Below are 72,089 nucleotides of genomic sequence, written 5' to 3' on the forward strand. Positions count from 1 at the left end.
AGGTGTCATTGAATGCTAGCCTGCCTTGTAGGTGTTATGATAGTTTGACAGGTTTAAACCTCTAGATTTACAGCTTGACAGCTAAACAGTACATTTATCTAGACATGCCTGACATATCATGGTAATGAATAGAAGATGAATAAAAGAATTTAATGAGAGACCTGAGTGAAATTAGAGAAACATCATCAGCTGGTGGCCCCTAAGCTCATTACCAGGAAACGCTTTTGGAAACTGTAAAGACACGTATGATAACATAGAGATAGAACAGACAACATATCAAACCAGTTACGTTCACATTTTCACAAGATTCTACGAAAATGCAAACTAGCACGTGCACAATTGCTCAACTCCAGTTTTCAAACATGCCCCACAGAGTAATTTCATTCAGAAGAGCTCAGGCGTTTGAAAAATACGACAACGTTTCTAAAGTGTGTAGTATCATGTGTGGTAACGTATTAACCTTTGATCCTAAAAGTAACGAGAAACGGGCAATGTCCAAAATGCATTTCTCAAAACAGTGTTCACTCTCTTCGACAATCACACGACGCCATGTTGCCTGCCTGTGACGTCATGATACTAGAGTTACCCCCCTTTGTCTTGTGTGTGGAGGCAAGCTCCCCTTCAGGGCGTGCCACCATCGTTAGCTTCCACCCTGTTGCCGCTGTGCTGAGATGGGCTCCGTCTGTTCATATCACCAAGCGCAAGTTGACTACGCAACACCAAGAGCCGAGAAACCATTTGCCCTCCAACCCGAAAAGAAGTGACATTTATAATTTTTTTGTATCTCTTTGGAAAGTTCATCATAGTTATTTAAGGTATTAATTGTGAAAAGGTTAAAGCTCACTCCACCCAGAATCCCCATTACATTCCCACCATAGGCCTACATAGAAGCTGAAATAGAAACTCAGATTGATAAAGGAAAACATGTAGTTTGGGCATAGTATTCGGCGCTAGCTAGTACAACGGTGTCCCACAATTAGTCAGACACTCCATTAGTTAGACACTCAAAAAACCCAATTACATTCTTGAGTGAACAAATTTTGGGAGGCTGTTACCCATTGGGAAAATGGACTAATCCAACTGTTACCGGATTAGTCAGACATAATGAGACAATTGAGATTTCTGAGACCAGTTTTATTATCTTTTATAGCATCTTTTGTAATTTTCATAATATCTGTTATTATTTCACAATATCACATGCAGTCTAAGTAAAATTGTCACATTCTCACATTCTCTAGCACTACTGGCACAGTATGGAGATACAAAGTCAAATTCAGCCAATCTTCACAAGCTTTCCGACTGCATCCAAATACTTCATTGGAGTCTTGCTTCCTTGCTCCTACTGCTCTCACAATCGGCCAAGTCGGCGGTGGATATCCCTGTAAACCTTCTTGCGTGGCGGAGGAACTGCACCGAAGTCAGTCTTCAAATTATCGGCCTTCTCAATCTTCCTGAGAATCTCGATCAGTCAGAAGACACTCGGGTGACGACTCGAGAAGCTGGCATTCAGACAGCTGTTAAATCCCTCAAAGCAGTTGTTGGTCCTCGGGCCGAAGGTCTCATGATGGTTCCACAGAGTTTATCATCTACCCACGTAGTGACCATGTAGTCGTTGGTAACGACGGCTGGAACATCAGGGCTAGTGTTCATCACGTCAATCCAGACATCCTGGACGATTACAAGAGGCAGCAGAGGCAAGGCAGACGTACGACGAGTCCACTTCTCAACTTCAAGAGGTGAAAATAGTGATGGCGATGGTTTTCGTCATGGCGCACCCTAATTCTGCACTGACTGACGACATATGGTTTGTTAGTTCTATATATATTATAAAGAACATTAAAAATATTGTAGAAAAGTAATTTGTATCAACGCCCGTCTCGCATGAAAACAGTTTTCCTTCAGTTTCTCTCAGCAGTTCAGTAAGGTCGCACAAGTATACAATTGACTTTAGTGGAGTATATATATTTTGTTTCACCTAAGGTACTCATTTATTTGGATACAGGTATTAAGACAACTGAGGTGAAGAGGTTTTAACATAAGTACAAAACTTCACGTCAGTTGTCTTCATGAAAAGCTTAAAATATTCATTTTCTTCATTATTGAGCCATTGCCTGTGCTGAACCTGAGTGGTTCATTTAACCCACTTCTTTACTAGCACTACGGTCATGACTTGTTTGTAAACACAAGTGTCTCTCTGTTTACCTCCATGCCTGCTGGTGGTCGCCTACACGGAGGGGAGCTGTGGCTCACATTTCATCTCAGAAATATAGCTGACTTATTTATGAAATGTATATCTTAGGAATTTTAAATGGAGACTAGAACAACAGTTACTGTGACTGGGCTTGTTCTGCCTCACAGTCCATGAACCCCATTATTTTACCTACTGCCTTGCCCTCCCTGCAGTACTAAAGCCCTAAATGAAGCAAATCTAGATTTCCTCTGAATCTCCCATCTCACTGGGGCTCCTTTTCAATTTAAATGGGATTATTTATGTATATTCCGAGACTAATTGTTAGTCTAGTCTATCGCTGTGAAGAGCTTGATGGGAAGGCCCAACACAAACTTAGTCAAAGTGCACTTGACGCAATAAGGCTGAATATTTCATGTTGCGTCGCAAATAACGTACCTGAGGCCAAAGTAACAATGATTGTGACAAATACTGGTTACTCAGTATTAACAACGTATGATTACTAGTATGTACATTGAACAGATTTACAGACTGTTTTGTATTTTAATTGTGTACTCTAAGCCTTGTCTTCAAGATATGTACCTTGTCCCACGTGTGTCTATATAAGCTTTCATGTTAATTTTATATACTAGTTGTAGTTATTGGGTGTATATTGTAAATTTCTCTGTGCATCGCATAAGTTGAAAATGTCAATATAAACGGTTAAAATGAAATTATCCCCAAATGTTTTTGTACACAAATCGTAATTCCCGTTCCATTATGTCCTTATTTCCAGTTGAGCAGAGAAATGTTTTTGCAGCCTTATTATTATAGTAATCCTTCCACTGATAAATTATACCAGCTTATGTCATCAACAAATCCTTCAGTTATCAAAAATTATCTTATTATTTGTAAATAAATCGTCCAAGATAAACTTTCATGTATAATTGTATAAACAGCACACTTTGTGCATGTATTGTATATACAGCACTATGGGCCCATGTGACCTTAAATGCAAATAAACTTGTCACTCATTTGTCTTGTATGTACTGGCAATAGCAATAATTGTTTATTAACTAAATCAGCCACCTTTAAATACTTGCAAAAGTACATTGATGGTTATTTATGTATTTCTAATGGGTATACACACATGTATGTGTGTTCAACCCGGGTCGCTTGGCTGACGTTTTGCGTAGTTATGTAAAGTATTGAACTTGATGTTTGAATTCCACCCTTTTAAATATGACGGATATTTTAACTGTATCATCGACGTATATGGTATTATCGCCGACTTGTCTATAATGCTTGTATTACTGTGTCGTGGCTGTAGGCCATTGTACACGTAATGTGAATGTACAGCTTCTAAATGTGCAAAGAAAATCATAACTAATTGGTCGATAGACGCATGGTAGATTGATTAAAATTGCAGAATTTGAACAAAAATAGAATCAGATGCAAGCGTTAACGTTGACTTTGAAATAACATTCAAAATCAGTCGTTTTCTGCCAGTTACTTTCTCGTCAATCTTCAGTTAAGAGTATAGAAAGGTATATATCATGACAACAGACTAGTGGTCAAGGCCGGTCATAGGACGACCAACTCGGACCGGGTGCTGCAAATGTGTCTGTATGTCTGATTTTATTACACTCTAGTCCACGGTAATGTAAAAAAACCTATATGATAGTTTCGAAAGCTGGCATAGTTAAGATACTGTAGTGGGAACAATATACAGTGAGTTAACATTATTCTATAGATGCGATGTTTTTTTCCCATACTGACAGAATGCCTCGTTGTTTTCTGACGTGGAGAAGGGCCTGGTCATACGGTTTACAAAACACCGCTTTGTCGTAAGTTTCCATCATTTGAAATCTTGTTTTATTTGCAGACAAAGCAAATGTTGCTATTCTAAACTACCCCTACAAAACATGTGCCAGTTTGATATATTCAGTACTAGACGGTGGAATATGATTGAAGATATAACATGGAAAGGGTTAATAATTTTCTTTACATGTCTCAAGTTGTCGCAGGAAGTAAATCTTGGTTCAGCCGAAAACATAACGTTTGCCCAACGACGAATGGTCCAGCGCTGCCGCCCCTGTCACCAACGACGTACTCGTGGAATAACACGTCTACGTCGGTTCCATCTGTGTAGCCGATTACGATTACGAATCATCTTTCCAACCACTCACTCTAACACCTGTGGCTCTAAAAAGTTCATCACCAGGATGAGGGGCACTTTGACCACGGTTTCTGATGAAACGGTCTTGTAAGCCAGTTGATGCCCTTTGTCGTCATCAGCAATATCTTCCGGCGATATCTGATTGTAATCTGCTGCAACATCAGAACGATTTTCAGTCTGTTTTAGCACTGTAATGTACAGCAACAGGCTGACACGTTTCATAGTAAATTTCGAATTTTATCAAGATAATGTGCCCATCATGAAAAACGCTTGCATGTTTGAACGAAATTCATAGCACGTTGTGAATGAAAATATCAGTTTTTTAATTCATATACCATCCATCACACAACTTGTTTCCCAAATAAGATCACGCCAAAATCGAATATCCTCTATTTTTTAAACAGTATAAATACATATATAACTTCATTACTGCAGAGAAACGTATTCATCCGTTCAATCGTCTATTCGTACACATCTGTGTAGAAATACATGTAAATACTGGGAGTACAGCTCAACAGTGATTCCGTAATGATCTCTGAAGTTCGTTCTTGTTTTAAATTCTATCACTTTTCTGTTTCTATAAACATAAGTACAGACTTGTCTCAGGGCTCGTCTACATCATCGTCATCTTCTATCTGAAAACAACGAGTGAATGAGAAATAACTCTATTTTGCGGTCAGGTGCAGGCGAACTTTGAATCCCGGGTTTTCAGACTAAACACCGGTAGACACGCCTGTGTGGGGAGATTCCTCCTGTCCTGTGTTGAAACGGGTCCTTCTCGCACATCAAGGTCAATTGTGAGCTTTGTCTAAGTTAAAACCAAACCCAGGCCCAATTTGCATTGATCGGCGCAGTCAACAGCGGCCGCCTCCCGAAGTGTAATCGACATCACCACGGCAAACATGTACGATAGAATCTCCATACACGATAACGACACACTCCCACTTCCGTGAAATTGACATGTTTCAGAAATCGTCGAGAGCGGACGTGCTACAAAGGGGCTTGATTGCTATATACAAACCATACATGTAGATGTTTACTGTCGGAGAGCTGCCCAGTCTATGACGATTTCAATTATATTCTAACATAGATTGAAAACCGCGATGTTTGGCACCTAGGCAGGTGTCGTCCGCTCCTAAGTATAATATTCACTTTGTACTACCCTTTAGGGTTCTAAATGCTATATATAGTATCATACAGCTTAAAACTATATTCGTATAATCTCAGTTTGATAACGTGTCAGGTTTTAAGGCAATCGATGTTAGTTTTTGTCTGTGTACACGTTCAACACAAACTCACTCACTTGCGACAAGCCGTGGGCAACGCCTGAACTGTTTACATACAGTCTTTTTGAGTTTAGACAGTGCTCTTCCAATTATCTCTGGCAGTACATCATGGTCTTTGAACTGGGAGGTTAAGAGATGTTTGTACGGTACTGAGCTTTTAAGCACTGATTTGTTTGCCCGTTTCACCACGGGTTTTACAAGCGACACATAGTTTTTACCTGCTCAGTCTAGAGCTTTGCCTGGCATTCTCGAACACAACGTTGGAACCTTGTGATGTTTCCGAACAGTGAGTGAGTTCAGTTTTACGCCGCTTTTGGCAATAGTCCAGCAATATCACGGCGGGGACACCAGATATGGGCTTCATACATTGTACCTATAAGGGGAATCGGACCCATGTCTTCGGGGTGGTGAGCGAAGTTTCTGAACAGCTATTAGACACGCCAGGTCGCCGTATTACTCACACGGAACGTCGCTGTGAAGAGAAATATATGACCCGCGTAAAGGTGAATGTTATTTGTAAGATGGTTGCACTGACGGGAACTCCGATATACATATTATATACACGACATTACATTCAGGTAGCGGAGAGGTATATCTTCAACAACACTTAAACCACTTCGGTGCGATGATTACCGTGACTCATGCAATATATTTATAGGCTGTGTTTCATAAGAGAGAACGGAGATGATCATTGCTGCATGTAAATGCTGTATGGGTACAATGTGTGAAGCCCATTTCTGGTGTCCCCCGCCGTGGTATTGCTGGAATATTGCTAAAGGCGGCGTAAAACTAAACTCATTCACTATATATGTACCGACTAGTTGACATTTATATTCAAAACAAGGTAATACCGTTACTCTGTGTTTAAGTGTATATATGCAGAATATTCATTCAAATGGAATTTACCTCGTGGATATCCGTTTTGGGTCTGGCCTTCTTAAACACCTGCTTGTCGTCATAGGGGACTAAAGGGGAGTGTTGGTAAGGGTCTTGACTTAGTTGAATGCATGTCGTCGATCCCAACTGAGTTTAATCATGTCTTGGATGTCCCTCACTGGATTGTCTGGTCCAGACTCGATTATACACAGACATGACATATAGCTGGAATATTGCTGAGTGCTGTGTTCAACAAGAAGACAAAAAGCAAGCATCTAGAAATTACACGGAGTCAGGCGATGGGACCGTTGTCCAATTAAAATCTAATTTTTACATACTGCACATGTAGGTAACAGTTAGAGCGCTGTGCGTTTGTAAATTTTAACACATCTGTAGAGATGTCTTGGCAAGATATTCTTATTCGATCTACATATCAGTCCAATAAACTTTGTAATCTTTGGATAATGAAAGTGCTAGTTTGGGGATATACAGTTCTGCTAGCAGATGGTGATTGCGGACTATATTCATCTTTTTTACTGAAAAAGTCTACCAGTACTCCATGTTCATCCTTTTCAATTACAGCATTAGGAAATATTTACACCATGCAGAAACAGTTCAGGTGATAACGCGCATCCCCGGCGGACACCATCTGTGGCCTGAGAGAAATCAATACATTTGTCGATGTTATATGTGACTGTAGGCCTATCATATACGTGCATAATCTATGCTATGTTTTTTTGCTCCTATGCAGATTATGGAAAAACCTAAAGTTTATAATTTTTGTAAAAAGTTTCCTGTCAACAACGTCAATGGCTTTCTTAAAACCTATGTAGATTCAATAAGACGCGACATTTTGTTTCGCCAATGTGTAGAAATATTTCATCTGCATGCTGTCTTTCTCTCGAAAGCTTATATTACCCGCCGTCAATCTATTTTACCTTAAACCTTTGACTCCCAAAACATTTGCTTTCAATACTAATATCATACCCATGTGGAACCTAAGAGTCGTATTCCCTGTTGTTATCGAGATCATTTGCGTTACTATAGTAGTGAACATGGACAAAAGGAAGAAGACTCTCCACCATCATGAATATAACTACACAGAATTTATAGTTAAAGTAATCAAACATCCCGTGTTTCCTTAATGGACGTGATTTCCTGGTCAATTTCAAACTTTCCCTATAGACCTTAATTTAAACATATTACTTCTATAGTTATTTCACTTCCGAGAATATTACGGCAATCACAACACTCGTTATGTGCACATAAATGATGATCTATAGTGAGTGAGTTAAAATTAAGCGTTGCATTGGTATTATGTCATCCATGATCTAGAATGAACTGTATATTCAATCCCATCGTTCAATATTGGTATGTCACATTAGGGTGTGTCAGGTTATTGAAATACGTGCGCCATTCATCCGTCTATATAGTTCTTTCTCTATGTTTTACAATATTTGTAGAAACAATGTGGTTTGGTTTTGTTCTCAGTATTTTGTCACTGCTTGTCCCATCTACACAGTAGTATCCCCAGTGTTGCTTATCAGAAACACATATTCACTGAGAGACTTGTACATATTTCCTGGTTTCTTCTTGATTACAACTGGTTTGCGTAAAGGTGCGTGGATAATCTTATATCAATTCAGTTTTAACGCATACAGAGAAGTGTATTCAAATACATCTGAATCCACCACCCTGGACTTACGCACATCATATCTGAAAGTACAAATTCATACATGTCGGTGTGTCAGCAGCCACGTCATTGATAAGAGAAACGTAATGCTATCCAAAGGCGTCGTCTTGAATAAAGTAAATACACTTAGCTACGTGGAGGACGGGAGCTAGAGAATGGCTGCTGGACGGAAATAGGATATACTGCTCAAGTTCTACACCAAACACAGTTGGCGGTCTTTAATATGTTCACACTGAGGAAATTTGGTTGTATTAACAATGATGTACAATATTGACATTGTAAATAAAGACATAATGAGCACAGCGCTTGATAAACTGCGGACGTCATAAGACGTGCACGCAATATATGATGGGTCATCAACATATACGCGCCCTGTAGGGTAACAGAAGTATGGAATATTCAGATCTGCGAGCTTAACTACCGTTATGTCTAATCTCCAACGAGGCGGTGGGGTAGCCTAATGGTTAAAGTGTTCTCTCGTCACGCCGAAGACCCGGGTTCGATTCCCACATGGGTACACTGTGTGAAGCCCATTGCTGGTGCCCCCCGGCGCAATATTGCTGGAATATTGCTAAAAGCGGCGTAAAACTAAACTCACTCATTCACTTTAATCTCCAACATGCATGCCTCCAGGGGACGACTTACCCTCCAGCGGACGAACTACGTGACACGCATGCACAGTCTGGCATGTTTATGTTTCTTAATTGTTCTCAACACGTGAAATGAACGTGTCATGTGCCGCTTTCAAGAATTTTATAGACTATGGCAGGATGAACCAGCATAGTACAGCATTGTGCATCTCGCGCCACCATCACGGACCACTAATCGCAAGATTTCTGATCACTGTTTGAAATGCCTTATGAAGCTAAGAGGAAAATCTGCCATCGTGACCACCCGTGACCTATCGTGTCATTCCGGGACAGGCCATCTCACGGAAAGATACGAGTGGTGATGAGTGGAAAATCGGCGCACGCACACATGACGTCACGACCAGTGGAGCTTGAATAAGGAGTGCTAACCTATTCTGACCAACCTTCAAAGGAGCGAGCTTGTAATATATAAACGACATATCAATAATTTCCAGTATGCTGCTGAACCTGTGATGATCTGCGCATACTCTTCCAGGAATAGACACAGCGTCTATAGTCTGTTTGCAGTGAAAACGCACCGATGAATTTCACTTTAAACAAAAAAGGTAAATCAAATAAAGTGAAATTAAGATTGCGAATCCTCATAACTTTACCCTGCCAATTGAACGTTCAAATCGCAGAATTTTATTCAACTTAGGATAGAAGATTTTTAACAAAGGATCATAGTTTCAAATCACTATTATTGGTTTGTATTACAAGGGGTAAATGAAACTCCGAGAACAAGAAATGTGGGTTTCTATGGTAGTCTAAGTTAACGCTCATCACGTACCGCACGTGCATTTGTTTCACTGTTCCAACTACTGCGCGTACCCTTTTGTAATACAAACCAATAATAGCGATTTGAAACTATGATCGTTTGTTAAACAACTTTTATCCTAAGTTGAATAAAATGCTGAGATTTAACTGTTCATTTGGCAAGGTAAAATTATGAGGATTCGCAATCCTAATTTCACTTTATTTGATTTACTTTTTTGTTTAAAGTGAAATTCATCGGTACGTTTTCACTGCAAACAGACTATACAGTCTGCTAGTCCGAGACTTCTGTTATCATTAACATCACCTATCCAAAAAGTAATAACTGCACATAGACCACTTGTCCGAAATAAACTGTGATCTACACATGCCCAGCCGCGTCTACCCACGTTGTCAGTCTATACTCATTTTACTGAAGGGTGAGACAAGTATACACATATACAAGACTCTAAATACGGCGACCGTAAGATCTGTCCTGTCTGCAATGCGCTTGTCGTTAGCGCAGCGTAGATCGCCAACTAGTTGAGATTTCTGGGCTATCACCCGGCTGTGTAGGGGGAAACATAGTCTCTCGTACAGACCCTGAAGCAAATATATCCAAGAAAGCCCACACAAGTCTAGAAAATGTGGCAAGTCTAGATTTCCTCAGCTTCTGAAAATGAAGAAAGTCTCAGGGCTCCTTTTCATTATATATATTTTTTTTTTTAACTATGAACTTTTTTCAGTAAAATATGTTCATTTCAGAGACTAGTTGTTAGTCTAGGGGAAACAATAAGACAGACAGACAGATTGATTCTGTAAAAAGGCCATAGGTCCATAACACATCGTAAATTAACAAAACGACCCAAACTTCATAAACCTGCATGTTTATCCTAGCTGGAAGTTTAAGCTTCCGAAGATGATTTTATCTCATCTTGGATGAGAGAATCTTTCACATTTCCAAAGTACACGGTATTCATTTTCCACAGTCTTTATATTTATCTTTAAACAGTAATCACAGTATCTTTCTTTATGGGGTATATTGTTGTGTCTTCCAGTTTCAACTTTAAGTCTAAAATTGTTAGATCTGAAATGTGACATAAAATATTTTAGATACTGTGGAATGTAATTTCTTATATATGATTCAACGTTGAGTAGAGACATATTGATGATAATATTCACATTTAGAGGAAGATTCCAGGGAGGAGTGCCAGTCTTGATAGAGGTTGTCTGAGAGTCTTAGTTTAAATTCTCGAAGAAATACATCGATATCACCAATATTGTGTTGGATGAATACTGTATACCAAAACCTAAGCGCAACAGGATGTTTTTATTGCGGTAGCCCATGAATATCTTTCAACATCATCAAGTGTTTTGAGCATCTTATATGCCTGAGGACATAGTCTGTTCTTTCCAAGGTGAATTAATCTTGTCCAGTACTTCATTGCTCTTGTCATGTAGATATACTGAAGGGGGAGTCTGCCACACTCCCCTAGTGCCATGTTATTTGGGTTTTTTTAGTAAGTCTGAATGTCTTTCACAAAATGATTCTTGGATACTTTCAACCAGCTTGTTATATGAAGTTCCCCTGATCACATAGTATAGGAACAATCATACAATCAAACACTTTAAAATTATCTTTATAGCACAGTTTTCCAAACTTCTTTTGAAAAGTAATATTGATATTGAACATTGAAAGTTTTAGGGTAAACACTATCCCCAGATACCTGTAAAAACTAGCAACTTCAAGTTCCGTTCCGTTCCTTTGTAAGTCCATCTCTCATAACGTCTTAAAGGCTCCCCACTTCTGGATATCATTACTTTTGTAATGTAAACAATAACACATTCAACAACCAGTCCCGGCGAATTGTCGGAGATCAGTGCCAACTGACATCCCTATATCTATAAACTTAACAGGGCACATCCCATGACTGATATATTCACGCCTATATTGTCGTTATTATCCCATAGATGTCACGTGACCACGACCAGAACCCGTCTCTGTGGCAAACACATTATTTGTTCAACATCATGCTCTGATGATCTTCAAACTTTTTGCCGAAGACCCAAAATTGAAAACAGTCATTGGCGTAGCTAAATGTATACAAGGACAGGTAAATAATCTTGTCTAGTGATGTTTAATTGAAAATTTGAAGTCTTTACAAAGTCGTCTTCTGTTGTCTGTTCATGCGAAGCGATACGATGTCGTTTTCGTTTGACGAAAGTGTAACCCATAGATAAGCCGACCACCTTCTACAGACTGTTTTGTTTTGTTTGTTTTGGTCCACAAAATTCGGCTTATTTACGGTAAAATACGGTAACTCATCGTGGCAGTGTCTACGGTAACGGACAAACTTGTCTAATCCGAACAATCCGGACAAATCCGGACAAATGAGTCTTTCCCAGGCCCGTCCGTAATAGACAGATTCCAGTGTATATAGATATATTTCTGATTCTTTTGAAAAACTGTATAATGCAATGTACGAGTATATGCTACAGGAAATATGTATAATCAGTAAATATGTATAATTACTGAAAATTTCAGTAATTCTGTATAATGTCTGATTCACTCAGGAATTATGTATATTGACTAAAATTATGTATTATTTTCAGTAATTCTACATAATTCCTGAAATTTAAGAAACAAAATTATACTTATTTACTTAAATCATTTGAATTACTGAAATATTGATATTACTCTTAAAGTCAGTCTGGTTGTCATAGATATGTCTTTATTTTTAGGAACAAGGTACAGCACATTGATTTTCATGAATTTTATTTCCTTGTGTTCATGAATTTTAATTTGAACATGGGAGTGTTGAGTGACACTTAGAACATGTACATTGAATCTTTGCCTTGTAACACTTGCAGCGATTGGTCTGACAGCGTTTTGAGCCGGCACAGTTGCATTTAGTGAAACCTTGTCCACTACAGTAAGAGTGTTGGTGAACATCTTGACGAAGGGAAATGAAAACCTCCGTTTTGAAGTCATCTGCAGAGTACAGTCTCGTAGCACACACGTCGAATTGGTTACGAGCATACTTCCTATCGAGCACACCACCTTTCACTGCTATAGTACACATTTCGCTGTCACTGCACTCAATCACAACACCTGTCATATTCCGAGGGTCAGCTCTGCTTCTATCAACATTGGGAATGTACACAGCTACATTATCTCCAACTTGGACATGCATGCTCCTCTGTACCATACGCTCTGCCTGTTCAGTTTGAGCTTCACACGCTCTTTTCCTCTGCAGCTGAATGGCTTCTTGGTTGGATGAAATGGCTGACTGTTCTCTTCAGTAGTCTTAGGTTCATCATGTGACGCAGTAGTGTTCAGTTCGGAGATGATCGCCTCAGCATTATTGACGATTTTCCAGCAGTAATGTCAGATTCCTCAGAGATATTCTCTTGAGCAGGCTCAGCTGTCGATGGTGTAGTGGCATGAATTCCTAAGGCAGCTGGCATTCAACACACAGATTCTTGAAGAGGGTCAATGCTTCAATGGTTATGTTTGCGTACTTCTTGGACAGTTCATGAACCATTTTGTCCCGTCCCTCATGGCCCGTCGCAATGTGACCCCGTTTGACAACTTCATAGGTCTCTTCTATGGAAATGAAGTACAGGGGTGTTTCTTCTTCGTGCTGACGTCTTCTTATCAGTCTGTAATGTCACCACACTGAAGAACTTCATACTTCCTAAGAAGATAGTACTGATGAGGAGTCTTCAGGGAGGTCTTGGATGCTTCTAGGAGGTCGCTGATGATCTTGTAGTATTCTTCCTTTGGTATCAAAACACGTTTGCTCGTCTCATAAATCTTGAAAAGTCCTAAATAAGTATAATCATATTGTGACTGTACTTAACTTAACCTTTGATGCTGCTGTAATGTATTTACAGGCCATGATTTCAATCACTTAACATGTATTTCTTACTAAAAATGCTTAAAACCCTTTATTGTTTGAATACCGTGAAGACGATGCTTTTCGATAAATAAGTATAATTATGTTGTGACTGAACTACACTCAACCTTTGATCCTGCTGTATTTCATATACCATAAGATAACATATCTATGAAAATCTGACTGATTTTAAAAGTGATATTAATATTTCAGTAATTTAAATGATTTCAGTAAATATGTATAATTTTGATTCTTAAATTTCAGGAATTATGTATAATAACTGAAAAGTTCAGTAAATATACATAATTCCTGAGTGAATTAGACATTATACATAATTACTGAAATTTTCAGTAATTGTACATATTTACTGATTATACATATTTCTTGTAACATATATATACTTAAGAAATACAGTTCGCTTTACCACCATATATAGTGAAACACAGTACACGTTTGCCCGGAACTATTATGGTTAAAGTACGTGGACGCTTGACAACTGACATGCATCGTGACGTCGGTTACCAAGGGCAACGAAGTGGTTGATACACGAAGGCGCAGACGAGAATGGCGTATTGACGTCAATACAGTGTGACGTCATGCAAAAAATCTATTTTATCGGCTGATCTTTGAACATTTTTGGAAAAAAATAATTTATATAGCATAATTTATTAGCAATACAATTCCACGATTTTAATCCCCTGTACAGTGTCACGTGGATGGACATACCAGGGTGTTGTGGTTATAAAATGATTAGTCACAAATTAGATATACACTTGTCATGAGTGTTAAACACTATGCACATAAAGATTTCACTTTCTCACTCATATTTCATCTGGTATGTTTCAGTATGTTATAATGTAATTTTAGATCTTTTATTAAAGTGTCAAAATTACAATCACTTCCGGTGACTTTGCAGCGATACACTATAAATTTAGCAAACATCAATACATAGTTAAATAATGTACAGTCTTCAGAGTCTCCATTAAGGCCATATAATACAACATCTCTGTAATTTGGATATAGCTTATCTGGAATATTTGCCTTTGCCCATTTAAACTATGAAAGCCAGGATGGCAAAACATGAGATTAATAAAACATATAATGTCTGATAGTGTCAACATTGCCACAGTGTTCACACAGTTTATTATCTTAACATTTAACTTGTTCAGATATAAATTGCAAGGCAAAATTGAGTGAAGAATTTTAAACTGTATTTGTTTGTATTTTTTTTCTAATTTCGATTCTTGTATAATTTTCCATTTATGAGTATCCTCTTCTGCCACAGAACAAATATTATGCATTAAGCTGCACCAGGACTTGGCATTATCAGGAATATCAGCAACTTTTACACCCTTTATATCTGGGCAAACATCACTTGGAAAAGAACAAGTCATATATGTATAATACACATTTTGACCAATTGCTCTTTTTATGGCATTGGTATACAATCTGTATTTTCTTTGGGAAATTTCTAATCCATACATTTGAACTAATGTTTGTCTCTGCATAAAATTTCCATTTTTTCTTAGTAATTGACAAACATAAATAATACCTGCTTCTCTCCAATCTGAGTCATATAAGGTTTTTCTGTTTATAAGCATCTTTATATTGTTCCAAATAATTTGATTAAAAATGTCAACATTTTGTAAAATTGGAATTTCCAGATATTCAAGATATCCTTATAAAATAGTGGGATGTTTAAATTCAATTTGTGTAAGTCAAAGTTGCAGTTTAATAAAAACTCAAGGGATCCTACAGTTTCAAATATTGGTTGAACTTGATAGCTCCAAAATTTCTTATTCTTGAAATATTTAGAAAACCATACTAGTTTAAGTGATTTATTAAATAAATTAAAATCTAAAGCTTTAATGCCCCCATTTTCATAACCTTGTGTGAGACGATTTCTTGAAACCTTCTTAGACTTGCTATTCCAAATAAAGTAAATAGCTCTCTGTTAATAGACTTGACAACTGTTTTGGGTAATGATATACAGCTTGCCTGATGAACAAGCCTTGAAATGCCTTCTGATTTACTTAATAGGAGTCTACCATAAAATTGTCAAATTTCTTGACTTTCAGATTTCAAATCGCTTCTTTAGATTTTCTAGTGAAATTTCAACATTATCATGAAAACAAACAAAGTCATTAAGTCTAACATTATGCCTAAGTATTTGTATCTCGATACTTTCTGAATTCCATAAGATGAGCAAAAGTCCTCTTTTCTCAGAGACATTAGGACTGATTTGTCTAAATTAAGTTCTAGGCCACTGAAATCCTTTTGATTAGCATAAAATCAAGGGTCTTCTGGATTGATTTTTTATCTTTTAATAATGGTGCAGAGTCATCAGCGTAATATTTACCTTTCAACTCTTTTCCTGCAAACTGTAAACCATTGATGCAATCTATGCTACAAAACTTGATGTTTATTAACTCTAGCATCTTAAAATTATGAAATACAGTTCGCAATACCACCATGTATGGTGTATTAAAGCACACTTTCGTCCTGAACTATTATGGTTAAAGCATGAGGACGCAAGCGTGAGTTACGCCGCCTTTAGCAATATTCCAGTAATATCACGGCGGGGAACACCAGAAATAAGTTTCACGCATTCTACCCGTGTGCTGAATCGATGCTTGATGAGCGGACGCTTTAACCACTATTGGGCTACCTAACCACCCAGAACAGAGGTGTTCAGGGACTAAGCGTTAGTCTAAGGTGGTGAATGCATGAGCCGAATGGTTTCACAATCCTGACTATACTATTAGATTGCACCTCAAGCTGGTCAGGTGAGGCGAGGTGGAACTGTGGTTTAACGTCGAGCGGAAGACAGGGACCAACAAGTACCATATTTTGATGCGGCCGGCTGATCAGACACACCCTGATGCTTCAGCAAATCCCTGCCAACCGAACGAAATGTCCCACGCCATGAGGATGCAGTCACTTACCCCTGCTTCCTGTAACACAACATGCGTGTCCCGCTATAGGCCACGTACAAAAAAGTACACCCAATAGCAGTGTAGGAAAGATGTAGAAAATCTAGCCTGTCCACAGGACTGGCAGGTCAATTTTTTTACCAGTCCTGCCAAAATCTAGCCTGTCCTCCAAATATAAATAAAACACCTTCGGCAGTAAATATTTAAAAAGGTTATAATCATTATATTTATGTCATTGGTTTGCTAAAATTGACCCGACATGAGGACGGACTAGATATCTTTTTTAACCCGTCCTCCACAAAATTCACCCGTCTTGGACGTTGGGACGGGCTATCTTTCCTACACTGCCAATAGTATACCCCTCAATATCTGCTGTCACTATAATCATATGGTGATCATTATCATGACGATATCGCTCCTACTACTGCTCCTGAAACAATCCAATGTATAAAGTGAGCACGGATGAGCTGAGTTGTGTCCCTTAGGCTTGCCGTGATCCTATGATAAGTGGTTCAAATATTGTTTTCTTCCTGAAAATGTGTCTAGATTTGTCAACACACCTCGCCAGTGTCCCAAGCGGGTTCAAAACCAGACACACTAAAGGTATCGAGGAGCTACACAATACATGTAACACGTATACCTCATTCCCCGGGACCCATGCTATAGTTAGCTTGCCACTTCTCCGAGCGGAATGCGCCTATCCACGTTAACATTTAAGAGGAAATGACAGTGTGGTTGTTAAATGTCCGGAACGACTTGTGAGATGGATATCGGGCGAGAGAAACCTGGTACGCCATTATCTGATGTGTGTGTATATGCTCGGTGATCTCAGTTCAAGTCATGGGTATATGAGTAAAGTTCCCGCACTCTGGGGATCATTGTATCTGTGTCCGGGCTGTCAGGTGTTGAGATGACTGAGCAGTTCCGCTGTCTGCTAGTATACTGGACAAAATAAGTTAGGGATATTGGTATTTTTATGATTGATATTTTATCAGTGTGTCAATGAATTGTCCAGTATATATTGCTAAAAGCAGCTGAAAACCCAAGTCTGACTCACATATTTCCTATAGATATTCTACAGATTTACCCTTTCACATCTCACCAGTGTGGGGTAACAGATATGTATCATCTAGCCAGAACTGACAGGAAACAGTTGTAGGTGATAGAAATGCTGTAAACCCCAGAGACTAGATGTAGGGTCATGTTTGCACATATACATTTACAAAGCCATACTTTATCATACCTTCACCTATATGACTAGTTGCTTACAGGAGCAATCTGATTATTATTACCCCGGATAACCAAGCTGGTTACCCATTTTCTGCGTATTGTGAACAGAAGCAATTTTGAACAAACTCACTTGGAGACCACATGTATCACTGACTGATATTCTCAGTCAAATTGACAAACACGGTCACCCATCCACAAATTCTCCACGCCTAACTACAACTGATATGTGATCTGAGATTCTGGTGATCCGACGCACAGGATCAGTGAGATGTAGCGTGACATATAGGGAGATGTGCAGCATCTATCAGATGTTTATTTGCTGACGTCACTAGGTGTCGTGGTATAGCCATATCATACCTTCATGCTTACTCAGATGTTGATCTACTGATGTGGTATAGCCATTATCATACTTTCACACTTCTACTCGGTGTCGTGGTATAGCCGCTATCATATCTTCATACTTCTACTCGGTGTCGTGATATAACCGGTATCATATCTTCATACTTCTACTCGGTGTCGTGGTATAGCCGTTATCATATCTTCATACTTCTACTCGGTGGCGTGATATAACCGGTATCATATCTTCATACTTCTACTCGGTGTCGTGGTATAGCCGTTATCATATCTTCATACTTCTACTCGGTGTCGTGATATAGCCGTTATCATATCTTCATACTTCTACTCGGTGTCGTGATATAGCCGTTATCATATCTTCATACTTCTACTCGGTGGCGTGGTATAGTCGTTATCATATCTTCATACTTCTACTCGGTGTCGTGGTATAGCCGTTATCATATCTTCATACTTCTACTCGGTGTCGTGATATAGACGTTATCATATCTTCATACTTCTACTGAGGTGTTGATCTACTGATGTGGTATAGCCGTTATCATACTTTCATACTTCTACTCGGTGGCGTGGTATAGCCGTTATCATACTTTCGTACTTCTACTCGGTGTCGTGGTATAGCCGTTATCATATCATCATACTTCTACTGAGGTGTTGATCTACTGATGTGGTATAGCCATTATCATACTTTCATACTTTTACTCGGTGTCGTGGTATAGCCGTTATCATATCTTCATACTTCTACTCGGTGTCGTGGTATAGCCGTTATCATATCTTATACTTCTACTGAGGTGTTGATCTACTGCTGTGGTATAGCCATTATCATACTTTCATACTTCTACTCGGTGATGTGGTATAGCCGTTATCATATCTTCATATACTTCTACTCTGTAGCGTGGTATAGCCGTTATCATATCTTCATACTTCTACTCGGTAGCGTGGTATAGCCGTTATCATATCATCATACTTCTACTGAGGTGTTGATCTGCTGTCGTGATATATATAATGCCTTTATCATATCTTCATACTTCTACTCGGTAGCGTGGTATAGCCGTTATCATATCATCATACTTCTACTGAGGTGTTGATCTGCTGTCGTGATATATATAATGCCTTTATCATATCTTCATACTTCTCATGGTGTTGATCGCTCTTGCCTATTCGTTGTGTGGCAGGACAAGCTGACTTGCACGGTCACCCATCGTATAGGACTGTCCGCGCCCAACACCTGATTATAGCGACCTGTGCTCTATGCACAGGACCACACACCACCACATATTCTTCTTAAAATTTGGAAGGGCTCATTTCCAGCCTTTCATCTTACTGCAATCAACGTCAAGCAGGTCGCATTAACGTATGTTAATCAAATAATTTAGTTTCATTGAAGAAAAACAAGACAAAGAAGTTTTGTATAATCTCTTTAGAAACGCGTGGCCATTTCTTTTAGCTTTGGGACGCGAGCTGCTCACTGGGCTGTCCATCATTCAACAGCTTGTATATTGAGGATTGAATTCATTGGCACACGTTAGCCGCAAACTAACACACTCTTGGATATTAACACTACATTTTATTTGATTTAAATTGTAAAGTACACATCTCTTTCAACCATAGCATTCCATCAAAAGTATGAATTTAGTTTGGAAAATATAGTGGCAATGAAATTATCCAAGGAAAACATTCTCTGCCACTTGATCACGTGACGGTGCGTCACACCATTCGACCGACATGCGCATTGTTTCCTGTACGGTTTCAATCGAGTACGAACACATCGACGAATGTCGGCGATAAATAGATGTTTTGAGCGTTTAAAATGGGCTGCTGTGGACAAAATGATACTTTCGTGAGCCCAGTGGTCAAATACATCTTGTTTTTCGCAAATTTCCTGTTTTGGGTAAGTATTAGATCTATATTGCTGTGATAAATCTACCTGTTTTCTGCTGAGAAGACCGAGTTGGTATCTTGACAATATTAGATGAGTGTATGGGTGGTTGTGTTAACCCTGTCACGGTAAGTGACACACTGCCCATTCACCTGGACCATGCTAAGTTAACGATCATTGAGTATATATTTTTAAAAGACTCAATTTTTCACAAATTATTTGAATATCATTCTCGCCTTTATAACGAAGAAATTGTTTACAAGATCGAGTTGTGTGTGTTTTCATTTGGTTAGATTGTTTACATGAGTGAATCGCCACCGTGTTTCACATAGAACAGATTTACAGTGTTTACACATTCTATACTCCTGACATCACGTAAGCTGAATGAACGGGGCGTTTGTCATTGTGTTGGTTAAATATTGTCACATTTCTTTTTATGTTATGTAAGTGCTCATACAATATTTGAAACACCATAATTTCCACCTTCAAAGTTCAGTGAGCGAGCTTAGTATTATGATAGTCCTGTTTCGGGCATAGCTATTAAGTCCCCTCAATAGGCGTTACGCTTTCATGCTTACATTTATCATCTTCATACTAAGTATATATATTTTTATTGAATCATTTACATCATTCTAGTTTCGGACAGATTATAAAAACTCATTTTGGAAAATATACAAACATTTTGGTTGATGTTTAACGCCGCACTCAGTAGTATTCCAGTTATAAGGTGGTCAAATGTGTATATGTCCTTGCTGCAGTGTAGGACTGGGAGAGGTTGGGACAAGACTCCCAAATAATCATATCCCTGACTCAGGTAGCCCCTGTCATCAACTTGATGACGTCACAATGCTATGACATCGCTCCACTGCAAGTCTTATGGTAGTACAGTGTTGAGAGATGTACATTTGTCATTGAAAACTAATGAAGAATGATGTTTGATGATAAATAGAATCTCACCCTTGTGTCTACTGATATCAATTACATCATCTCTTGTTGATAAAGGTAAAAATATCCTCGGCAAGCCTTTGATATTTGTAACTTTATCAACTCGTGTTGATATTATTGATATCAGTAGACACGGGTGAGATTCTCTAAATACTAGAAGTAATATGTGTTTTGTGGAGATAATAACACATTTTGGGGGGTGTGGGAAAATACGCCAATTTGGATGACGGTGTGTATTAAAGAGGTAAAAGTTTAGATTTCTTATCCGATAGACAAAGATCTTTCTGCTTTCTGTAACAAAGAGGCAACCAAATTCTGAACAAATCTTCACATTTAATTTTGCAGATCACACCAGCTGACCTTTATTTACAACAAGCCCTATCAAACTGAACCAATCCTCACTTGCCAGGAATTAGTGCATTCATCATAAATACCACACTTTGACTCATCAAAAGCAACATCTATTGATACTTTATGTCAATTTAGTAGTTTTATAATCAGAGTAGATAAAATTGTGTGGAACCTTCATGCTGTGATTGCAGATAAGTTCATCTCAGTGACAACCTAAATCTGTTTCATTAGTGAAATCATAAGCGACAATTAAAATATTTACCAATGTGCTACCTGTATGATCATATCTTCTATTTCAGGTGTACATGAATATTGTAAAAGCATAGCTTAAATAACATGATAGAATTAGCCACAGTGTTTGCCCTAGGCATACCTGTAAAACTTTGAGTCATCATGACTCCCTGGTGTCATGAGAGGGAGTCATGGCCATGTTTTGGGGAGTCAACTTCAGTTTGGAACTTTCATCAAGACATCAACTGGGATTGTTTAATAACGACAAAAAGTACAAAACAAGGTGAGGCAGGTCAGGTATTTAATCAGCACTGAGCAGTTAACTGGCAAACATTTAGTTTTAGAAGTTTAGATTATCTGAACTAAGGACCCAGTAGCATTGTGTCATCAATGACGCAAGCTTCTAAATTCACTGCGTATTTGAGATAATTTGTGCGTCAGATATGCAGGTTTTCTGCATCAGGAGGTAATATCGTTTCACCAAAAAGAAGTCATGTTGTGGGAGAAGGACTGATCTAGCATATTATGAATTATACTTATTCACAAACTTTGTATTCAGAACATTTTGTTTGTTGTCAGGAGTTTTGGCTATCGTGACATAGCATATATAAAAATACATCTCAGTTATACCTAATTATGTGGTAGACAGGGTTGACAGGTTACTAAGTGAAGGTTATCAGCTTCCCCCTTGTGACCATGGTTAATGCACATTCTCAATGTTTGGATTGTCTGCTTGAGAAAATCACAAGTGTGGAGCAAGGATGTCTTCACTGCTGTCACTCCGTATCAGTCAGACCATCGAAAGTGTGTATGCATACAGCCAGGAAACTGATTTGTACTGACCCTATCATAGCATATGTCATAGCTAGGTGATGATGTGTTTCATAAACTTGCAGGTATTCCAATATATCTAAACTTTCTGTATGGACAGCTCTCCAAGGCATGGAACAAGAATATGGCTCTGGGGCAGCATCAGTTGTAACATATTTAACTACCCAGATGTCCTACTTGTGTTTTGATGATATGAATTTATTTCTGAATAGGCCAGAGTCCAGTATACAAGTTACAATTTATATTGCAATAATGATAATAATGCACATGCAATAGGCACATCTCCAGTGGTACTGGGTACTGAAAACTAAATGAACAGTATTGTCTGGTGACAGAATGTTAACAACAAATAAGGATATAAGGTTAGCAGCTTGGTCATTTTGCATATATGATTTTGCACTTACGTTTACGAACTATAGCCCTACAAATGTATTTGTGATCGGATGTTGGTACAGATTGCAAGTCAACACAATGGCAGCAAATGGAATAATATTATAGGCGTAATCTTATAGGTGTTTCTCACAGTTTTTAGTTTTTCTTAGCATACATTTCTCTAATGGAGATATGTGCTGGGAGAGTCAAGATCACCTTCTGGAGGCCTGGGTAGACCTGTCTTATCTCTGCATGTAATCATGGACAAATCTCAGCCTCCACACTAGTCTATATCCAAATCCCTGAACCACATTATTTTCCCTTCTGTCAAGATCTTTCTGTAATGCAAAAGCCCTAAATGAAGTAAGACTAGATTTTCCTCTCATCTGAATCTCTCATGTTGCTGGGGCTCCTTTTCAAGTTTATTGGAGGTATTTGTTTCTATCAAAATTGTACATATTCAGAGACTAAGCATTAGTCTACCTCTAAAGTTAAACACTGCTAATATCCTTCCTCAGGTACAGTTTTTGAAAAAGTATGTAATTTCTCCAATTGTATCAGAATAAATGTAATAGAAGGTGTATCAGAATAAATGTAATGGAAGGAATTTGTTTTCGAAGACATGAATGTTTTCTGGGTAACATCATCTTCCATATTATTCTTGTCCACCGGTCTCCTGATGAAGGGAAGTGCAAGAAAATAGTTACAAGAAATAAAAGAAGTTGTTTTCTATAACAGCTTAATGTTTTCAGGTTCTTCCAGCTTCCAAATGGCCGTGAAAGACTCCAATTTGTTGATGTGCATTGTAGTGTTGGAGTAAGGTGTGTTAAGATGTTTGTGTAGATTACGTTTAGTGCTTGTAAAATACACACAATAAATGAACTAGTTGGGAGGATGTCATTCAACAGTTCTCCACATTGTGTAATGCAGGTGAACATCAGGGCTGCAGCAATTCCACTATGAAGACATATGACAGGTTGTATGTGACTTAAAAACTACACAAAATCCAAACTTATTACAATCTTCATAGTTACTACATGTTGTATGCTACAAGTTCAATTTGCAAGTAAGATTACACCTTTATTCTTTATTTTCACGAGTGGCCATTTGGACATTGTTTTGTTACAGATCACAACAGTGAAGGCTTGAAAGGCGTTTTTTGGTGCAGTTATGAAATTTGGTTTGAACATTTAATCAAAGTAACACAAATTTGAACTACCTACCCATCTTGTAAAATAGATATGAGATGCTCAAGGTTGGTTTTTACCTAATTAATCTCATTAAGTTCATGGAGTGATGTGCTAATAGAAATTGTAAGCCATGACATGTTTGAAATGATTTAATCAATGGTTCCTCCAGTGAATATGTGTATGATATCATTTTAGGTGATATAATTTGGCCATTTGTACACACGAATCAGTGACTGAGCCAGGATGTAATGAATTCATTATCATTTATCTTAGTGTTGACAGTTCCTGTATACCTGAAGTCACACCCTGTTTGTGTGAGTGGTGTAGACAACACACACTGACACCTGCATACTGCTGTGTGACCCCATGGCTTGGAGTAATGACTTTCAACTCTTGACACACTAACTAACATCTCACTCCTGAATAAAGCCTAGCCTACAATACATTCACACTATACTTACAGTTTATTAATGTGCAAGCAGTAGTGAACTCCCTTCTTTCATGTGTCTACCTAGAATGGCCTTGGGTAAGAGTCTTTGAGCTCTGTGTATGGGTCAGTGGATATTGCCTGATCTATGGTGACAAATAAAAGTGTATGTTGTGAGGACACCTTAGTGTCCCTGTCAGAAGTTAAGATGTTCAAAGCTTATTTTGCCTTACCCTGCCATCACAGGTTTTTGCCCTTGTCAATCTCACAGGTCAGTGAGTTTTACATAATACTGCCTGTGGCTACTGCATTAACCGCTTGGAAACAAGGTGGAGGGCGTAGGAAGAACACTTACTCATGTGGTCACAAGTACTCAGGTGGTCCAACAGGGAAGGAACATGCTGGCCCCATGCCTTGAAACTACATCTTGTTTTGAATCACAACTGAAACTACATTAACATAGGTGCCTTCACACCTTATAATCACCTATGTAGTATTTATGGAACTATCAATAACATATAATGTGTCAGGCTTTATACAAAAATAGCATGCATTGAGTTGGTAGAAATAATCTGAATTACACATTGGTTGTACTTGTACAGTAAGCACAATAAATGACATCTTAGGGTAAGGGGAACAGCATTAATTTACAGCTGCTTTTTTAGTACCATGTTCACTGCAATATCATGTTCCACACAAATGTGTGCTATAATATGTGTATTCAAGTGGATCCAGAAAACTCAATAATATAATTGAAAACATGTATGAGCCCTCCCATAACATGGGCAACAACCCCCAAACAGGGGATGGTGACACTCATAGGCCATATGTTGTAACCACCCCACACTCCCATAACATGGGCAACAACCCCCAAACAGGGTATGATGACACTGTCACATAGGCCATATATTGTAACCACCCCGCCCTCCCATAACATGTAAACAACCTCCAGACAGGGTATGATGACACTGTCACATAGGCCATATATTGTAACCACCCCGCCCTCCCATAACATGGGCAACAACCCCCAGACAGGGTATGATGACACTGTCACATAGGCCATATATTGTAACCACCCCGCCCTCCCATAACATGTAAACACAGTTATTTCGACAAATATAAATTTATTTATTTATTTTTTTCAATATTTTTATTCATTTTGGATCATACAATTGATTGGTTTGTGGTTTGTATCAGGAATAATGGACAGGGTAAGCTGTTATAGGTCTGAGTATACCTTAGTATACCTGTTTCAACTTCCTTGATATTCAAAGGTTAGGTGCTGTTTGTGGGCCATTCCTGATGATTTATTGATTTGGGTGGGTTGTAACCAGTCGTGACAGATAATAGACTTTATTCTTCCACAATCTATTACAATATTATAATGTATTGGTTTTAATGTATGCAGTTAGTATCACAAATATTGTGAGTATTCTTTCCTCTGCAATGTAACTGTTATGAACGTAAATAAATAGACAAGTATGTATTTTGTTGGATAATGCTAGGGTCCCAACGGATACATAACAGACATATGGTTCAACACAGGAAACTAGTTGCAAGTAGCTTTCAGGGTTTTTTTCAGCTCAGGAAACAGTTGCTCGTTTCATAATTTTATTTGGACTTGCTGATTGTCCTTACTTCTACAATAAGGGACAGCTCATATGACTAGGGGGGTGATGATGATTTTTATGGAGAAGCATGTACCATGTGAATGACCCCCTTCTAAAATTTATGTACAAAATAAGTGACCCCACCTCCCCTTCCAATAACTTCTAAGTATAATTTTAAACATATTTTTATGTACAAAATTGCTGACCCCCCTAGTACATGTGTTCAAATTTGCTGACACTTCCCCAAGCTCCCCAGAACAAAATTTGGTGACCCCCCTTAAAATCATCATCATATCTCTTTTTCCAAACCAAACAAAGGTATGATGCATGATTTTTCAAAATGCGATGTACCAGTTTTTACAAACTTGTTATTGTAGGTATTCATAAGAATTTTCATATGGGATACTGGTGTAACCGCACAGTTCTTTTAACAATGAAACTGTACTTTATCCTAAGTTTTGCAGATCCAAATTTTGCATAAGTTCCAGCCTCATAGTCGTAGAATCCTGTAGGGCCAAGTCTGAACAGTGCTGCCATTATCAGGCCATCGGCTAGCTGACCACCACTTGAATGTAAACATAACCTTGGCTAGACTTGACCCATAACAGAAACAGTGTATTGACCTGATTAAAAATATTTCACATGACCGCAAATGTCGAACACAAGTAGTATTGGGTCAGCAGATAGATTTGATAGTATATTTGTGTTGGTGTTCGGTACTGAGATCAAGATGACAGATCATTAACAGCTTACTGTACAGGGAAGCCATACTGAATCCCAATATCCTGGGTGCGGTTATTTGAAGGAAAGTGTTGTTGAATACAAAGTTTTCTCTCCATGAAGCCTTACTGTGATTATGGCTGCAGCATTTCATTACCCAATCCATGGCTATTAAAATAATTTACAGCATGATGTACCTTGACGCTTTGACGCTTACATAAAGAGTATTCACCAAGGTGCACTGTTGACATAGCTTATGATTCAGTCAAATACAAACCAGCCTCAAATGTATCCTGACACGTCATGTTTCCTTTAACGTCAAAACATTGGCTCTTTAGCAACGTTCAAACATGTTTAAGCTTCATTTAAAAAAAAATATTGACTGAATCATTAACAGCGTTTAGTTAAATTGAACATGTTTCCATGACTACAGAATAGACATAAAAAACATGGTTTATTTTAATTCTTAGTTTTTTTTGTAAAACTTATGTTGATTTACAACTGACAACTGACATGGATGCAAGTATTCTGCAATACATACATGTACATCATTTTAATGTCTTATAGTCTACAGGGGGTTAGGCTAATAAAGAAAAACATTAAAGGAAGGATTTATCTTCCCCCAAGTCTGTACTGAATGAAATATCCATGGATGTTAAGTAATTCTATCCTTATAATAGGCAATGTGCAAACAGTACATGTATGGATGAAATTCTCGGATCTTGTTTATGGGAACAATTGATTCAGAAAGTTTGGTGTGAAAATTATATATCCTGTGCAGAAGTCAAGTGGCCATTTCATGGTATTCCTCATGGCTGCACATTCTTTACAGTATACATGTAGGTTTGGTAAGGGTACAGAGGTCAGATATGAATGATTTAATCACTGCAAAATATTTGGAGGCCAAGACTCTAAATCACTGGTTGGGAAGTTAATCTGTCATGATACTGTTGGACATATGATGGAGGCATCCTCAAATCTTCACACAGAGAGCTATCAGAGTAAACAAGTCTGATTGTACGGAGGTTATGGTAGCAGAGTTGGCTTTTCTAAGTCAGGAGAAGTAACTGTTTTTGCTCACCCCATGCTTAGCAAGGTACATGTTTTGGATGATTTTTTCGGGAGGCTATTATGTTGCTGCAAGAACATGTTGTCATTCAAGAGCAAACATCGTGGACCAAAAAGCTTCTGTTGTATTTTCATCATACATTACATAAAGCTGACATGTCTGCAGAGCTGTGTTTGCTTGTGCATACAAAATTTAATGTGACAAGGAAAGGAAGAGTTTGTTCATGGAAAATACCTGTTGTTATGATGATTTTCTGAAAAACAATACAACAAACACCAGCATCAACAGCAAGCACAGCAACTCAGATGTCTGTTGAAAGTTTGAACACAAAAAATGTCCTTGCTCAGTTGTTCAAATGCCAGAAAGCACGCCCCCAGGTTTAAGATTTACCAGTCGTTAGCTAGGTTAATATTTGAAAACAAAAGCCAAGATGACATTTTACCTGTTTATTGGCCCAAAAATTCAGCTTGTTTTTTGAAGTTCAGCCATACTTGAAAATGGATATGTAACCCTGGAAGAGTTGGTAACATACTTACTGTGTACTGGCAGTCCTGGTTTGTTATGTACTTGTAACAGAGACACAATCTACAAACCATCAGTCTGTCCGGGTAGTATTATCTGCTGGGCTTGTTACCCTAATGTTTGCATTTATGCCTCGACCAAACTGTGATTTTTGTGTCTCCTATTCAAAGTTATTGTAGAAACTACACTTTGGATCAACCATATTCATGGAATTGGGTGTGCCATGCCATTATGCACACCCCTAACCACCTTCGTGTGTATTACAGATGTTTTTGCAGAACATGCAACTGTATGGTACATGGGTGTGCATATTATTGTCGTGTGTATATTACAAAGATAGAGTTTGGACTAATATTCCCAAAGACAAATGTTACCAGTGATCAAAATAGTGCTTAATATGGGTGCCATGGCACAGTAAATATTGACATGGCACAAATGAAATATTTTCATGCCTAAAATTATACAAACCACAGATTAATTATCTGTGACTCAAATGATTCAAAACCTATGTTCGCATCCAAACAGACTTTTATCAGTGTCACACTCAATCTCACACTGAGTCACAGCTTAACGGGGTGTGACCATTTTGAATGCCAGTGTGCATGACTGGACATCTCATTTTGGATAACATAGTTTCTGGGTTAGCAGAAGATAGTGTCTGTCAAATCAGGTCACTTACCTAATTCTGAAAAATAAGAATAATTCACTTGATGATGTCACTGAAAAGCAAATTTTTAACTGGCATTTATTGCAGTCGGCAGAAACAATCCCAACTCAATTGAAAAGACATGTGTATGTGTCATATTCATCAAAGTTGCCCACACAAGAAACCTGATTTGTGGCTTGAATGTGACAGGTGCAATACTATATATTCTGTACATTTTGAGACTACATCAGAATATTCCACCAACTTGTGCTCATTTAAGGTTATCATTTGAGAAATCACTCACACAGAACATAAATAATGCTTAGAAAACTGGAAATATTATAAACTGATGAAAGTTGTCATCACAAAAGTCAGTCACTGTGATAGGAAAACCTTCTGTTTCATTCCTGTTTGGCCTTTATATCATGTTTGGCCTTTATATCATGTTTGGCCTTTATATCATGTTTGGCCTTTATATCATGTTATACGACTGTGGTGTGGGAGATACTTCTGTCATTGTATGCTGAGAAGACATGAAACTGGCTCTGAACTGAAACAGCTATGTGTTTTTCCATTTGTTTAATTTAAACATTAACTTTGCCATGCCATCGTTAATGGTATTGTAACGCCAAACAGGGGAGGGTATGCTATTTGATGCTCAGTCACTAAAATATGTACCCTTGTGCATGCGAACGTATAACTGTAGAATTTACATAGTCTGATTGATAACCTGGTAGCGCGAGTTTGTTTACAAACATGTCTAAATTCCACCCCCTAATTTGCATTACACTAACGAGTTCGCTAGTTACTCCAAGAAAATATATTGCTGATAAGTGATAAATGTAGGGAATACGTGTTAAGATAATTAAACTTGTGATATGTAAACTATTGTGTTCAGTTTAATTCGCTTGTATAAGAGACTTCTGCGCTGCGCGTCTAGATCATAGAAAACGTCAGCCATGTTGACAATACAATGTACTTGTTCCTGATTGGTCAGTTCCTGGGAGGACCGCCCTTTGACCTCTGACCCGGCATTCCATGCATATATAATTAGCTAGCTGACGTTTACTAATGGCTAGACTTGGCATTGGTTTCTGAACCCGCGAAACTTATACTTTCCATAACTCCGAAACGTTTTGGACAACAACAAGAAACTTTGTGTAAAAACGTACAAGATGCATTTCAACAACAATAATAATTTGTTAATACATTAACATATCTACATATCTACACTTAAAAAGACACCTAGAAAAATACTATAAATCGTGACGACCTAGAGTCAAGTACCAATTGACTGCTAATGCTAATTAGAAATTCCCCAAATTCATTATTAATAATTCTTATAAATCCTGGTTAACATTTACAAATTACTTATATAAAATATACTGAGTCCTGGTGAATGTTCTGCCATCCTCACCTCTTAACTTTGCTTTGATTCTGGCGTATGGATGTTTAGCTGCTTAAAGCCTAAAAAAAATGCAGGCAGATTTACAGTAGCATCTCCCTTTTATCCTTAATTACAATGACGTCACAATCGAAATGCACCTGCTACAGTGACCACGTGACCATGCGAGAGATTCGTAAACGAAGATGGCGGCACCCATAAAACAACCTGCCATTCCTACGCTGTTTGACGATTCTAACAACTATAGGGCTTACGCACATATTTTATTCTGACAGTAAGGTAATAAACGTATTCTCTATATACTTGAGAAATAGTTTAATGACATACAATTGCTTCCTAATGTCATAATCTAACCTAGTGCTCCACCGGAAGTATGATGGACATTCGATTTGACAGTTACGTGCAGAATGACGTAATGACCAGTACGTTTTAGAATAGCTAATGATACCCTATTGCGCTTCAGTATTTCTAAAGAAATGTTTTACATGCTCAACACGTTTCTTGCAACACAAATTCCAAGGTTAGCCTGTTTGAAATTTCTTTACACATGTACCGGTTCCCTGAGATATTCCTTTCCAACTTGACTCATGCTTCCATTATCATCGTATATTATACATCAGCATATCAATGTACATAGGGTTGCTGAACATAGTCAGCTGATGGTGAATATCAAAGATCAAATGTTTCAAATTTCACCTACTGAAAGGTTTGTTCCTGGCATAGCACCATCTCATTTCTTTAAGACTGAACTTAAGAAATGTGGCCTTCATATTGTTTTCTAGAGAAACTTGGTAGTCAGAAAAATTGAACAGATCCTATGTTTGAGCTTCCCCTCACATCACAGCCACAGCTGTTTCTGCTACCGTCACCATTGTTCAACTGTCCCATTGTGCATGTCTGCCAGAGTGTGCACTCTAAATGGATTCTTCCCCACAATTGTCACATTTATAGTACACACTTTATGTAATTTACTAAATATTCAGCTTGTTAAAATTTATTAAAATCAATTTGTTTTTCTTTTTTGATAAAATTCAGTTTTGACCACTTCGAGTTCTAAGTTTTGACATCAGAAAACTGAAACAGAACTCAGATACTCCCTCAACCAGCTCAATAATCACATGAGTGTATTTGTGAAACTTCATGGTGTGTTATGTTGTCTTTTAGAAAGCTTATTTATCACTGCTTATTGTTTAGCAGTGTATATTGATGTAACTTATCAGTCATTTGTATCATCAGATCTAGTGCAAAGTTTGGTTTACCTAAATTCTCATAACATGACCTACGTACACTATGTTCAATTTATATTTGAGGTATGGTAGATCTTGTAAAGGACAGGCTTGGTATGTACGTTTGAGGTATGGTAGATCTTGAAAAGGACAGGCCTGCTATGTACATTTGAGGTATGGTAGATCTTGTAAAGGACAGGCTTGCTATGTACGTTTGAGGTATGGTAGATCTTGTAAAGGGAAGGCTTGGTATGTACGGTTGAGGTATGGTAGATCTTGAAAAGGACAGGCCTGCTATGTACATTTGAGGTATGGTAGATCTTGTAAAGGACAGGCTTGCTATGTACGTTTGAGGTATGGTAGATCTTGTAAAGGACAGGCTTGCTATGTACGTTTGAGGTATGGTAGATCTTGTAAAGGACAGGCTTGGTATGTACGTTTGAGGTATGGTAGATCTTGAAAAGGACAGGTCTGCTATGTACATTTGAGGTATGGTAGATCTTGTAAAGGACAGGCTTGGTATGTACATTTGAGGTATGGTAGATCTTGTAAAGGACAGGTCTGCTATGTACATTTGAGTTATGGTAGATCTTGAAAAGGACAGGCTTGGTATGTACATTTGAGGTATGGTAGATCTTGAAAAGGACAGACCTGCTATGTACATTTGAGGTATGGTAGATCTTGAAAAGGACAGGCCTGCTATGTACATTTGAGGTATGGTAGATCTTGAAAAGGACAGGCCTGCTTTGTACATTTGAGGTATGGTAGATCTTGTAAAGGACAGGCTTGGTATGTACATTTGAGGTATGGTAGATCTTGTAAAGGACAGGCTTGCTATGTACGTTTGAGGTATGGTAGATCTTGTAAAGGACAGGCCTGCTATGTACATTTGAGGTATGGTAGATCTTGAAAAGGACAGGTCTGCTAAGTACGTTTGAGGTATGGTGGATCTTGTAAAGGACAGGTCTGCTATGTATGTTTGAGGTATGGTGGATCTTGTATAGGACAGGTCTGCTATGTACATTTGAGGTATGGTGGATCTTGTAAAGGACAGGTCTGCTATGTACGTTTGAGGTATGGTGGATCTTGTAAAGGACAGGTCTGCTATGTACGTTTGAGGTATGGTGGATCTTGAAAAGGACAGGTCTGCTATGTATATTTGAGGTATGGTGGATCTTGTAAAGGACATGCTTGCTATGTAACATGTGGTAGAGTCTGTCTGTGTGGCTCTGAAGATCACTCCTCTTTTGCTTCCTCCTTCCTGCATTACACACTTGATTGTGTGTTTGTGAAACATTTGTATAATGTATTTGGAGTGTTGTAAGTATACATCTTATTCAATGTCTACATTTGATTAATAGATATTGCCATTTGCCATGGTGTTTTATGTGCCTAAACCTTCTTCAGCTGTTCAGTCACTGTACTTGTCATTCTTAGGTAGTGAAATGTCAGCAGGCTAATATCGATTATAGATGGTTATTCACAGCAAGTGATCCATTTTGTCCTATTGATTAAATGACAGGCTTTATGACATCAGCTGGTAATCAATGACTAACATGTTGTTGTAGATGCCCTATGAGAACACACTTGCTGCAATATCAGTACAGATAACCCACACATGCCCATCCTGTCAGGGGCATACTGTATCACATGGACGACATGCTGCAATATCAGTACAGATAACCCAGACACGCCCATCCTGTCAGGGGCATGCTGTATCACATGGACGACATGTTGCAATATCAGTACAGATAACCCACACGCCCATCCTGTCAGGGGCATACTGTATCACATGGACGACATGCTGCAATATCAGTTCAGATAACCCACACACGCCCATTCTGTCAGGGGCATGCTGTATGACATGGACGACATGCTGCAATATCAGTACAGATAACCCACACACGCCCATCCTGTCAGGGGCATGCTTTATCACATTGATGACATGCTGCAATATCGGTACTGATAACCCACATGCCCATCCTGTAAGGGGCATACTGTATCACATGGACGACATGCTGCAATATCAGTTCAGATAACCCACACACGCCCATCCTGTCAGGGGCATGCTGTATCACATGGACGACATGCTGCAATATCAGTAGAGATAACCCACACGCCCATTGTGTCAGGGGCATGCTGTATCACATTGACGACATGCTGCAATATTGGTACAGATAACCCACACGCTCATCCTGTCAGGGGCATACTGTATCACATGGACGACATGCTGCAATATCAGTTCAGATAACCCACACACGCCCATCCTGTCAGGGGCATGCTGTATCACATGGATCACATGCTGCAATATCGGTACAGATAACCCACACATGCCCATCCTGTCAGGGGCATGCTGTATCACATGGACGACATGCTGCAATATCAGTTCAGATAACCCACACACGCCCATCCTGTCAGGGGCATGCTTTATCACATGGACGACATGCTGCAATATCGGTACAAATAACCCACACACCCATTGTGTCAGGGGCATGCTGTATCACATGGATGTCATGCTGCAATATTGGTACAGATAACCCACAAATGCCAATCCTGTCAGGGGCATGCTTGATCACATGGACGACATGCTGCAATATCAGTACAAATAACCCACACGCCCATCCTGTCAGGGGCATGCTTTATCACATTGACGACATGCTGCAATATCGGTACAAATAACCCACACGCCCATCCTGTCAGGGGCATGCTTGATCACATGGACGACATGCTGCAATATCGGTACAAATAACCCACACGCCCATTGTGTCAGGGGCATGCTGTATCACATGGACGACATGCTGCAATATTGGTACAAATAACCCACACGTCCATCCTGTCAGGGGCATGCTCTATCACATGAACGACATGCTGCAATATCGGTACAGATAACCCACACACGCCCATCCTGTCAGGGGCATGCTGTATCACATTGACGACATGCTGCAATATCAGTACTGATAACCCACACGCCCATTGTGTCAGGGGCATGCTGTATCACATTGACGACATGCTGCAATATCGGTACAAATAGCCCACATGCCCATCCTGTCAGGGGCATGCTTTATCACATGGATGACATGCTGCAATATCGGTACAAATAACCCACACGCCCATCCTGTCAGGGGCGTACTGTATGACATGGACGGCATGCTGCAATATCAGTACAGATAACCCACACACGCCCATCCTGTCAGGGGCATGCTGTATCACATGGATGTCATGCTGCAATATTGGTACAGATAACCCACACATGCCCATTGTGTCAGGGGCATACTGTATCACATGGACGACATGCTGCAATATCAGTACAGATAACCCACACGCCCATCCTGTCAGGGGCATGCTGTATCACATGGACGACATGCTGCAATATTGGTACAGATAACCCACACACGCCCATCCTGTCAGGTACATACTGTATGACATGGACGACATGCTGAAATATCAGTACAGATAACCCACACGCCCATCCTGTCAGGGGCATGCTGTATCACATGGACGACATGCTGCAATATTGGTACAGATAACCCTCACACGCCCATCTTGTCAGGGGCATGCTTTATCACATGGACGACATGCTGCAATATCAGTACAGATAACCCACACACGCCCATCTTGTCAGGGGCATGCTGTATCACATGGACGACATGCTGCAATATCAGTACAGATAACCCACACACGCCCATCTTGTCAGGGGCATGCTTATGCAGGGGGTCTTATCTTGGGTTGCCTTGGTAGACTGCTGTGTGACATTTGTCTGGACCCTATCTTGGGTTGCCTTAGTAGACTGCTGTGTGACATTTGTCTGGTCCTTGGCTTGGGTTGCCTTGGTAGACTGCTGTGTGACATTTGTCTGGTCCTTATCTTGGGTTGCCTTGGTAGACTGCTGTGTGACATTTGTCTGGTCCTTGGCTTGGGTTGCCTTGGTAGACTGCTGTGTGACATTTGTCTGGTCCTTGGCTTGGGTTGCCTTGGTAGACTGCTGTGTGACATTTGTCTGGTCCTTATCTTGGGTTGCCTTGGTAGACTGCTGTGTGACATTTGTCTGGACCCTAGCTTGGGTTGCCTTGGTAGACTGCTGTGTGACATTTGTCTGGTCCTTGGCTTGGGTTGCCTTGGTAGACTGCTGTGTGACATTTGTCTGGTCCTTATCTTGGGTTGCCTTGGTAGACTGCTGTGTGACATTTGTCTGGACCCTAGCTTGGGTTGCCTTGGTAGACTGCTGTGTGACATTTGTCTGGTCCTTGGCTTGGGTTGCCTTGGTAGGCTGCTGTGTGACATTTGTCTGGTCCTTATCTTGGGTTGCCTTGGTAGACTGCTGTGTGACATTTGTCTGGACCCTAGCTTGGGTTGCCTTGGTAGACTGCTGTGTGACATTTGTCTGGTCCTTGGCTTGGGTTGCCTTGGTAGGCTGCTGTGTGACATTTGTCTGGACCCTAGCTTGGGTTGCCAACATGAGTCCGCCCTGATGCATCATAGAAAAACTTGTAAACACTTTTTACTTCTCCTTACCCTGCCTGGCATGAGGTGGTGAAACAAAGATTGGTTGGCTGTGACTCAGTATTCTGTATCTCATTGCGGTCTACACATTGATATGGTCTGGTAGTTCAACCCTACTTAACCTTACGTCCTTACATGTCAAGTCTTTCTCCATCATTACTTTTTGATGCAGCTGAAATCAGGAATCTTAAAAATCTTGATTCTTTTGAAAACCAGCACATTTTAAGGGTACATTAAACCTGCTTTATTGATGCTGACTTTAGCATACTGTGCCACCTCAAGTTTGAAGTTACATCATATAATTGTTAATGTTCTCTTTCAAAGTTTCACATCTTCCTTGTGATGATGTCTATTGCTGCTCCATTTGCTAAGCCCCATCTTTTTATGTATCATGCACACTTCTTTCCCCGTTGGATTGACCTATGTGTAGGGGTGCACATGTGTGCATACAAAAAGTTGTGACTTCTTTTTCCCATAACACTGTAAACAGCAATCAAGAAATAAATGAAGAAGTACAAATGTCAATCCTGTTATTACACATCTGGTAATAAAACATTGTAAACATGGTATATCTGGACTTTGGCAGTGTTGGGATTCAGCAGAAATTGTTCGAGTTGTCTCTGAAATATTAACACTGCTGTTATTTCAAAGTGACGCCCTTAGACATCGCGGTCTTCTCGCAAGAGAGTCTGTTTTGGTGGATATCAACACTTGTGTCTCACTTGTCTTGATGTATTATAGATTGTAATAAAAAATGCTGGTAAGCATATTGAGCTGATTATCGATAATTAATTAATACCAGTTGAAACAGTCCATCGAGTGTTGCAACAACTGGACCTGTGTTTGACAGACTGCTGATTGGTGGGTTTGTTTATTCCCGTCCCTTTAGTTGGCACGAGTTTCAGTAATTTCATGTTGGCGATGATCATGGACATAAGATAGATACAGGAACATTGTGTGCTTTACCTGTGATGTTGACACTGATACAGTTGGACCAGATCATTACTTGCGTAAGAATGTATTGATTTGTCTCGTCGTACAGAAATCAATACCCCAGGAAATGTCACACTGTCACCGGATGATGTTTCATCGGATATCTTACCTCAACACTCAAAACTGATTATGTCAAGCATATACTTAAGTCTATGACAAATCTGAGTATCCCTATCAAAAATTGAGTAATATCTCATATTGCAGTCTCACTTTGTACAATAGTCCATCATCATGATCATGACTGTATCATGGAGTAATGATTTGTACAAAAATTCATTATTTATTATTACCACTACAAGCGATATACATGTATTAGGATTCACATATTAGGAAAATATAAATATAGAATATTAGTGTCATCCTGATCAGTAATAGCTTAGAGAACGACTCCAGTCAAAAGTAATAAAAACCCATGTTACAGACATACTATTCAAAAAGGGTATACGCAGTGTATGAAATAAGGCCGTCCGACCGCCCGAGACGGCTTAGATTTCAGACGGGCGGTCTAGATTTACAGCTAGCCAGCCCGATGGGCTGGTAAAAAATTTAGATCTACACTGTTTGATAAATTGCCATGAAAAATTAAGTGTTAATATTAATTATTACTCTGTCTGATAGTCAACCTGGGTTCATTATGAGCAGGCTGTACTATATAACCTAGGAATGATCTGGTGGGGTGTTATTATGAAGTTTAGTGATGATTGTGTTTCTATGTTTTCAGCTAATCGGCTGCCTGCTGGTTGCCGTAGGGATATATGCCTTTATTGAGAAGAACCGCTTTTCTCACGTAGACATCCAGAATGTGTATGATATCATCTTTGACCTGTCGATCATCTTCATCGTCGTGGGCATTATCATCTTCTTCCTGGGCTTCTCAGGATGTGTGGGCGCGCTCTCAGGGAAAACACATGCCTTCTCAAGTTTGTAAGTAGCTAGTCATTACAGCATTGTAAACAGGATGTTGATGTTCCAAAGATACAATAAATGTACATCTTCATGATAGTGCTGTCATTGTTTGTATATATTCACGACAATGGGCCACACCCTGAATTTTGAATATCAATACCCCTGAGTGTTGAAGCTTGGGAACCTGGCGTCCGTTTCACGAAGCTCTCGTAGTGCTACGACTATCAAAAGTCAATGTTACAGTGTAGAAAGTATGAATGCTACAAGAAAAGTTACGAGATCTTAGGCTTACGAAGCTTTGTGAAACGGGGCCCTGTTCTGTGGATACCAATGCCTTGCCACATCTGCAGGGTAACTGCTAGATAGCTGTTTGCACCAGTGTGAATGTACAACTGAATACAACAGCAGTCGGTTCGCTTCATCAGCTGTGGATACAACAAATACAACATACATGTCTACTCTCAGTTCTAAGAGAAATGGTCATACCAGGCTCTGGCGATTAGAAGAGATTCTCTTCTTCCATCCAGTGCAATGTGTGTGCTGACAAAGGTGGGTTCCAGCTGTCTGTTGGCAGTAGCTGACACTAGCAGATGGAGTTGGTTCACCTTAGAAGGGAGGATTACCCGTCTTTACCAAGTTCTCTCAAGCCAATGCTTGCTGATTATTCCTAGTCAGAACACGGTGTTATCATGTCTCCACTGGACAGGTTTCTACAAGTTTCCCATGTACAGCACGGTTGTCTCAACGCTCACGTCTTCTTTAGTCTTCAATTTACATTCCGTCCTTCAATCATAAGTTTATGTGTTCCCATAGACTTGTATATATAAATGTTTGTGTCTGTTTCAGTTCTACATAATTATCATCATCATCTTCCTGCTGGAGGTGGCTGGGGCTGTGCTGGCATTTGTGTTCCGAGACAAGGCCAAAGATTTCGTCATCAGTGTTCTTCAGCAAAACCTCATCACCCGATACGAGGACGACCCAGATGCACAGAACTTTATTGATTTTGTGCAGGAAAATGTAAGTCATTATGTAAGCAATACTGAGTTATTGTTGGTAGTTGACGGTTGTTATATCGGCAGGTGACATCCCATACTGGAATCAGCTTCATGCTGTCATCTGTGTATACCACTCATGTACTATACAACTAACATTTCTGTCATCAGTCATGACAGATATAGTGCAGTGGTATGAAAGAACAATGTTTTCTTTGTCTTCTCTTGAGTATTTTTACATACTAGTTTTAAATATACATGATTTGAAAGAAAATCTGGAATTAGCAATATGTACTCATGGAAATGAATAAGGGAACACATGAAAGTACAAGTGTTCCTTTATTTATTTTCAGAATTTCACCCACAGTTCAATACATACCTTATGAAGAAACCTGGTAAAGAATAAAGGAACACATGTACTTTCAGGGGTTCCCTTATTCGTTTCCATGAGTATATATCTCATATGTGTAGATAAAACCTACTTGTCCCTGATAGTTTGTTTTACTTGTGTCTGTCAGGTCCGATGCTGTGGTGTCACAAGTAGTGGGTACAAGGACTGGAACTCCAACCCATACTACAACTGTACTGAGCTCAACAAGAGTAGACTGCGGTGCTTTGTACCCCACTCCTGCTGCATCAACCAGAACTCCATCTCAGTGAGTCCTCTAACTTCTCCATTTCCTTCTTCCACCCCATAACTTTACTTCTTCTTTTCCTACTCCTCCATCTGCTATTTCTCCCACTACTCCTCCTTCTACTCAAACTTGTCCTCATTCTTCTGGTTCTACTTCAACTCTTCTTCCTCCTATTACTGGCACACTTTACCTCTCCTCCTCCTCCTCCTCCTCCTCCTGCTCCTACTCCTACTCCTACTACTACTACGACTACTACTACTACTACTACTAACTGCCTCCGTGGTGTAGTGGTTAGAGCGTCCGCCCGGAGAGCCCCGACCGCGTTAAAATATGGTACTTGTTGGTACCTGTCTGGTGCTCGGCATTAATGGGTATGACCCGTGAAGATCCGGGGTAGAATAGGTCTTCAGCAACCCATGCTTGCCACAAAAAGCGTGACTATGCTAGTCGTATGAGGCGACTAACGGGATCGGGTGGTCAGGCTCGCTGACTTGGTTGACACATGTCATCGGTTCCCAATTGTGCAGATCGATGGTCATGATGTTGATCACTGGATTGTCTGGTCCAGACTCAATTATTTACAGACCGCCGCCATATAGCTGGAATATTGCTGAGTGCGGCGTAAAACTAAACTCACTCACTCATTAATGGGTACAACAAGGACTGGTCGGCTCGGAGTCAGTATAATGTGTCTGAGTGGGGTATTCATGCTTCACTGCGGCATGGTATCTCAGTGGGCTAGCACTATAAAACCAGCTAAGTCTGGGCTAGTACAAGCAGCCACATACACATACACACGCATGCACGTCGTGATATGAGCGAAATATTCTCAAGCACATTAAACCCAATTTCACCTCACCTCACTACTACTACTACTACTACAGTCAACTGTCGTTAATCCGACACTTGTGGTTGCAGAGAAATATGTCGGATTAACGAAAATGTCGGATTAATGTATTTGTGTGAAAATATCAATGTTTACTAAATGTCATGATCGTCATACTGTTGCATGCATATCAGAAATGGTAGATCTAGTTATCTTCATCGTATGTAAAAATATTCACAGAAATAAAAAATACTAACAATACATACTTGTTTTTATTTATTAACATTCATAGATGGCATAACATACATATACAATCACATAAGCGATTCATCTATTTCATGTTGGCGAACAGTTTCATATCATGTTTTTACCGCATATCAGCTGCCATTATGACCCGGATGTTACAGTTTCCATACAACTAATTCCACATACAACTAATTCCATAATAACATGTGGACGTCTAATGTACACTCAGGCGTGTATCATAACATATATAATTTATAACTTGAAAAAATCTTTGATGGTCATTAACATCAAACACATCTAAGTGGTGTGTCAGAAATGTTTGCAAAGTATTCAACGATGTTTTGGCCTCAGATAGCTTGAAGCATTGGAATCAGTCATAGAGACGCTCAACCACTAAGCAGACTGCTTCAGGATGTCAGATACGGTTGATCGTCCAATCTTCACATCAAACTTCTGCTCAGCAAAAGTGATGACTTCTTGTTGTGTTGTCTGGGGTTTGTCTTTCTTCAAAAGGAGATTTCTTTCTTGATCAATGGCGTTAACTTCTACAAGGGGTCGCTTAGCAGGTGGTGTACTCGTGACCAATATCTTGTGATGAAAACTCATGTCGGTTGTATCATACACATTTTATACAGCTCGCTCCACTGTTATTTCTTGATTAAATCGTCTCAATTAATTATCCTGTGTTCCTAATTAACAAGTTTGATGTTCACTGACGCCGCTGTCAAGCAGCCAGTAAGGCAAACGCTAATTATCGCTCACGTGTGATTGTTTGTATACGGTCGGTTGATTGTCGGATTAACGAATGTTTTTACACTGTATTTACAATAATCAGCTGCTAGATTGGTGTGTCGGAGTCGGAATGCGAGAATGTCAGATTAACGAGAGAGTAATTATCACTGTTTTAAATGGTTCCCTAATTTTTTGTCAGATTAACGTGATTGTCGGATTAATGAGTGTCGGATTATCGAGAGCTGACTGTACTTCATTTCAGTATAAAACTCTGTGTGAGAAGTACATACCTACTCAATTAATATCATACCCTATGCGTGATAAATATAGCATGCTTTTGGCATCAACGGATGCTAATGTCGTTAGAAAGCTGGGCATGAGTATTTATTATGCAAATTCCTTCAAAATAACCCGTTAATTAACTAATATTCTCCATATATGTATATGGTGTCGGAAAGCGAAATTCAATATTCCCTATTCCTGTAAAGCGAAAACCAAAGTTGTGCTAGAAGTGCCGCGCAAGTGAATTGCTATGAAAACATCGGATTACCATACTTCAGATTAGCCAGCGACCCCAATACTCAATATCTGAGCCTCTTAACTGAGATGAAGTTTCCTGCTACCTGAGTAAGCTGAGTTGAGGCCACCTTGGCGCCAGCGCCAGTGACCTGGTTGTTCGAGTAGATCTACACTATGCCGTAACCATATTGTCAAATACATTATATGCTGAATGAACTGTTGAACATGGTCCGGAGGCCTACACGCTTCATGAACAAAAATCTATGTACTACTACATTTCAGCACCACTTCTTCCTCTTCCCACCTCTGCTCCTGCTAGTGCATCTACCTCTCTCCATCCTCTACTTCTGCTCCTTCTGCATCTGCCTCTCTCCATCCTCTACTTCTGCTCCTTCTGCATCTGCCTCTCTCCATCCTCTACTTCTGCTCCTTCTGCATCTGCCTCTTTCCATCCTCTACTTCTGCTCCTTCTCCTGCATCTGCCTCTCTCCATCGTCTACTTCTGCTCCTTCTCCCTCTGCTCTGCCTCTCCCATCCTCTACTCTGCTCCTTCTGCATCTGCCTTTCTCCATCCTGCTCTATCCTGCCCCTTTCTGCCCTGTGACTCCTTTCTCCATCCTCCATCCCTCCTTCTCCTCTCTCCTTCATCTCTGCATCTTCTCCTGCATCTGCCTTTCTCCATCCACTACTTCTGCTCCTTTTCCTCATCTGCATCTCCCTCCTTCTCCTCCATCTACCTCTCTCCTGTCCCTACTCCTTCTCCTGATCTTTCCTCCATCCCTCTACTTCTGCCCTTCTCTCCTGCATCTGCCTTTTCTCCATCCCTCTCTTCTGCTCCTGTCTCTTCCATCCTCTACTTCTGCCCTCTCTCCATCCCTACTTCTGTTACTGCCTCTACTCCTGCATCTGCCTTTCTCCATCCCTCTACTTCTGTTCTTCTCCTGCATCTGCCTTTCTCCATCCTCTACTTCTGCTCCTTCTCCCTGCATCTGCCTTTCTCCATCCCTCTCTCTTCCTTCCTTCTCCTCCTCTCCTGCCTGTCTCCCTCCATCTCTCTACTTCTGCTCCTTCATCTCCTGCATCTGCCTCCTCTCCATCTCTACTTCTGCTCCTCCTGCATCTGCCTCCTCTCTCCATCTGTGTACTTCTGCTCCTTCTCCTGCATCTGCCTGTCTCCCATCCTCTACTTGCTGTCTGTCCTCCTGCATCTCCTCTCCATCCATCTGCTGTCCATCTGTTCTCCTTCGTCTGTGCATCTGTTCCTCCTCTGATCTGCCTCTCTCTCCCTCCTCTCCTTCTGCTCCTTCTGCATCTGCCTTTCTCCATCCCTCTCTTCTGCTCCTTCTCCTGTGATCTGCCTTTCTCCATCCTCTGCTTCTGCTGCTCCTCCTGTATCTCTCTCTCCATCCTCTGCTTCTCTGTCTCCTGTCCTGTCATCTGCCTCTCTGTGATCCTCTACTTTTGCTTCTCTTCTCCTCATCTGCCTCCATCTTCTTTCTGCTCTTCTCCAGCATCTGCCTCTCCTCATCCTCTCTACTTCTGCATCCTTCTCCTGCATCTGCCTCTCTCCATCCCTTCTCCTTCCTCTTCTCCCTGCATCTGCCTCTCTCCATCCCTCTGCTTCTTCCTCCCTCTGCCTCTCTCTTCTCTCCTGCATCTGCCTCTCTCCATCCTCTACTTCTCCTCCTGATCTCTCCTCCATCCATCCTTCTTCTGCTCCTTCTCCTGCATCTGCCTTCTCTCCATCCTCTCCTTCTCTGCTTCCTCCACCATCTGCCTCTCTCCATCCTCTGCTTCTGTCCTTCTCCTGCATCTGCCTTTCTCCATCCCTTCTACTTCTGCTCCTTTCTCCTCCATCCTGCATCCTCTCCTCCATCTTCTCTCTCTCCTCCTCCTTCCTCCTCCATCTGCCTCTCTCCATCCCTCTGTCTTCTGCTCCTTCTCCTGCATCTCCTCTCCATCCTCTTCTACTTCTGTCCTCTCCAGCATCTGCCTCTCCATCCATCTTCTACTTCTGTCTCCTCTCTCCCACCTCATCTCCCTCCTTCTCCATCCCTCTACTTCTCTCCTTCTCCCTGCATCTGCCTCTCTCCATCCTCTACTTCTGCTCCTCCTCCTGCATCTGCCTCTCTCATCCTCTGCTTCTGTCCTCCTCCTCTCCTCCATCTCTCCTTCCTTCTCCCACTGCCTCTCTCCATCCTCTACTTCTGCTCCTTCTCTCCTGCATCTGCCTTTCTCCATCCTCTACTTCTGCTCCTTCTCCTGCATCTGCCTTTCTCCATCCTCTACTTCTGCTGCTCCTCCTGCATCTGCCTCTCTCCATCCTCTCTACTTCTGCTCCTCCTGCATCTGCCTCTCTCCATCCTCTACTTCTGCTCCTTCTCCTGCATCTGCCTCTCCTCTCCATCCCTCTGCTCTGCTCCTCTCCATCCTCTACTTCTGCTCCTCCTGCATCTGCCTCTCTCCATCCTCTACTTCTGCTCCTTCTCCCTGCATCTGCCTCTCTCCATCCTCTACTTCTGCTGCTCCAGCATCTGCCTCTCTCCATCCTCTGCTTCTGCTCCTTCTCCTGCATCTGCCTCTCTCCATCCTCTACTTCTGCTCCTTCTCAAGCATCTGCCTCTCTCCATCCTCTACTTCTGCTCTCCATCCTCTCCTGTGCATACTCCTCTCTTTACTCTCTTCTACCCCTTCATCTTCTACTCCTACTCCTACAGATATAAACTGGAGATGCTTAACATTATTATGAACATAATTATAAAAAAAAAGATGTTACAAATGATGTTTTGTTTCATGCTATTTCATGTTTATATATTATTATTGAATATTTTCACAGGATGGGGTGCCAAATATACTCTGTGGAGCTGATGCCCTTCAGGAATCTGTAAGTACACAAGGAAATAAGTAAGGTTCCTTGAAACTGCCAACAGATACTGGTTTGGAAGTATTGTCAATATTCAGAGTTCTCTCCCTTGCACTGCTGTTGTCTTTGGTCTTGACTGACTGACTGAGTTTAGTTTTACGCCGCTTTTAGCAATATTCCAGCAACATCATGGCCGGGGACACCAGAAATGGGCTTCACACATTGTACCCATGTGGGGATTCGAACCCGGGTCTTGGCGTGACGAGTCAACGCTTAAGCCACTAGGCTACCCCACCGCCCCCTTTGGTCTTGAGATTAACTATATGTTTCTACTGTACTGATAGAAACAGTGTGTCATCATGCTCATGCTACTTTGTATCTGATTGCAGGCAACTAAGGCAGGTCAATCTGTGTACACCATGGGCTGTGTTGATGCCATGATCAAGCTGGCTGAGGACAACTTGCCTCTTCTTGGGGGTATCATCATAGCTGTCACAGTGCCACAGGTACATGCTAATAATTGTCAACACATTGTCACTGTGTCACATGTACATGCTCAGTATTGTCAGCACATTGCCACAGGTACATGCTCAGAATTGTCAACACATTGTCACTGTGTCACATGTACATCCTCAGTATTGTCAACACATTGCCACGAGTACATGCTCAGTATTGTCAGCACATTGCCACAGGTACATGCTCAGAATTGTCAACACATTGTCACTGTGTCACATGTACATCCTCAGTATTGTCAACACATTGCCACGAGTACATGCTCGGTATTGTCAACACATTGCCACAAGTACATGCTCAGTATTGTCAACAGATAGTCAACTTCACATATACATCCTCAATCTTGTCAACAAATTGTCACAGTGACACAGGTACATGCTCAGTATTGTCAACACATTGTCACAGGTACATTCTCAGTATTGTCAACACATTGTCATTACCCCAGGTGCATGCTCAGTATTGTCAACACATTGTCATTACCCCAGGTGCATGCTCAGTATTGTCAGCACATTGTCACAGGTACATTATTGTTATGCACTGTCACAGTGTCCCAGGTACGTGCTGAATATTGTTAACATAGTGTCCCAGGTATGTGCTGAATATTGTCAGTGTCACATGCTTACCACTGTCCACATATTCACTAACACTGCAAAATGGAAAAATAAAGAATTATGATTATGTAATTTTAAAATCTAATGGTACCTCTGAAATGATGATCATCTGGAGATATATATGGTTTTGTTGCAGTTAATTGCCATCTGCTTGTCCCGGATGTTGGAGGGCCAGATCTTGGACCAGCTAGCAAGATGGCGTCGGCAGAGATGATAGGGAGGAGGGTTACCGCTGCCTTATGTACAAACACATATCTAACATTCCACAGTGGCCAGCACTGCCAGCCCACTCTATAAACTCACACCTGCAAGGGGGGCAGCTTACTAACAAATTGTCCTTTAGTATTTAAAAAGGAAAGTTAATGGTTTTCTGACATAACTTTGATATTGAGTCATTGAATCAATTTTTGTTGATGAGGATGTTGAAGCTGGACGTTCAGTTAACTCAATATTCCTGTTTCCATTTAGATTTTGTTCTGTGTTGCTACCAGTCATCTTTGAAGATCTGTGTGAGTGTAGACAAAACACCAATTCCAAGCTTGTGATAATATTTACCATGCACTTTGAAATTGTCAAGTAACAGAGATATTAATAGTTTTAATTATTATTTTGTTGTCAAGCATAATTTTGTATATTAAAAATATGTGATTTCTGAGTGTGAGATTGATGTCATATGGGATTTTGTATATCATTTTGAAATAGAGCAATGTTCTATTACTGGTATGCTAATGCAGTGTACTGTATTTAGATAGATACAATGGTATAGAGGTTGCTATGACAACACTGTTGCCACCAGGCATTCAGTCATAGAGGTAAGACAAGCTTCAGTCAGTACCCTGTAAATTATTAATGTAATAGAAGAGTAAATCAGTAAACATTCCATTAACATTTTGCAGTTTTACCTTGATTTGTTCACAACAGTTCCTGTCTGACTTGATATATCTATGTACATATAAATTGTTTTAAAGTCATAATCAAGAGTTCAGGAATTGTATACTTGGTCTGTTAACAATACTGCAGCTAGTGTTTGTGGTGTTTGGTTGGTACATATGTATATCTGCATACTTGTATTGGGCTTCTCATAAAGGGATTGTTCGGTGAACAGGAACAAGCTTGTGTAAGGGAGACAACTCTACAAATAGTGAAATTATATTTGTCATAGTTCTTAATATGTTCAAAGTATTATCGTAAAATATGATTTACGCTTCATAAACATGGAACTTGCATGTATTGTGCTTTGGGTTTTGGAAAAAAACACAATGAATTTTGAAAGGTAATCATTTGTGATTTCTCTCCCATCTGAGTTGTATTTAATCACCACAATTCCATATGTAGACTTCCACAAAGCAGTGGAAGTGCCATGTTGTGATGGAAGATAATATCTTCTGTACATGCATGATGTGAGGTGATACATGATGAAGTCCCCACATCTCCTGTATGTGCATGATGTGAGGTGATACATGATGAAGACCCCACATCTCCTGTATGTGCATGATGTGAGGTGATACATGATGAAGTCCCCACGTCTCCTGTATGTGCATGATGTGAGGTGATACATGATGAAGCCCCCATGTATTCTGTATGTGCATGATGTGAGGTGATACATGATGAAGTCCCCACATCTCCTGTATGTGCATGATGTGAGGTGATACATGATGAAGACCCCACATCTCCTGTATGTGCATGATGTGAGGTGATACATGATGAAGTCCCCACGTCTCCTGTATGTGCATGATGTGAGGTGATACATGATGAAGCCCCCATGTATTCTGTATGTGCATGATGTGAGGTGATACATGATGAAGTCCCCACGTCTCCTGTACATGCACGATGTGAGGTGATCCATGATGAGACCCCACATCTCCTGTATGTGCATGATGTGAGGTGATACATGATGAAGACCCCACATCTCCTGTATGTGCATGATGTGAGGTGATACATGATGAAGCCCCCACGTCTCCTGTACATGCATGATGTGAGGTGATACATGATGAAGCCCCCATGTATTCTGTATGTGCGTGATGTGAGGTGATACATGATGAAGACCCCACATCTCCTGTATGTGCATGATGTGAGGTGATACATGATGAAGCCCCCATGTATTCTGTATGTGCACGATGTGAGGTGATACATGATGAAGACCCCACATCTCCTGTATGTGCATGATGTGAGGTGATACATGATGAAGCCCCCACGTCTCCTGTATTGCATGATGTGAGGTGATACATGATGAAGCCCCCACGTCTCCTGTACATGCACGATGTGAGGTGATCCATGATGAAGACCCCACGTCTCCTGTACATGCACGATGTGAGGTGATCCATGATGAAGACCCCACATCTCCTGTATGTGCATGATGTGAGGTGATACATGATGAAGCCCCCATGTATTCTGTATGTGCGTGATGTGAGGTGATCCATGATGAAGCCCCCACGTCTCCTGTATGTGCATGATGTGAGGTGATACATGATGAAGCCCCCATGTATTCTGTATGTGCATGATGTGAGGTGATACATGATGAAGACCCCACATCTCCTGTATGTGCATGATGTGAGGTGATACATGATGAAGCCCCCATGTATTCTGTATGTGCATGATGTGAGGTGATACATGATGAAGCCCCCATGTATTCTGTATGTGAGTGATGTGAGGTGATACATGATGAAGTCCCCATGTATTCTGTATGTGCGTGATGTGAGGTGATACATGATGAAGCCCCCACGTCTCCTGTATGTGCATGATGTGAGGTGATACATGATGAAGCCCCCATGTATTCTGTATGTGAGTGATGTGAGGTGATACATGATGAAGCCCCCACGTCTCCTGTATGTGCATGATGTGAGGTGATACATGATGAAGCCCCCATGTATTCTGTATGTGCATGATGTGAGGTGATCCATGATGAAGTCCCCATGTATTCTGTATGTGCATGATGTGAGGTGATACATGATGAAGTCCCCATGTATTCTGTCTCCCTGTATGTGCATGATGTGAGGTGATACATGATGAAGACCCCACATCTCTGTATGTGCATGATGTGAGGTGATACATGATGAAGCCCCCACGTATCCTGTATGTGCACGATGTGAGGTGATACATGATGAAGCCCCCATGTATTCTGTATGTGCATGATGTGAGGTGATACATGATGAAGACCCCACGTCTCCTGTACATGCACGATGTGAGGTGATACATGATGAAGACCCCACATCTCCTGTATGTGCATGATGTGAGGTGATACATGATGAAGCCCCCACGTCTCCTGTATGTGCATGATGTGAGGTGATACATGATGAAGACCCCACATCTCCTGTATGTGCACGATGTGAGGTGATACATGATGAAGACCCCACATCTCCTGTATGTGCATGATGTGAGGTGATACATGATGAAGCCCCCATGTATTCTGTATGTGCGTGATGTGAGGTGATCCATGATGAAGTCCCCATGTATTCTGTATGTGCATGATGTGAGGTGATACATGATGAAGTCCCCACGTCTCCTGTATGTGCATGATGTGAGGTGATACATGATGAAGACCCCACATCTCCTGTATGTGCACGATGTGAGGTGATACATGATGAAGTCCCCACGTCTCCTGTATGTGCACGATGTGAGGTGATACATGATGAAGACCCCACATCTCCTGTATGTGCATGATGTGAGGTGATACATGATGAAGCCCCCACGTCTTCTGTATGTGCACGATGTGAGGTGATACATGATGAAGCCCCCATGTATTCTGTATGTGCGTGATGTGAGGTGATCCATGATAAAGTCCCCACGTCTTCTGTATGTGCACGATGTGAAGTGATGCATGATGAAGCCCCCACGTCTCCTGTATGTGCATGATGTGAGGTGATACATGATGAAGCCCCCACGTCTCCTGTATGTGCATGATGTGAGGTGATACATGATGAAGTCCCCACGTCTCCTGTATGTGCATGATGTGAGGTGATCCATGATAAAGTCCCCACGTCTCCTGTATGTGCATGATGTGAGGTGATCCATGATGAAGTCCCCACGTCTCCTGTATATGCGTGATGTGAGGTGATACATGATGAAGTCCCCACGTCTCCTGTATATGCGTGATGTGAGGTGATACATGATGAAGCCCCCACGTCTCCTGTATGTGCATGATGTGAGGTGATACATGATGAAGTCCCCACGTCTCCTGTATGTGCATGATGTGAGGTGATCCATGATGAAGGCCCCACGTCTCCTGTATGTGCGTGATGTGAGGTGATCCATGATGAAGTCCCCACGTCTCCTGTATGTGCATGATGTAAGGTGATACATGATGAAGTCCCCACGTCTCCTGTATGTGCATGATGTGAGGTGATCCATGATGAAGTCCCCACGTCTCCTGTATATGCACGATGGGAGGTGATACATGATGAAGGCCACATTTCCAGAGAATATTGTTGAGTGCTTCATATTAGAGTTGCACTTATTACACCACTGCCTCCTACATATAAAGTGTATGCATGTTTTGTGGAATGTTGAATATGTAGACCTTGTTTGGGAAATGTGTAATTATTGTATAACTGTGTGACAATACAAGGTGCAGGAAACCTTGCCTGCCACACACAGCTGTCAGTGTATCAGTCAGGCCACAACACTGTTCACAGAGTTCATACAAGTCAGTGGTCTGTGGACATGTAACTGGAAGAGAGTTCATGCAGGAAGCCACAGTGTCTTACTGCCAACATGGAGGAGAAATGCTTTGAATTCTTTGTAGCACTTTAGTCACCAGTTTGCTGGCACTGGATTTTGAAATACTCGTCATTTTTGTAGAGATTAGCACTTTTGCTTGAGACAGCCTTTTTTCTGTCTTGCCATCTATTGCTTGCCCATCTATTGTGCCTGTTGTCACCACTTTGTGTATGTGTCTTTGTGGACGTCCATGGTGCTTCTGTATCCAACATGATCACAGCAGACAGGAGTATTATGATTATTTGCTTAACTATGCAATGTTTATCTTTCCAGAGATTACTTTACCATCACTACCATTTTCACTAGGAGAATCTCATGTATCAGCTCCCCTCAATGAAAGTCAAGTGAGCTTATGTCAGCACCTGTTTGTTGTAGATCAGAAACAGCTATAACTTCATTTACTTCAAGAGGTCTGAATCCAACTATCAGTCTTGCTTCCTTGACAGCCATTTTAAAGACCCTCTTTATGGCAGTTAGTCAGACATTTTTGTTTTTCAAAATGTTTTGAAATAATTTTCTAATTGTGTAGTTCATTGTGTTTTTAAAACAAAACCTGTTTGTGGTATTTCCATTGTACATTTTCCTTGATTGGACCTTTTCTCTTCCACCATACCAAAAGCTAAGACTTTCAAATTACCACTCTTCAGCCATGTACATGTTACTTAGTAATGGAACTTGACTCTCAGATTTTAACCTTTCTTCACTTTGGCCAACCTCACAAGATCCATGCACTGTAAAGATCTTCTTTTCTTACGAACGCAGCTGGAGATTCCCCCAATGATGTCTCGTGAATTTGTTCAAGAGGTTCGAATCTCATTTTCAACATTGGTCTTTGCTCGCAGTGTTGAACAAACTACTTATTGCTGTTGTACAGTCATTGTTCTCCAAAATGTAATGAAATTTGATAAATGTTTAGTGGAAAATGCATTTTAGAATATTTCTGGTTTTCTTAGTGTTTTTTGTTTGTTAATACAGTATATTATTTTCTTTGTGACATTTTTTACTGTTGAACCTGATTTTACTACTGCCCACAAACAACCCCTTATAGCCATTGCGCTGACATTGTCAAGAAAGTTGGTTTATTTCATGATGAGATTCAAAACATATGTTCCATTTTTTGTATCCATTTAAATTTTGACCGTACTTTGAACAACAACTTACATTTAGTTAAGATGTCTTTCTCAGTTCTTTCCCTGGATACTCAAGACTGAGGAATCTGAACTTATCATATGTGTTCAGATCATTAAGATTTGATGTCCGATTTTTATTTATTAAGAAAACATTTAAATATGCACTTTTTGGAAGTGTATTTTCTTGTTGATGTTTTAGACTGTTGACTGCATATCCCATTGAGTGCAGTGACACAGTATTTTGGATTCTGTTAATATACGTATATATTTGAAATATTTAGTAGTATTTTAGAACTTGGAATTTTACGGTTTGAGAAATTCTGAAAATGAGCGGGTTGAATGTAGGTTGCTGGTTTGCTCCTTAATCATACAGTGTTGAAGACAAGAGGTTCAATGTGTCAGTACACTGGTAGTCATGGGTAGGTCACTAGCAACCGCAGATAGGAGGGAACAGCTGTATTTTATCTCTTGTTACTCTGTTAATTTGAAGTTATGTATATACAATATTGTTTCACTCATGCACTGTTATCAAGTGTTTAATGTGTTGATATTTTGGGCCACTCTTGTATCAGTGGAGGAATGAGCCACAGTTTTATGGAGAACATGTCTGCCACTGTATCCAGGCATTTAAGGGCAAACACCAGGAACAGGAGCAGTGCTCTCCTCACAAGTATACCTGTGTATCGGGGCTACCACATGGCAGGTAGGTGTGTAGCCTACCGGACTTGGCTGCCACTTGTGCAAGACTTTCCTTTCTCACTTCTGCTGATTTATGTACAGGTTGTAACACACACAGTTTGAAGTAAACAATGTATTTGTGTACAATGGGCAAACAAAACCATCATAAATCAGTTTATTTACAAACTAATATGTGTGAAGAAAGTTGATAGCCAAACAGTATAACAACACTGCATAATTACCAAATTAGCTTTGTCATCTAGCATGTGTTTTGTTGGTGAATATAGACATGATGTACACCCAGTATGTGAACTCAGAAAAATGCACAACATGTGCAGCATGTTACATATTGTAACTCACATGTATGTTATGATATAGTGTAACATGACTCTCCTCGTTACATCACCCCAGTAGTTCTACACCAGCAGTCATGACAACCACCCCTACATGCTCAGTATTGGCTGTGTTGTGAGTGTAACAAATGAACAGAAACAGGGATATGAGACAGATGGTAATACTTCACAGATGTGCTGTTGTTACATAGGAGATTTACATGATCTACTTTAAAAAGGTCTGCAATAGTTCAATGATTTTATGCTCATTTTCCTGTGCTGGGTTATGTTTTTGTGTGTGTTGACTGAATGAAATATGTCAAATATTGACGTGGATGTTTCTCCTTTTTAACGTTCCAGTATGTAGGAGTTTCTATCTTGTCTTTGTGATATTACTTGACTCAGTGTTATGTAGTGGAAGAATTCTGGCTCACTTCTGAAGACCACTCTGGTCGGAAGAAAGTGCAGGTTATACTCTCTCATTCATCTCTGCCACTTTAGATTTTTGTGACTGTCCTGTGAAGTGTATACCTCTACTGCTATATAACCACATGGTACTATGCTGTGTATACTGTAGATCTGTATCTGTATCGGCCGGTTGAGTGTTCTGCTACTGTGTTCTAGCTACTGGCAGTACTGGGGGAGTTCGGCAACTTGACGATCCAGCCCATGGTGTATTATACAGATTATGCAACAGGAACCTGTGTACAATTTATGACGTTTTTATTGTATTGCTCAGATGTGTATATAATTGAATTTTAATGATTATGATATACATTATTTTTCTATTTGACAAATCTGTACGATCATGTAATAATATAATGTTTGACAATAAACTGTAATCAATATGCATCATATGGCTGTGCTGGTTTTGGTTTATGCTGCTGCATGTGTTTATGTTTTGTTAACAGATGAGTCTTGGCTCAGTCGATCATAATACACAGATCTGATCAGGTAATCAGCCAAATGTAGGCACTATTGCCTGCAGCATTGGTTATTGAGCAAGATATGGGAATGAACACTTGGATATATACACGAGTAAAAAGTACAGATGTGTTGCACCCCTGTATCTTTTATACCGGGGTATGATGTTTTTGGCGTAACTGAACGATAACAGAATGAGAATTAGAACCTGGATGGTGCATACACCAACAAACCAGTCTTGTGCCTATAAAATGAACTGAAATGGGGTATCCCCTGACCTCATGGTATGTAAGGATCTTGCCCTTAAGTATTGCGTTCAAATTCAAGGAAAACGAGACGGTTTTAAGTATGGTAAAAAATGGAAATTTAATGTCGAAACAAAACTTCTCTTAGGCTGAAACTGACATACAGAGAGTGGACAAACACAAACAGTCAATATCGTGAACTTCCGCCCAGTACTTGGATAACAGCTTCCAGTCGTCGTCTCATACCCCTCACCAGACGTCGAAATCGCTCTATGGGCAGCTGCTGCCACTCTTCGTGCAATGCTGCTTCCAGTTCCCGCACGTTCTGTGGAGGAGGATCCCTGCGTTGTATCAGACGGCCCAAAATGTCCCATATGTGTTCCAGGGGATTGAGATCTGGACTCATTGCTGGCCATGGGAGGTGAGTCAGTGCATTGTTCTGGATGACCTGGGTCACAGCTCGTGAACGATGTGGCCGAGCATTATCATCCATGAATATTGGCCTGGTTGCAAGTGGATGATTGTCAAAATGGGACACAACAACTGGATCAAGCACTTCCTGAATGTAGCAATCGCCCGTGAAAGTGCCTTGTATGGTCACTAGATACAGCTTACAGTCAAATGAGAAGCAACCCCATACCATAACCGATCCACCTCCATATGGTATCGTCGGCATGATGTGCCTAGGTGCATAAGCTGTACCCAGACACCTCCAAACTCTGACTCTGCCATCCACAACATGCAGAAGAAATCTGCTCTCGTCTGACCAGTGGACTCTTCTCCAAGACCTCAAGTTCCACCCTTGTCTTTGTCTACACCAGGCTAGACGTAGCCTCTTGTGGTTCTCTGTGAGTTGGGGGCGCTTGATGACTCTTCTGGACCTCAATCCAGGGGCCTTGAGTCGATTTCTAACTGTTTGGTGGCTGATCTGACGATGAGGAAGCCATTGGCGTTTCAGAGTTGCTCTTGAAGCAAAGGGTTGTCGCCTTACCAGCCTTAGCAATGCTCTGTCATCCCTGACTGTGGTTATACGTGGTCTGTCTAAAGGTCTGCGATTCTTTACATCATTAGTCTGCGCATGTTTTCTCACCAGGCGGCTTATTGTGGAGTAATGACGCCCGGTTCTTCTGCCAATCTCCTTGAAGGAAAGACCTGCCCTATGGAGTCCAATAATCTGCCACTTGACTGCATCTGCTATTCTCGCACCCGGCATGCTGCGTTACAATGGATTCAACGGCCAGAACAACAATTTTTATAGGCGAGATTCATCACATGAGCATACTGCAATTTGCAAAAATCATGAAGATTGATATTCACGTGCAGGCTGCTACGTTTTAGAGATCGTTTTCACTACGAAAACATTAATGACTTCAACACCAAATCCTTGCTGAATGGTTATCATCAACAACCTATTCGGGTGTTTTGGATATGCCAACGTAACCAGAGTTTTAATATGGGGGTGCAACACTTTTTTTACTGTGTATATTTTTGGCAGAAACAAACAGTTCCTATTAAATTGAAAAAGATCCACAGTGAAAAGGGAAATTCAGAACCTGAGGAAATATGAAGGGCTGATGCAATGGAAAGAAGGTCTGGGCAGAAGTGAACATCATGTGGTCCAGTGATTGTGAAACAGACTACACAGCTTTCTGCATGCTGGTTTCCACACTTCCCACTCCTGTTCAGAAGCTGAACTCTGAAGCACTGGGAACATCAGAAGTTTCCCACGAAGAACGTGCGTTCATCAATTGACAAGGTGCTTGCTGCTGTTGTGTTGCATTAGGAACACATCCTGCTTGTGGACTGCCTTCTGAAAGGTCAGATCATTAATGACCTGCTTAAGCATCTGTGTGAAAATATATGGCTAAACCTTGTGGGAAACTGATTAAAGGTATTGTGTCGTCCAAAATGTATAGACAGAAAATTACTTTTTGCGTCGCATTAGAAAATCGTTTAAGGGATAAATCGTTTATACCAGCAAAGAACAATTGATGTTTCTGTGTTTTGGAGAACAGGGCAAACACTTACAATGTCCGACTCCCCATTGTTCTTGGTGCGTTAGGATTGGTACCTCTCAAACTCTTAACTGACTCTGGGAGAGTACAATGATTTCCTGGTCAGAACACTGCCCTTCCGACACTCTGGGCAATACAGGAGGCTGCAGTGCTGGGGAATCTTTACATTATTCCCAAAGTTCTTGGTGGGTTCGACATGGCAGCGCTCCCTGGGAGAAGTCCCATTCGCTGAGGGGGCTGCGAGTAGGGGGCAAGGCCCCTGGACTTATGATGAACCTTACCAGCCTGACTGTGGCAGTACTTTCCCCCCAACCCCCACCCCCTTCTGCTTTGATCCATTCTAATTTTAAATGCTAATACTAATTTAACAACGCATGTGTTTAACAAGTGGATGACCATAACCCATTCATTGATTGAAATCGTTGGTTACCGATCCTGAGCTATTTTAATGAGTCTGTTGATGTGAGCGACATTGATCTGTTCTATTCCAGCTGTGGAATAACTGCACCTTCAGTTGTAGCGCTGGTATTTAGAAAGTGTGTAATGTTGACAGCTGGTTACATTTTTTTCATACACATTGTTAACCGCTACTTTTGTTTGGTACATGCTACCAGTGATATAAAAGTTCAACGTTTTGCCAACACCTCGCTTTGGGATGGCGTAGAACTGATGAGTGGAGAGCACACTGAAGGACACCGACTGTGACAAGTAATGTAAGTATAGAGATTTAGTCACATCTTCACATTGTGTGATACTTCTTACTGTATTAAACACATCGGTGAGTGTTTGATGTGTTCTGGAGATGCGGGGTGCACAGAATGCATGGCACGAAACTTCAGTTGTTTGAGTTTGGAGTAATATTACGCTGTGCACAAGCTCTTACATGAGGTGGCCCCATTTTTTTTATAAGTTTATAATGTGACAAACAGCTATGTTGTGCACGTACCTATCCGCCTATTTTTGTTTTAAATTTTAATTTTGTTCCCATTTATATCAAGTCATATATTCATATCAGTGTAATTAAACATTTCAACGACAATCAAAAAAACACCAACAACCTCCAGAATTACCGTCATAGATTCCAGTCAGCAATTTGAAACCCCACAATATACTCACTAAAGTTGAAAAGTGAATTAGTAGTCATAAATAATATTTAGTAACAAAAATAGAATGTAACATCACGCAATATTTGACAAACAGGGCACACCGTACACCGGGTTATATATTTTATGGCGCTTCACATTCATTATAAGAAATACTGATATCTTAAATTGTTTTAAAATATCTTGAACGAAAATAGAGATATATTGAATTGAAGATGTCTCGAATAGAGAAAATTTTGATATCTGCAATAAAATTCATGATATCGAGAAATGAATAAAGGATATGATGAAACATATTAATGACATCTTGAAAACATTTCTGACATCTTGAATTGAATTATATATATCTTGAAATGAATTACAGATATCTCATGAGATAACGTATTGAGAAATTACTGATATCTTAAATTGTTGTAAAGATATCTTGAATTAACTTGTATCATGACCGTCATTGTTTTATTGATATCTGAAACACATAAACGTATTTCGTGAAATCTATATATTATTATTATTATAAGATACTTATATAGCGCACATATACAGGCAACTAGTGCTTGCTCAAGGCGCTAATATTTGTTTTTCCCTCGATCATTGGATGTCAATCTCAATGGCACATCGTATTATCAATCTCAACTCCCTGGGGAGTATACAACTCTTGCAGCCACTAGGCGCACCGAGTTATTGTGGCTTTCTCATCCTAACGAGGTACCCATTCACAGCTGGGTGGACTGGGACAAATAGTCACAGTATTTTGTCCAAGTTCACTGCACGTTGCTGTACCCGCAACTAGGTGTTTGCACGTATTCATGTGGCCACCATCTGGTCATATACCAACGGATTCGTGGGTTCTTTTAAGTGCACAGGGTTGTGTACTGTACACTAGGGGTTGTGACAACACTGAAAGAGTCTGCACACAAAGTTGCAGATATCTGTAATTCTAGCTGGATATCAGAAATTAATTAAAGATATCCTCAATTATTTACCGATATCTTTAGGACATTATTGATATCTTTAAATAGAATGCAGATATACTAGTATTCAAAACAGTTGAAGACATCTTGAATTTCTACTAAATACGAGAATGGCTTGCCATACGTGCAGTGTACTGCATAGAACAATATCCGCCTATTTCAGTGCCCTGTGTATGTTCATAATGATATCGTGTGACAGTGATGCTATACACACAGCTAGTCCCAACTGTGAACAATAAACAGTGAAATATGAAACTCGAGGACTAACACATAACGCTATATTTTACTATTCCTAATGAACTTAAACCATTTGCTTGAGTGGCAACCAAGTCAAATCTGGCAGGGTACACTCAATCCAAATGATCGCGATCTTTCCTACAATCGTAATGTCCTTGATTCTATATTCTGACCCATTAAGATCCGGGTTAGAATTGGTCTTCAGTAACCCATGCTTCCCGCATGAGGCGACTAACGACATTGGGTGGACAGGCTCGCTGACTTGGTTTCGTAGAGCGATGATCACTTACGACGTCAGTCACTGGATTGTGTCGTCCAGACTCGAATATTTACAGACCACCGTCATATAGGTGGAACATTGCAGAGTGTGGCGTTAAAGAACGACAAGTAGTAGTAGAATCTGTATTGGTAGACTCTCAGACTGTAGTTGGCGAGAGCTCTGCGTGAATTGCTGGAGAAGCTACCCTTTCACTGCAGTAGATATCCCTAAATTTGAGTAACACACGTTTCTAACCAAAGCATGAATGAACATCTAATTATAGATTTAAATTTTCGTGCGATATAATAACTTCCCACATATTGTGTTATATGCTCCTACGGACATGTGATAGAACTGTCGGTTATTACCGGACACCAAGTGTCTCTGTGACAAAAAAATGATTGTGTCTGTGTTTGCTGTTGACCTTAGTCCCCTATCTTTGGTCATATCAAGGCAAGGACTTCGGGAGAAAGATTACTTGTCATTTAACTTCACTGAAAGACGGGCAGGCCAAACCGACGCGTATTGTCGTGCGACTTTGTCCTTGTGTCCGAGATTTTGGTGTTTATCTACATCAGGTAATGCTGTCTCGTCTCACTACACTTATTGTGATGGTCGGCTTCCTGTACGGAACTAGATCCACGAATACATACACTTACGATTTTCCGCCGATAGCTGGAAGAATAAACGTCCCTTAATGCAGGTGGTGTATCATCGGGAAAAGACAAATGATACTACTGTTTAAGTTTAAGGAACAGAATGAAAACATTTGTAGTGGACATGCCCTATGTTCTTGGAAAAATAGTTCTGTCAGATTCGACAAATGATCTAGGAAAAGTTAACACAGGCACATAAAGTCAGAAACAACCTGAGAGTAAATGCAGCCAGAGACAGTGCGTTCTATCAAGGCCATATTGATATGTGTATTGTATGTCAAAGAACGTGGTATAAATGACATATCACATAATGCAATAATATATAAGACCGGTTTGTTAACTGAGGATGAAATCTGGGACCAGACGTACCAACAATTCCACGTCTCTAAAGCTCAGTATAACCCTTTCTACAGCCCAGGAATGACTGTCTGTACATCAGCTGTACTGTGTCGTATTCCATCTGCATAATGTGTGACTGCCAAGTTCGTTAAAGTGGGAAGCTGTACATAAGCTGGAGCCAGTTATCCTACCAGAACGATGTGTGCGTCTTACACTAGTGCATTCCTCACAACTATCTATTTCATATGGTGGCTGCGTCTCGTGATATCGCTTTCTCGCTTTCTCGCCCCCGAATTTTAAGGCGAGAAATCAATGCCCCTAATCAGCCACCATAATTTCAGACATTTTGCAAAAGTGTGATAATATTTCTTCCAGAATTATATACTCTTCAACAAAAAGAAACTTGACATAGGACAAATTTGAATTTTTGGAAAATATTTGACACAAACCAATCCATGCTGAATCCCAGCATGTGGGGGAATGGTTGCCGACGACAAAACGTTTGAAAAAAGAAACGTTAAACAAAAAACGTAACGTTACACTCACGTCTGTAGTGAATCGCTAAAACGCACCCTAAATGAAATGCACGAGCATAATGAAATTGTGTATCACCCCGAGCTGAAGCCTATGAATGTAGGCTTTTAAAGGTCACATCAGGGACACCCACATGCATTGCTTTAAGCCACTATAGACGACACGAGAATGAAAAGACTGACAGAAACTCAACGACACAACGCCATCGGCCGTTTATATGCGCCGAATCTCCGACCAGACAGTGCGCAATTGGCTAAGGAAAGCCAGACTTTTTGCCAGAAGACCAGTTCAACGTCACGTCGTTCCCTACATCAACGTCAACGGTTGATCTTTGGAGCATGACAATGCTCGACCTCACGTTGCACGTGTTTGACATGCCTTCCTCCAGCAAAACAATGTTCAGTTGTTACCTTGGCCTTCTCGATCTCCGGATTTGTCCCCCATTGAACATCTATGGGATACTCTTGATCGACGCTTGCGCCAGCGTAATCGGCCACCTCAGACACTACAAGAACTGCACACAGCACTTCAGCAAGAGTATCAAAACATTCCTCAAGACTGCGTTCGGCATCTCTTTTCTTCTTTGGGTCACCGCTGCCAAGCTGTTATCGATGCTCATGGTGGTCACACAAGGTACTGACATTTTACTCTGACCAAGTTGCTTTAATAGCCCTCTGTGGTTTTACCAAACACTTTCTGGAAATTTGTAAAGTGATGATTTTACGGTAACTGAGCAATGATGTCATGTTTGAATCAGTTATATGCACTCAGTAAGTAAACTCCAAAACACCATGTCAAGTTGGTTTTTTTTTAAGAGTATATATATTTGGTTTGTCCAATGGACACAAATAACAATGTCTGGCTCACCCGAAACTTCACGTTGTCAATAAAGATTACCATTTCCATGTACAACCGGATTGAGAGATAAGTGTATAACTGGTCGAAGTGTTGCAATGCACTTTCACGTAGATGTTAAATGAGTTTCTACCAGGTATATCTTGGAACGTCGTGGGAAACGTCTGTAATATAATGGTAATCAATCATTTTGTGGGTTACACAACAGAACACCTCATATACATTACCTAAACAATTTAATCACCTATGGCGCCTAGAAATGTATGAAGCCATGTTATCGCGGATGTTGTTGGCGACCACCATTGTGGTTTGTGTATCATATATTTGTAACTGTAACTTCTCTCGACGTGATATACCAAATGTATTACAGTTTGAGGTACCTATATCAGGAGAGACATGATCATGAAAACGTATAATTTGACAAGAGCTTTTTGCTGTGCAATCTGACATTGAGGAGTCCTATGTCAGTGCACTTGTCTGACATATAGGCATGCAAGTCTTGTTACGTCTGCGAAAGTATGCTTTCATCATTGGGTAAAAGGACATATGTATAAAGGAAAGCCAATTAATGACATAACACATATACTCTTATAAACAGAAAAGAAACGCAGACGAAAAAAATAATGAAATGTATTAAGTGTACATATTTCAGTGTACATAATTCGATTAAGTTTGAACATAGATGACCGAAATTCGACACAAGGATGAACATATGTGTTGTTCTCATTGTCAGAATTAATTCAGTTCACTCACTGCACATGTGTAGACACAAGAGGGCATTCAGGTGAGTACCTGGTGATACCACACCTTGCAGCCGTCACTGCTCGACACCGCCATGGTGTCGTCGTATGTTTGCTTGGGGAATTCTTCACCACTCCTCCTACAACGTATTGGCAAGTTCTGCAAGTGTCTGAGGACGATGGTGACCTTTACGGATCAAGTTCGTCCCATAGATACTCAATCGGGTTCAGATCAGGCCATTTGGAGGGCCAGGGAAGGACATTGACATTTGCATTGGCGAGATAAGCCCCTGTTATACGAGCTGTGTGGGGTCGAGCGTTGCGTAGAAACAGCTTCCTCCCCCTGTACCCTGTTGCACCATTGGGCACGTCTTTGTCGGTGTAGTCGTTTCAGGACAGGTCCAACTTTTGGTCGATATGCTCGAATTCCCACTTCTCTCAGACGATTTTTGATGGTTTGGGAGGAAATTCTTCGAAGACCAGGCACCTGTCCTGCAGTGTCCGTTGCTATAGCAAATCGGTGACGTAAGTGAAAGACCCGGATGAATCGGGTCACGGGTCAGGAGTGGTCACTCTTGGTCTGCCACTTCTGGGCCGAATTGAAGCTGGTATATCGATGCCATAATCGAGATGTGGTGCAGTGGTGGACGTTAGAGTGTCTTGCAACGGCAGACTGGGGACTCCCCTGCTTCCAAAGGCCAATGGCGTTTGGTCAGTAGCAATCAATCTTGGCATTATTGTTAGCTTCGTTTACATCGTCAATTTCGTAATGAAATAATGAATTTGGTTTGGCCTTTTATAGTGGATGCCTCCACTCATTTTTCCGATATATGACACGTGCATTACGTGGAAAACGTTTTCTGCATGCACATTTCATGTATCGTTTTAATTTTTTATGACAAACGTTCACAAACACATTATGGGATACGTTTTGTGCGCACTACACAACAACCACGATATGATTAACGGAATGCAAACATAGGAATTGTCTTAATGCTGTCAAAATATATCGCATTGTGCGTTTCTTTTTTCATGAAGAGTGTACAGTATCTCCAAAACGTCAGCTTTACTGAGTAGGTCATGAACCACAGAATTCCCCCTGCACCATCCCTACACCACCTTCTTGGTCTTCCAGCTGTGGCAGCGTCGAATTTCCAAGGTCATGGCTGACACCAACATCTGGACCTGACAACTAATCTGAAATAAGAATCAATTTGAGACTTCTATGGTGATCAAGAAGTACACAGGAATCCGATACTACCGGTGTATTGTCCAGTATGTGTTCAAGACAGCTGGCCATATAAGTAAGGCTTACCCCACTGAGCGGCACATGTGACACTCAGAACAGCCCGTCATCTGACAGACATCACAGTGACCCCTTCAGAAACAGCCCAGCTGGTATCCTCCACACTTGACTGTAGACATGACCCGTGTTGATTAGAGGAGGAAATGAGAGTCGTGCAGCCGGACTTGGCAACTGGTATTGCTGTGATGAACGCTATGTAATAGTCTTCCCATCCTGCTGGTATGGTTAGTTTGGTTTCGTATATACCTACCTAGTAAGCCACCTAGCTACCAAGCTACATACCCAAGCATCTACCCTGGACCAGACAATCCTAGGTTATTTTACCCACCACCAAGATAATCTGCCTCACCTGCAAAGCCACCCACCTGACCTGGCTACCCATGTGTTTACCTGCTCAGGCTGCCTGCTTCCCACAAAGCTACCCACCCACCTGTCCACCCACCTACCAAGCCTGTTGCTACACTCCAGCCACTTCACTCTGGCCCTGCCTACCTGCCCAGGCTCTGTTTGGCTTCCTGCTACACTGAGCTACTCCATTTGCACTGGCTGCCTTTGTCTGGCTACCCACCAGCTACCTGGCTACCAAGCTACATACTGGAGCCATCCAGCTATCTACCTACCACAGCCAGGCTGCCAAGCCACCCACCTACCTACCTCAAGCTGCCCACCTGCCAAGCTACTCCACCCACAAGCTACCTCCCACCCATTGAAGCTACCCATCTACCCACCAGGCTAAATGCCTGCCAGGCTGTCCTACCTACCTGCCAAGCCGGCTGCCTGCCTGCCTGCCAGGCTACCTGCCTGCCTGCCAGGCTGCCTGCCGGCTGCCTGCCTGCCTGCCAGGCTGCCTGCCTGCCAAGCTAGGCTGCCTGCCTGCCTTTCCAGCCCAGGCTGCCTGCCTGCCTGCCAGGCTGCCTACCTTAAGGGCTGCCTGCCTGCCCGCTGGGCTGCCTGCCTGCCCGCCCAGGCTGCCTGCCTACTGCCAAGCTACCACACCTGCCCATGCTGCCCATGCCAGGCTGCCTGCCTGCCTGCCAGGCTGCCTGCCCACGCCTGCCAGCTGCCTGCCTGCCTCGCCAGGCTGCCTGCCTGCCAAGCTCACTGCCTGCCTGCCAAGCTGCCTACCTTATACCTACCACCAAGCCAAGCTACCAAGCTACCTACCTCGCCAAGCTACCACCACCACCCGGGTTACCTACCTACCTGGCTTTACCCACCACCAAACTACCTACCACCACCAAGCTACCTACCTACCAACTAAGCTCCTACCTACCTACCCATAAGCTACCTACCTACCTACCACCTACCTACCTACCTACCTACCAAGCTTCTCTACCTACCTACCTACCAAGCTACCTGCCTGGCTACCCACCAAGCTACTGGACCCACCACCTACCTACCCACCTGTGGCTACCTACCTACCAAGCTTCCTACCACCTACCTGCTACCGACTGCCACCTACCACCAAGCCTACCACCTACCAAGCTTCACACCCACCTGCCTACCTACACTACCTACCTGCACCTGCCTACCTACCCACCTGCCAAGCTACCTACCTACTTGGCTGACCTGCCTCAGGCTACCTGCCCACCATGGGGCTACCTTGCCTACCTGCCTGTAGGCTACCTGCCCACCTAAGCTAGGCTACTCCACTCACTACACTACCTAGGCTGCCTGCCTGCCTGCCTGCCCCTTAGGCTACCTGCCTGCTGGGCTTTCCTGCAGGCCTACCTGCCTGCCAAGCGACTCCCACCCCACCATACTTTCCTGCCTGCCTACTCAAGCCTGCCTGCCTGCCTTGTGCCTGCCTGCCTGCCAAGCACTGCCTGCCTGCCTGGCTACTGCCTGCTCTGCCTTGAGGCCTGCCTGCCTGCCCGCCCACCAGGCTGCCTGAGCCAGGGGTTGCCTGCCTACCAAGCTACCTACCTGCCTGCCTGCCAGGCTGCCTGCCTGCCTGCTGGGCTGCCAAGCTGCCTGCCTTGGGCTGCCTGCCTGCCTGCACCGCCAAGGCTAGCTGGCCAAGCTGCCTGCCTGCCAGGCTGCCTGCCTTCCACCAAGCTGCCTGTTCACTAAGCTCATGGGAGTTAATTGGCTGTCGGTGCTTGTTGTGTGTCTTGCGGTTAGCTACCTTAGTCATATGGGACATCCTGACTACCGGGTTTCTGGCAGTACTATAGACTAAAGATATGTATACAGATGATTCAATATATGTATACAAATAGTTCCATACATGCATGATATGGACTAAAGATATGTATACAGATGATTCAATATATGTATACAAATAGTTCCATACATGCATGATATGGACTAAAGATATGTACACAGATGATTCAATACATGTATACAAATAGTTCCATACATGCATGATATGGACTAAAGATATGTATACAGATGATTCAATATATGTATACAAATAGTTCCATACATGCATGATATGGACTAAAGATATGCATACAGATGATTCAATACATGTATACAAATAGTTCCATACATGCATGATATGGACTAAAGATATGTATACAGATGATTCAATATATGTATACAAATGGTTCCATACATGCATGATATGGACTAAATATATGTATACAGATGATTCAATATATGTATACAAATAGTTCCATACATGCATGATATGGACTAAAGATATGTATACAGATGATTCAATACATGTATACAAATAGTTCCATACATGCATGATATGGACTAAAGATATGCATACAGATGATTCAATTCAACAAATGCATACTATGAACTAATAAAGGTATGTATACATACAGATGATTCAATGTATACTATGGACAAATGATATGTTTACAAGTGATTCAAGTAAACACATGCATATTACGGATTAAATATATGCATACAGATCAGTCAATACTATGGACTAAAGATATACATAGACGTGATTCAATTCAATACATGCATACTATGGACTAAAGATATGCATACACGTGATTCAATTAAACACATGCATGTTACGGCCTAGATATACGTCAATACATGCATAGTATGGACTAAAGAGAGTGAATTAAAGTCCAGGGTTCCAACCAATACACAAATGGGGTATGGCCATGTTGCCTTATCAGAGCTGTCTTTCGATGCAAAGCAAAGCAGTATTCAAATACATTCCATGAAATATTGATGTATTTAGGCCATAGTTCTAAAGAAGTATGCTACGAAGACTAATTGATGCAGACAGTATACAAAACATACATTTTGAAAATATATTTCTCTTTTTGAAATCAAGTCTTCTAGTAGAGGAAACGGGTTTCATAATATATTATTGTACCCAGGCAGGCAGTAAAAATGACCCCTTCCCCACTCCCCTGACCCCCTGGTGCGCAGGATTAGGGCTGTACACTTATTTCATGCTGACATCACCATGCTGAACATTTTATTCTCCCTGAAGGTGGTGATGTTTGTTTAGCATGTTTATTATCAGTATCAACATCTTAACCAGTTACTACTACACGTGCTTCAAAATATCGAGTAAAAGGGATGTTGGAAATAACTATATTATAGTATAAGGCACATGTTTATTCTAGTTGTAAATTACACACCCGTAGCCGATACAGTCCTTGGCCCCGTTTCACAAAGCTATCGTAGGGCTACGACTGTCGTAAGTCTATGATACAGTATAGGAAGTTCGATTGCTACGAGAAAAGTTACGAGATCTTAGGCTTACGAGAGCTTTGTGAAACGGGACCCTGTCACTCACGGGCAGATATGATCTGCACTGTTGAGGAGAAGCCAATTGGAAACCCATGGGAATTATTAAAGTTTGCACTCCGGCCTTTACAATCAATAGTCACATTTGCAGTATTTCAGCCATAGCGTTACTGCAACAAATTATGCATTCACAATACACAAAGTTGGAGTATAAAACGACGAAGGACAGTAAAACAACTAGACTATCAAAGATATAGCTTTGCATCTGAAGGTAAATCATCATAATAAGGACTTTGGAACTAAGGATCTGTATACAGATGATGCAACACATGCATACTATGGACTAAAGCCATGTTTACACGTGATTCAATACATGCATACCATGGACTAAAGCTATGTTTACACGTGATTCAATACATGCATACCATGGACTAAAGCTATGTTTACACGTGATTCAATACATGCATACTATGGACTAAAGCTATGTTTACACGTGATTCAATACATGCACACTATGGACTAAAGCTATGTTTACACGTGATTCAATACATGCATACTATGGACTAAAGCTATGTTTACACGTGATTCAATACATGCACACTATGGACTAAAGCTATGTTTACACGTGATTCAATACATGCACACTATGGACTAAAGCTATGTTTACACGTGATTCAATACATGCACACTATGGACTAAAGCTATGTTTACACGTGATTCAATACATGCATACTATGGACTAAAGCTATGTTTACACGTGATTCAATACATGCACACTATGGACTAAAGCTATGTTTACACGTGATTCAATACATGCACACTATGGACTAAAGCTATGTTTACACGTGATTCAATACATGCATACTATGGACTAAAAGCTATGTTTACACGTGATTCAATACATGCATACCATGGACTAAAGACTATGTTTACACGTGATTCAATACATGCACACTATGGACTAAAGCTATGTTTACACGTGATTCAATACATGCACACTATGGACTAAAGCTATGTTTACACGTGATTCAATACATGCATACTATGGACTAAAGCTATGTTTACACGTGATTCAATACATGCACACTATGGACTAAAGCTATGTTTACACGTGATTCAATACATGCATACTATGGACTAAAGCTATGTTTACACGTGATTCAATACATGCATACTATGGACTAAAGCTATGTTTACACGTGATTCAATACATGCACACTATGGACTAAAGCTATGTTTACACGTGATTCAATACATGCACACTATGGACTATGGACTAAAGCTATAAAGCTTACACGTGATTCAATACATGCACACTATGGACTAAAGCTATGTTTACACGTGATTCAATACATGCACACTATGGACTAAAGCTATGTATACAATCCAATACATGCATACTATGGACTAAAATATGTATATACGTGATTCAATACATGCACACTATGGACTAAAGCTATGTATACACGTGATTCAATACATGCACACCATGGACTAAAGCTATGTTTACACGTGATTCAAAACATGCATACTATGGACTAAAGCTATGTTTACACGTGATTCAATACATGCACACTATGGAATGAAGCCATGTGATTAAGCCATGTTTATACGTGATTCAATACATGCACACTATGGACTAAAGCTATGTTTACACGTGATTCAATACATGCATACTATGGACTAAAGCTATTTTTACACATGATTCAATACATGCATACTATGGAATAAAGCTATGTTTACACGTGATTCAATACATGCATACCATGGACTAAAGCTATGTTTACACGTGATTCAATACATGCACACTATGGACTAAAGCTATGTTTACACGTGATTCAATACATGCACACTATGGACTAAAGCTATATTTACACGTGATTCAATACATGCATACCATGGACTAAAGCTATGTTTACACGTGATTCAATACATGCACACTATGGACTAAAGCTATGTTTACACGTGATTCAATACATGCATACTGTGGACTAAAGCTATGTTTACACGTGATTCAATACATGCACACTATGGACTAAAGCTATGTTTACACGTGATTCAATACATGCACACTATGGACTAAAGCTATGTATACACGTGATTCAATACATGCATACTATGGACTAAAATATGTATACACGTGATTCAATACATGCACACTATGGACTAAAGCTATGTATACACGTGATTCAATACATGCACACCATCGACTAAAGCTATGTTTACACGTGATTCAAAAAATGCATACTATGGACTAAAGCTATGTTTACACGTGATTCAATACATGCACACTATGGACTAAAGCTATGTTTACACGTGATTCAAAACATGCATACTATGGACTAAAGCTATGTTTACACGTGATTCAATACATGCATACTATGGACTAAAGCTATGTTTACACGTGATTCAATACATGCACACTATGGACTAAAGCTATGTTTACACGTGATTCAATACATGCACACTATGGACTAAAGCTATGTTTACACGTGATTCAATACATGCACACTATGGACTAAAGCTATGTTTACACGTAATTCAATACATGCATACTGTGGACTAAAGCTGTGTTTACACGTGATTCAATACATGCACACTATGGACTAAAGCTATGTTTACACGTGATTCAATACATGCATACTGTGGACTAAAGCTATGTTTACACGTGATTCAATACATGCACACTATGGACTAAAGCTATGTTTACACGTGATTCAATACATGCATACTGTGGACTAAAGCTATGTTTACACGTGATTCAATACATGCACACTATGGACTAAAGCTATGTTTACACGTGATTCAATACATGCACACTATGGACTAAAGCTATGTTTACACGTGATTCAATACATGCACACTATGGACTAAAGCTATGTATACACGTGATTCAATACATGCATACTATGGACTAAAATATGTATACACGTGATTCAATACATGCACACTATGGACTAAAGCTATGTATACACGTGATTCAATACATGCACACCATCGACTAAAGCTATGTTTACACGTGATTCAAAAAATGCATACTATGGACTAAAGCTATGTTTACACGTGATTCAATACATGCACACTATGGACTAAAGCTATGTTTACACGTGATTCAAAAAATGCATACTATGGACTAAAGCTATGTTTACACGTGATTCAATACATGCACACTATGGACTAAAGCTATGTTTACACGTGATTCAAAACATGCATACTATGGACTAAAGCTATGTTTACACGTGATTCAATACATGCACACTATGGACTAAAGCTATGTTTACACGTGATTCAATACATGCACACTATGGACTAAAGCTTTTTTTACACATGATTCAATACATGCATACCATGGACTAATGATAAACATATAGAATGATTCAACCGCGTACACTATGAACTTAATATCAATACAGAGTATTCAATACATGGGTTAAGTTTACCTGTACAAAGGAATCAATGGATGCAACATGTGGGTTTACTAAATGATCATACGGGACCTGCTTGGAACACGTCATGGGTTTCATATACAAATAGATCGACCGTCAATATCTGGCCTTGAAACAGCACATGTTTAGTAATATTGAACTGTACACATAGATTCAATATATCACACTTTGAACATTTAGAAATAAGCTGTATATGGATTGGAGGATTGTTGATTTTCAGTTCCGTACAGCAGAATGGAAAAAAGGAAACAAAACATCAGCAAAAAACATTGCAATACAACACGTGTACAATTGTATATGACAGATTCGTCATAGATAATCCGATATGTATAAACGGACGGGCAATTTGTTACAAGACGTATACACTGAGGAATTTGTAGTGACAGGAATTTCCCCACGAACAAACCACTGGAGAAAATACGTGAGTTGACAACATGGATGCAGCTGTATCTCTAACGGTATGAACTACCGACACTTGTCAGGAACACGTGAGGCCCACACACAATCAATTTATGCAGGAAGGGACATCGCGGAATAGAACAGTGATTCAGATTCTGTAACACGTGCAGGTAGGTAAGGTGTGTTCATACACCTGTAGTCATCTCCACACCACGATGTGCAGGTAGGTTTAATGTGTAAATACACCTGTAGTCATCTCCACACCACCGCGTGCAGGTAGGTTTAATATGTAAATACACCTGTAGTCATCTCCACACCACCGCGTGCAGGTAGGTTTATTGTGTAAATACACCTATAGTCATCTCCACACCACCATGTGCAGGTAGGTTTATTGTGTAAATACACCTATAGTCATCTCCACACCACCGTGTGCAGGTAGGTTTATTGTGTAAATACACCTATAGTCATCTCCACACCACCATGTGCAGGTAGGTTTATTGTGTAAATACACCTATAGTCATCTCCACACCACCGTGTGCAGGTAGGTTTATTGTGTAAATACACCTATAGTCATCTCCACACCACCATGTGCAGGTAGGTTTATTGTGTAAATACACCTATAGTCATCTCCACACCACCATGTGCAGGTAGGTTTATTGTGTAAATACACCTATAGTCATCTCCACACCACCGTGTGCAGGTAGGTTTATTGTGTAAATACACCTATAGTCATCTCCACACCACCATGTGCAGGTAGGTTTATTGTGTAAATACACCTATAGTCATCTCCACACCACCGTGTGCAGGTAGGTTTATTGTGTAAATACACCTGTAGTCATCTCCACACCACGATGTGCAGGTAGGTTTATTGTGTAAATACACCTATAGTCATCTCCACACCACCATGTGCAGGTAGGTTTATTGTGTAAATACACCTATAGTCATCTCCACACCACCGTGTGCAGGTAGGTTTATTGTGTAAATACACCTATAGTCATCTCCACACCACCATGTGCAGGTAGGTTTATTGTGTAAATACACCTATAGTCATCTCCACACCACCATGTGCAGGTAGGTTTATTGTGTAAATACACCTATAGTCATCTCCACACCACCATGTGCAGGTAGGTTTATTGTGTAAATACACCTATAGTCATCTCCACACCACCATGTGCAGGTAGGTTTATTGTGTAAATACACCTATAGTCATCTCCACACCACCATGTGCAGGTAGGTTTATTGTGTAAATACACCTGTAGTCATCTCCACACCACCGTGTGCAGGTAGGTTTATTGTGTAAATACACCTATAGTCATCTCCACCCACCATGTGCAGGTAGGTTTATTGTGTAAATACACCTATAGTCATCTCCACACCACCATGTGCAGGTAGGTTTATTGTGTAAATACACCTATAGTCATCTCCACACCACCATGTGCAGGTAGGTTTATTGTGTAAATACACCTATAGTCATCTCCACACCACCATGTGCAGGTAGGTTTATTGTGTAAATACACCTGTAGTCATCTCCACACCACCGTGTGCAGGTAGGTTTATTGTGTAAATACACCTATAGTCATCTCCACACCACCATGTGCAGGTAGGTTTATTGTGTAAATACACCTATAGTCATCTCCACACCACCATGTGCAGGTAGGTTTATTGTGTAAATACACCTATAGTCATCTCCACACCACCATGTGCAGGTAGGTTTATTGTGTAAATACACCTGTAGTCATCTCCACACCACGATGTGCAGGTAGGTTTATTGTGTAA

General features: G+C 40.7%; 4 protein-coding genes across 7 annotated transcripts in view; 3 read left to right on the forward strand and 1 right to left on the reverse strand.

Annotated features, from left to right (window-relative positions):
- LOC124284562 (PRELI domain-containing protein 1, mitochondrial-like) overlaps positions 1 to 593 on the reverse strand; it is an 11,882-nt gene extending 11,289 nt beyond the window's left edge. Inside the window, 1 exon segment of the mRNA XM_046720650.1 lies at positions 461 to 593. The gene's annotated coding sequence lies outside the window, so the exon portion shown is untranslated.
- Positions 594 to 19,721: 19,128 nt separating this feature from the next.
- LOC124284563 (tetraspanin-33-like) lies at positions 19,722 to 53,467 on the forward strand. Its single transcript, XM_046720651.1, is given in 10 exon segments — positions 19,722 to 19,884; positions 37,632 to 37,799; positions 37,802 to 37,834; positions 38,663 to 38,836; positions 39,330 to 39,467; positions 44,606 to 44,653; positions 45,022 to 45,138; positions 45,893 to 47,209; positions 49,231 to 50,094; positions 50,143 to 53,467. Coding segments are annotated over 8 exon segments (837 nt in total). The 5' UTR covers positions 19,722 to 19,803; the 3' UTR covers positions 45,971 to 47,209; positions 49,231 to 50,094; positions 50,143 to 53,467.
- Positions 53,468 to 56,300: 2,833 nt separating this feature from the next.
- Positions 56,301 to 72,089, forward strand: part of LOC124284564 (carbohydrate sulfotransferase 11-like) — a 22,087-nt gene continuing 6,298 nt past the window's right edge. The window contains exon 1 of one of the 4 annotated variants that reach the window (XM_046720655.1): positions 56,301 to 56,509. Coding sequence is in view for 1 of the 4 variants with exons in the window: in XM_046720652.1 (XP_046576608.1) it covers positions 70,529 to 70,536 (8 nt within the window). In the remaining 3 variants the exon portion in view is untranslated. Of the gene's footprint in view, positions 56,510 to 70,052; positions 70,537 to 72,089 lie in introns of those variants that run through there. The other 3 variants (XM_046720652.1, XM_046720657.1, XM_046720656.1) reach the window with 3 other exon arrangements.
- LOC124284543 (keratin-associated protein 10-4-like) lies at positions 63,533 to 64,869 on the forward strand. Its single transcript, XM_046720619.1, has 2 exons — positions 63,533 to 63,986; positions 64,466 to 64,869. Exons 1-2 carry the CDS (start codon positions 63,533 to 63,535, stop codon positions 64,867 to 64,869), a joined length of 858 nt encoding a protein of 285 aa, XP_046576575.1.

This window comes from Haliotis rubra, unplaced genomic scaffold, assembly GCF_003918875.1.
Source record: "Haliotis rubra isolate DU_JTF1 unplaced genomic scaffold, ASM391887v1 Scf339, whole genome shotgun sequence".
Taxonomy (NCBI): Eukaryota; Metazoa; Mollusca; class Gastropoda; order Lepetellida; family Haliotidae; genus Haliotis; species Haliotis rubra.

Bases quoted from the DNA above. Each gene is read 5' to 3' on its own strand.
- LOC124284543 (XM_046720619.1), top strand. From the start codon at position 63,533: ATGCCTGCCAGGCTGTCCTACCTACCTGCCAAGCCGGCTGCCTGCCTG. The intron at 63,987-64,465 runs GTTACCTACCTA...TACACTACCTAG, and splicing joins AAGCTACCACCACCACCCGG to GCTGCCTGCCTGCCTGCCTG.